Source organism: Salvelinus fontinalis, chromosome 34 (genome assembly GCF_029448725.1).
Source record: "Salvelinus fontinalis isolate EN_2023a chromosome 34, ASM2944872v1, whole genome shotgun sequence".
NCBI classification, from domain to species: Eukaryota; Metazoa; Chordata; class Actinopteri; order Salmoniformes; family Salmonidae; genus Salvelinus; species Salvelinus fontinalis.
In genome coordinates this window covers 11,133,274-11,205,362 of record NC_074698.1, presented here as the reverse complement: position 1 = coordinate 11,205,362, position 72,089 = coordinate 11,133,274, and the positions used below count along the sequence as shown (strand labels likewise).

The following is a 72,089-nucleotide window of genomic DNA, read 5'->3' as shown; positions in this document are numbered from 1 at the left end:
GTAAAGTACTGTAGCTGTTAGCTCAGGAGATTTGAAAACCTGTCCTTTGATGGAGGAAAGGAGGTAGCATTACCTCAAGAGGCCCAGTTATAGAACATTTTCATTAGACTTTAATGAAACCCTGTGGCCTTCATCTTTAATCACAGTTATCCAGTCAGTGAGTGTAGCCAGGCCAGGAGAAGAGAGGCAGTGGCAATGCAGCCTAGACGGAGCAGAGTGAGTGGTCTGGGAAGGGAACTGCTGAGCTTGTCTTCTGAGAGATGATCTGTCCTTCGTTCACCTGGGGCACTTGGAGAAGCGCAGCACGTCTCTTTTCTTCTGTCCTGCAGCTCTGCAGCTCACCAACCCCTCATTAGTAATAGATCAACTTTGAGAAATGGAAAGTGAATGTTTGATACTGAGTCATCTCGGTTAACCCAGAAACAAAGTATTGCATAATAGGCTAGCTGCTCGATTATCCATACATGTTATGGGAAGGGACCAAGAAATGGTCGAATGAGGAGCTCCACCTACTCTCTTTGCAAGTTATGGGCTGTAATGTCCCCCCCCCCTTCTGAAATTTGATTTGTCCAAAATAACCAGTGACGAAAACCTAAACACCGGAACTACTGCTGCTCGTTATCCTACACATCCTGTTCAGTCCCAAAAGATTCTACGGTACCAGTTATGTTTATGTAGATCTGTCCATGAGAGATTAGATACTAAGCTTTGGTTTTTGTCACTAAGATACTCAAACTCTCATGTTTGTCAAACCCCTGGACATCAGAACAGTAATAATTGTTGCTGATTGGACGATCCTGGTTACATACAGATAATTGGAAGGGGGAAAAAAGATATTTGACCTTTTTTGTTGTTCTGGGGATAAGTGTAATGGGTTCAGTACTGAAGAACCAAATGTAAGATCCCAGCAAATGTGCCCATTCTACTCCTCAGCCATGAGAGCTTTTAGCAGTCATTTACACAGGAGTCATAAACAGTCTCCTACCAGAGCTTTTAGTATTAATTTACACCGGAGTCATAAACAGTCTCCCGCCGAAGCTTTTAACACCCCTCTGATGTTGTTGTGGAAAACAAAGCTATTTAATGGAAATCAAGCCATAGCGTTAATGGAGATTAGCTAGCTACCGCTATGATGCTGCAAATTCATTCTGAAACCTGACAATTGCATCATTTGGTTCTCCTCCTCATCTCATCCATATGGAACAGAGAGATTCTTCACTTACTGTAGTGTTCTGTTCTGCAGTGCTTCCCCACAAGCTTATCATTAGCCCAACAGAGAGTGTGGCTTCTGAATAACTCAGACGTCATCAAAATTACTAACATTTTGCCAATAGGCAGCTGATGTATAGCTGAACCATGTTAAAGCCCCTGTAGATACACAGAAAAGCTTTTTGTTCAGCAGTGATGGTGTGTTCATTGAGAATGCAAGAGGCACTGATTTGTCACGTTGTGCTGAACATAATAGTTGTGCTTTTGATAGTAGCTGTATTGTTTGGGAAGAATATTATCAGTCTGTTACATAATGGACAAAGGCCTCAAAGGTGGTATCTACTCTACTGTTGTGTCTATACAGTATGTCCGGAACCAGGACAGAAAGGGAGAGGGGCAGAGAGGCAACACAGGAAGTGTGAGAATGGCAGTGACTCTTCGCAATCTGACCATTTACAACTTTTTCTTATCTCTGCGTGAAATTGTGTTCTTATGCACGGTCCGTCTCAGTAACTAGCAGCGCAGCAGAGTTGTGACTCTAACCCTGCATCTGAAAGTGTGGGGAATTTGATTGGGGCAGGATGTTTGTGGAAGGGAACAAATGACAGCAGGGGGAGGAAATGCTAATGACGTTTGTCAGCAATAAACAGGGCAATACATCCTCAGGCTGATAGATGCACATGACCTCTGCAGTGGTTTTGTTACACTCCGGAGTCAGTCTGAGCTGAGGAGGAAGATTGACGTCAGAAGGCTTTTGGAGCTCTATAGAAGCAGAGCAGTTAGAAAAATGGCAACGTTGTAAAGCTAGACATTCTGAGGCTATTACCTTTTGTCGTTTCTTTCTCTAAATGCTCCACTTACCTCAAATACCTGCCTATCCCTTCCTGGATGTGCTTAGCTATCGATGACTCAGAGTAGGACGCAGGATTTCAGAGTAAGACTTTTCCAGAGTTCTGTCTATTTCTCTGGACCCACAGAGACTCATACAGAGTAGTACCCTACACAATTTTTTGTAATCCTGTAATTGTCATGGTAAAGTTAAGCAATAAGGCACGAGGAGGTGTGGACATGGCCAATATACCGCGGCTAAGGGCTGTTCTTACACACGACGCAACACAGAGTGCCTGGATACAGCACTTAGCCATCGTATATTGGCCATATACCACAATCCCTGAGGTGCCTTATTGCTGTTATTAAGTCGTTACCAACGTAATTAGAGCAGTTAAAATACATGTTTTGTCATACCCGTGGTATACGGTCTGATATATCAGCATTCATGGTTTTAACACCCAGTTTATAAAACGATATAATCAGCAGTAACATACTGTATGAGTTGAATACCATAGATTACCTTAAATTACATTACATTGTGGGGGAAAAAATAAACATCCAGGAAATATTTAATCTTTTGAACATTACTGTAAAAAATGCTACGTAAAACACAGTAGCAGTTCACTTACTGTATTTGTGAATATTCAAAATAGAATGCCAAATGAAAAGCACACAGGCAACAAAATAAAAGCGATTCCTCTGAAGCAATGTCATATATATTTTTAGTCAATTGGTACCTGTCTTGTTATTTTATATGCATGCTGTGTTTGTGGTCATGCTGTTTTATATTATTGTATAAATGTACTATCAGAAAGGCACATCATACAAATAAATCATTTTCCATTGTTAAAAGTAAACCAAGCACAAACATAATAGCAGCTACATGTAAAACACAGGCCCCTTGTGGAAATTAGGCGAATTGCAGCCTGAAATCAAACAACTCTCCCCTCCCCCAACCAATACAATAGATTACAATACCAGTACTGGTACTGTAAATGGATTACAGTAAAGACATTGTTTACGGCAACTTACTGGTAGCCAGTTACCTGTAAGTTACTGTAAAACAACAGTAATCATTATCATTATCATATTTCACATGCTATACTGCAGGTAAGATTTTCCATATCTGTGTTTTTACATGTACAGAGTGCGGTCCTAAATTATTGACAACCTTGATAAAGATGAGAAATAATGACTTTAAAAATAGATAATGCAAATACTGAGCTATGTATGCTCCCAAAAAATTGGAAATTATACAATTTTTTTACTAATGCAATTGCTCAGGGAAGATTTTGTTTAACAAGTCATATTTTTTTTCTCTCAAAAAGGTAGGGGTCAAAATGATTGACGCCTGTAAAGATTCTTAGAAATAAAATAGGAAAACGTTTAATAGTTGGTCCCATATTCCTAACACGCATTGACTACATCAAGCTTGTGACTATACAAACGTGTTGGATTCATTTGCAGTTCGTTTTGGTTGTATTTCAGATAATATTTTTGTGCCCAATAGATATGAATGGTGAATAATATATTGTGTCATTTTGGAGTCACCTTTATTGCAAATAAGAATGTAATATATTTCTGAACACTTCTAAATTAATGTGGATGCTACCATGATTACGGATAATTCTGAATGAATCGTGAATAATGATGAGTGAGAAAGTTACAGAGGGTTAAAGATCATACCCCCAAGCGCATTTCATGTCTTTATTGAAGATAATTGTAATACTGATTTGTGAGTGGTTGAAAAGGGTACAGTCCAAGGTGAGGCCTGATGGGATTATACTTAAACCCTGTCATTTCATGCTGCCGTTATTTGGCGGTTTGTTTGATTTATTGAGCTCAACCTTTATTTGATTTATTTTCAGTTATTACCAGTTTATGTACCTGTCTAAATTCTTTTTGTTATTTTGTTTGCATAAATGTACAGTGTGTATTTGTTTAACCTTTATTTAACTAGGAAAGTCAGTAAAGAACAAAATCTTATTTACAATGACGGCCTACCGGGGAACAGTGGGTTAACTGCCTCGTTCAGGGGCAGAACAACAGATTTTTACCTTCTCAGCTCGGGGATTCGATCCAGCAACCATTTAGTTACTGGCCCAGTGCTCCAACCACTAGGCTACCTGCCACCCCAATTAGCCCCTCCTGCACTGTAAATAAACATCCAACCTGGACATTGCACTTCCACTTCCTGTTGCCTCCTCACCAAAGGCTCACATACACGACACTAGACGCCTGACTGCCGACATTTTCCCCCCGATTCTACATGGAAAATCGGTGCGCAGTAGGTTTGCAAATTACTTTCAGAGGTGCTAAGTACACTCGGACAGTAAACGCTATTGGTGTGTCTTAGTCATAAAACCGCCACCAATAGGGAGGCTTCCGTTACAGTTGGAAGCAAGGATAGAGGAATCCTGCTAGATTTGATGCTCTTACCTTTTCATCTTTGTTTTAGTCTTTTAGATCTTAGCCTGATTTTAATAAGCTGTTGTTGTATTTATCTATTTATTGACAATACATTTTTGGAGTAAAACTATTCCTGACGTTTTTATGTGCCCAGTAATGGCCAACTTCACCACGGTACTGTAAATCAATTACAGTAACATTATTGGATACCGTCAAATACGCTACGGTAACATACTATTCCTTCCTAACTTACTGGCTGACAGTAAGTTACTGTAAAAACGACATTTTTTTTTTTTTTACAGTGTATTGCCTACAGATTAGAACATGCCTGTGTGTCATTCTTTTGTCACAAAGTTACCAGTGATGCCGACCTGTATCTGGGGGCGGCAGGTACACTTGTGGTTAGAGTGTTGGGCTAGTAACTGAAAGCTTGCTAGATCAAATCCCAAAGGTAAAAATCTGTCGTTCTGCTCCTGGACAAGGCAGTTGTTCAGTGGTTGTCATTGTAAATAAGAATTTGTTCTTAACTGATTTGTGTAGCTAAATAAAAAATCTGCCATATCCTGCCCTAGTTTAGATGATATTATTGATCTCTGTGGTTTCACTTTGCTATTGACCTGACCTAGTCTGAGGCTGACCGGGCATGCTTGTGTGTACTTACAATGTTTTAATCTTTCTTTTCTGTTTGTGTTGCACTCTATGATCAGAGATGAAAGGCTTTTAGAGATGGGTGGAAGGCGCCCTTCACAGTGGAGTAATATTGAGGGGCCTCCTGCAGCAGCCTTAATGGAGCAGAAAGGCCCCCTTCCCCCCCCTCCCTCCCCTAACCTTCTACCCTGCCACTACCAACCCTGAGATGCCATGGGGCCCCTTCATCAGATAACGCCAGCAGTGACAAGCCCTGCTCTGTCTACTGCCTGTCCCACACTGAGGGAGGGGGGGGGGGGGGGGCATTCCTCCTCCTCAGCTCTGCACAGCAAACACACAAACATGCCTGAATGCACACACACAATTGTACTGGACAGGCTTAGGGACTAACACAACTAATTGTGTATTGTACACAGTCGAGCTCGTCCACCTTCCAAATCCTGCAGCACAAAGTTCTTATCTGTAAATCAACAATTGCGGTCTTTATGCTTCAAGTTCAACTAATCAAATCTGAATGGAGATTATCTTCAGGGTTTTTTTTTAAACCCCGTACATCCTTCAGATACAATCTTGTTCTGGCACAAATGTTATTCACTGAACATATGTTATCAATTTATGACTAAGTACAAAGTACAAGAATGACTGTTTCCCAAGAATTTTAGGTGGCTTTAAGTTCAAAGGTATCTCTTCCTGGAAAAATATCATGTTCTGACACCATCCTCTCTGACACCTGTTGCTGTGCAAAAGAGACCATGGACTGTAACGTCCTCCTTTTCCCGGGAATAATGGGGTTGATTTGCGTGTAGCTGTTATTATGATCAGAGTATGTAATACTTCCATGTTTTGGTCATAGTCATCATTATTGCCCACACTATGGACCCAAAAAGAAAAAGACCACAATTGATGAGGCACATACACTACCGTTCAAAAGTTTGGGGTCACTTAGAAATGTCCTTGTATTTTAAAGAAATGCACATTTTTTTATCTATTAATATAACATCAAATTGATCAGAAATACAGTGTAGACATGGTCAATGTTGTAAACGACTATTGTAGCTGGAAACGGCAGAATTTTTGATGTTATTTTAATGGACGAAAAATGTGCTTTACTTTCAAAAACATGGTAGATTCTAAGTGACCCCAAACTTTTGAACGGTAGTGTATATCCAAGTACCTTCTCTCTGCATGCAGATTGTGGTGCACCAAATAATAGGTCTAACTAGTGAAATACCTCCCAAGTAGCAACCATTAGTGTACAGAACTATTACTGCAAATGGAGAAAACCATCATGTGTTTCACAGTCCTATCAGATATCATTGTGGGCTGGGTATGTTTACACAGTAGTACCCACATTCATGGACTCAGAAGTGGGTCACATATACAATAGAGTATGTATTACAGGAAAAGAGCTGCTCTAAAAAGAGTGAAATATAGCCTATTGTAAACCAGTCACCATACTGCCAGATGTTGGCTCTTTATGTGCCCCTCAATAGCATCATTTAAACATAAAACCTGGCCATGTAATACCCTAACAAAGAAAGAGGGACGGCCGGACAAAAGACAGACAAAAAGACAAAACAGTATTTGCGACAAATCCCTGCTGCCTCATGACAGTATCAGTATTTACCATAGATGGTATACTAAAACAGAGCAGTCATGAACGACCTGTCCTGAGATGAAGTACCTTGCGTTTATTCCCCCGCCATTATGAATTCACTGGTGTGTATTAACCCCTGTCATCCCATCAAGGCTTTTCATCACAAAGCTATGTTTCTGCTTCCTGAACAGGCAAAGGACTATTATTTTATATAACCAGCTTCAACCAGAGGCTAATCTGCATTCCTGGGCCAATATTTTTCTAAAAAGTTGAAAGCGCTTCAGCTCAGCTTTAGTACATCATGCAGTTCACCAGCCCTGTGGAATCTCTTCTGGCTCTAAGTACAGATGCAGTAGAGAGGAGAGAAGCTGAATTGTAAGTGACTTGTTATTAGAGCAGGTATGACCTCCAAGTTAGCTATGGACAACAAGAAAGGATGCTTGACGATCCGTTTGTTAAAGCCTGCTGACCATGGCTGTGAAGAACCGTTTGTTAAAGCCTGCTGACCATGGCTGTGAAGAGCCGTTTGAGAAAGCCTGCTGACCATGGCTGTGAAAAGACGCTTGTTAAAGCCTGCTGACCATGGCTGTGAAGAGCCGTTTGATAAAGCATGCTGACCATGGCTGTGAAGAGCCATTTGATAAAGCCTGCTGACCATGGCTGTGAAAAGATGTTTGTTAAAGCCTGCTGACCATGGCTGTGAAAAGCCGTTTGTTAAAGCCTGCTGACCATGGCTGTGAAAAGCCGTTTGTTAAAGCCTGCTGACCATGGCTGTGAAAAGCCGTTTGTTAAAGCCTGCTGACCATGGCTGTGAAGAGCCGTTTGATAAAGCCTGCTGACCATGGCTGTGAAGAGCCGTTTGATAAAGCCTGCTGACCATGGCTGTGAAAAGACGTTTGTTAAAGCCTGCTGACCATGGCTGTGAAAAGACGTTTGTTAAAGCCTGCTGACCATGGCCTAACGCTCTAACCTCAAGGCTACCTGCCACCCCCTCTATAGTCATGTAGCACATAGCGCCCACTGGGCACAGATGTCAATTCAACGTCTATTACACGTTGGTTCAACGTCCTTTCATTGAAATGGCGTGGAAACAACGTTGATTCAACCAGTGTGTGCCCAGTAGGATGGTACATTCCTTGCTTTGCTTAACCCTTTACAATCGTGGAAATTGGCCTGTATGGATAGGGCCACATTTAAGTGTTTCTAACAGAATAACTCAAAAAAGCATGTGCGTGACCATGGTAACGATTGAATGAGAACACTTTGGAGATAATGAGGAAATTATCAGACCAAAGGTGATGACAACAGTTCACCTGACACACGACTGAATCCAAACATTACACTGTTGATTTTACGTACATTTTACATTTGAAGTAGCCTACTTTTCACAGCATTTGTCAATAACGAAATCTTAAAATACTCTGGATACATTCAGTAACGTAATAAGAATATTTATTGGCATTTTGGGGGAGGTGCAACATAATAAAAAATGATTGCAAGGGTTTGAGTGAGCGGTCTAACTTGTCTCGTGTCTCCAAGTGGCCACACACCTCTCCAAAGTGTGCCCAGTTCCTAGGTAATTTCAATGCACTTTTATGACTCAAGGAAAAGGTGCTTTTTTGAGCTATCCTAGCTTTGCTGTTGAGGAACTGAAGCGATCACACTTTTTTTGCCCTAGCACTACACAGCTGACTCAAATAATCAAAGTTTGATGATTAGTTGATTATTTGAATCAGCTGTGTAGCACTAGGGCAAAAACCAAAATGTGCACTCCAGGACCGAGTTTGTGGAACGGTGCCATACATACTATTGTGTTCCAATTTAGGCGCTTATCAATGACCAAATCTGCCATTTTCAACAACTTTAACCACAAACTGCAGGTAGTGAGTTCAGAACAACAACACCAACAACAAAGACTTTGGGGGGAAATATTACTACGACCCAAAAGGCCACTTTGGAGACTGGAAGGTCAAAGGGGCATGTGCTCTGCTCAGGTAGAGCCCTATCTGAGCACGTACCTGCTGCTGACTCTGAACCTTACTGCAAGGTCACTCAAATGTGCTTAAGATCATATCCCCCTTCAAATAAGGCTTGCAGATAAGATCAAGTGGATGTGAGAAGGAGTGGAGGAGGGAGAGAAGGAGGTTGAGGTAGAAGGGAGATGACCACTGAGTACACATCCAACATCCTGTCACCAGTGGGTGGTGTGGGCAGCTCTCCTCTAATGGTTCCTGCACAGCTTAATCATTAGACTAACACACACACACACACACACACACACACACACACACACACACACACACACACACACACACACACACACACACACACACACACACACACACACACACACACACACACACACACACACACACACACACACACACACACACACACACACACACACACACACAATGCACCGGAACAGCCCTGAGCTCTCTGCCTCCTGCCTCTCCTCTCTCACACGGCCAAGCAAAACAGATGAGGCCGAAGGAGAAGTAAAAAACTAAAAAACATCCCCACTGGTCTCTGTTCAACCTCAAGGGGATGCATTTATCACTGGGCACACTATTAAAGCAAAAGACTGGCTGACGTTCTTAAACAATGACCATTTTGTCTCAGACACATGGTGTTCAACTCCAGTTCAACCAGTGTTATGTGCATGTGGCTGAAAACCTCAAAAAGATTACGAAGCCAACTTATGACTTGACAGATTTTAGCACCATTACTTCCCTATGGCATAGCAGATTATAAGACAGTTGGCTGTTTGTTTGTCATCTGTTGCATCTTAATAAATAAACACAGAACAGGGCATGTCTATGTTGTCTATGCAGTGGGTAAAGGTCGGAAATCCCATTGGTTCGTCTGTGTGGGAGTGGTGGTGTACTTTTAGCAGTACACCACCCCCCCCCTCTCCTCCCTCTCCCCATCCCGCTGGGATGTGGACCGTACTGCCGCCCCTCTATGGGCCCCACTGAAGCCCTCCTAATCTCCATTGTTCTTGTGGTGGCTGCCTCCCTGTGAGGCAAGTCCCTATCAAAAGCATAGCCTGCACCCTCCCTATAGTCCCCCTTACTTCTCTCCTCCCTGCTTTTTCCTAGATCCCCTCCCTAAAACAAACATATATCAACTATGACACCAAACAGGGTTGAACAGGGTCGGCCTCCGTTCAAACCTCCCGTAGCCCTCCCAGTGCAACCCAACCTGGCTCTGTCTGTCTGGCTACATCAGATCTCACGCTGATCCCAGCCCTCCCCAGGCACCCTCTCTCTCTACTCTACTCTCCGCTATGTCTGTTTATTGGCTACCTTTGAGTGCGTTCTGGGAGGTTTGTGTGGAGGTAGTGCTGAGGTGGCTGCGCTCGTCTGGAAGCCATGTTTTATGGGAGCTCTTGAATGACCGCAGAGGTTTTTCTGGGAGATGCAGACGCTTATCAGCCAATGTATTACTGGCACTACTGGATTCTGTTTGGTTTCCTTTTTGCTACAAACTTTGCCTCCTGTGTAGACTTTCCCTGTAACTGCATCTTAGTGTTTAGACCACTGGTTACTGCAGGTTATTTTGCTTGTCTTGTTCTGTAGAGCTCTGGACTGTGTGTGTGTGTGTGTGTGTGTGTGTGTGTGTGTGTGTGTGTGTGTGTGTGTGTGTGTGTGTGTGTGTGTGTGTGTGTGTGTGTGTGTGTGTGTGTGTGTGTGTGTGTGTGTGTGTGTGTGTGTGTGTGTGTGTGTGTGTGTGTGTGTGTGTGTGTGTGTGTGTGTGTGTGTGTGTGTGTGTGTCTGTGTCTGTGTATGTATGTGCCAGTGTGTTTTGCATGTGTGTGTGTACTGTTCAGCTCCACTGGTTCCGATGGGAGAGGGATGAGCTGTGTGAGTGAGTCTGGTGATGTCGTGTTGAGGTGGGTGGGGCACAGCACACACATGTTTATAGTGAACACATGGAAGGGATTGGATGGTATCTGGATCTGTGGCCTCTTGAAGAATCATATACTGAGAGAGAGAGGTTGTTTTTACACATCAGCCAAAACATGTGACTAAACTAAATACACTGGACATGCTTCAGTTCAAATCATTAGAGAAAAATATACAGACTGTCAATGTAACTGGAAATGTACACAAACCATGTCTATCCATATACTGCTATAAATTCCCTTTGACATAGTAGCTCGGATTCTGTAGTGGCCCTAACTAGTGCTAAGCGATTAACCCAAATGTCTGTTATTTTCCGTTCAATTATTTGAATTCCATTGTGTTTTCTTTCTCGAGAGATAAATCAGATCAAGCCCGAACTGTGCGATGTAGGCAGGTTGTTGTTTCCAGCGGGCCAATATTTTTGTTTAGCACAGAAAACATGGTAATTAACTACAACGCCCATAATCCATTGCATGCGTACTTGTCTGGTCTGTGTTTGGCAGACAGGGAGAAGAATGCTCGATCCAGAGGGTAAGAGAGCAGTTGATTCCCCAGGTATCGCTACCTGAAAATACATGATCTAAGTGATTGATAGTTGGTATTCAACAGTCATAGAAGTTTGTCTTCTTAACTACTAAAATAGTGATTTTGTCAGGCAGCATAGGCAGAAGCTCTATAGAGATGAGATGATTATTTGGAATGAAATAACAAAGTCATCAAATATTCACAAGAACTTAAATATTTATTTTAGTGAAGTAATGTGAATAAATGATGGTTAATAAGTGATAAGCGGTAATGGGCCGTCACTACCATCATGGGACTTGTATTATTTATTTGTATTTCATGTTGTTACAGCAGTCAACCCACATAATGCATGGTGCAATTCAAGTCTAAAAAAAACTAGCAAAACCAACATTGAAAACTGTGATTTAAATCATTTTTTTAAACCAAAACCGAACAGACCTCAAAAAGAACCCTACTGGACGTGTAGGCTTCTTTTAAAGAGCCAAATTAGAGACCTAGGCCTTTCCACTCTATCAGATAAGGATAAACCTAGAAAACAGGCCTGGTGTGAGGCTGAGCATTCCACCGCTGCTGCCTGCCACACACAAGGCTGCCTTTGTCTGCCCACTCTATCTCCACATGGTGGGTTCTCTTCCTTTGGGCTGTGCTGTGCTGGAGGTTGTATGTGTTGTGCTGGAGGTTGTGTGTGTTGTGCTGGAGGTTGTGTGTGTTGTGCTGGAGGTTGTATGTGTTGTGCTGGAGGTTGTATGTGTTGTGCTGGAGGTTGTATGTGTTGTGCTGGAGGTTGTGTGTGTTGTGCTGGAGGTTGTGTGTGTTGTGCTGGAGGTTGTGTGTGTTGTGCTGGAGGTTGAATGTGTTGTGCTGGAGGTTGTATGTGTTGTGCTGGAGGTTGTATGTGTTGTGCTGGAGGTTGTATGTGTTGTGCTGGAGGTTGTATGTGTTGTGCTGGAGGTTGTATGTGTTGTGCTGGAGGTTGTATGTGTTGTGCTGGAGGTTGTATGTGTTGTGCTGGAGGTTGTATGTGTTGTGCTGGAGGTTGTATATGTTGTGCTGGAGGTTGTATGTGTTGTGCTGGAGGTTGTGTGTGTTGTGCTGGAGGTTGTGTGTGTCGTGCTGGAGGTTGTATGTGGTGTGCTGGAGGTTGTATGTGGTGTGCTGGAGGTTGTATGTGTTGTGCTGGAGGTTGTATGTGTTGTGCTGGAGGTTGTATGTGTTGTGCTGGAGGTTGTATGTGTTGTGCAGGAGGTTGTATGTGTTGTGCTGGAGGTTGTATGTGTTGTGCTGGAGGTTGTATGTGTTGTGCTGGAGGTTGTATGTGTTGTGCTGGAGGTTGTATGTGTTGTGCTGGAGGTTGTGTGTGTTGTGCTGGAGGTTGTATGTGTTGTGCTGGAGGTTGTATGTGTTGTGCTGGAGGTTGTATGTGTTGTGCTGGAGGTTGTATGTGTTGTGCTGGAGGTTGTATGTGTTGTGCTGGAGGTTGTATGTGTTGTGCTGGAGGTTGTGTGTGTTGTGCTGGAGGTTATGTGTGTTGTGCTGGAGGTTGTATGTGTTGTGCTGGAGGTTGTATGTGTTGTGCTGGAGGTTGTATGTGTTGTGCTGGAGGTTGTGTGTGTTGTGCTGGAGGTTGTATGTGTTGTGCTGGAGGTTGTATGTGTTGTGCTGGAGGTTGTGTGTGTTGTGCTGGAGGTTGTGTGTGTTGTGCTGGAGGTTGTATGTGTTGTGCTGGAGGTTGTATGTGTTGTGCTGGAGGTTGTATGTGTTGTGCTGGAGGTTGTATGTGGTGTGCTGGAGGTTGTATATGTTGTGCTGGAGGTTGTATGTGTTGTGCTGGAGGTTGTATGTGGTGTGCTGGAGGTTGTATGTGTTGTGCTGGAGGTTGTGTGTGTTGTGCTGGAGGTTGTATGTGTTGTGCTGGAGGTTGTATGTGGTGTGTTGGAGGATGAATGGTGGACGCATGCTGTTTGTTAGAAAGACAAGGTTTTGGCTCTTCTGTAGTGTTATTTGATCACACAGGAAGGGAATTCGATTGAAGCCCACATCTTCACCTAGGCTTGGGGACCACCCAGTTGTGGCATCCAGGAGCAGAGAGAGGTTTGGCAGGGAGATAGTGGGGACTGGAGGCATACACTGTTCCACCACTCACCATATCCACAAACCTCTGATGACATTTAAGTGCATTTATACTAGAGTGGTTTGGAAAGGGCTGTTACAGGCCGTAAATTCTCTTTGTCATGATTCCATTATTAAAGATGTTTTTTGAGAGTGTGATTCATTTTAAGTTATAGCTACAGACTAAAGTGAGATTTTGTTGAGATTAAGTTTTATTCTGTGGGACTTAAGCCCTTGACTGAGGTCAATTGGGTTACATTGAACTCTAAACATTGATAAAATGTCGTTCCCTGCTGCACGTGTGCATTAAAAACAATATCCAAACCAACTCCTCTCTCTCTCTCCCTCCTTCTTTCTCCCTCTTTCTGAGTAAACATATTCTTATAAGCTTTCAGTCTCCAGAATAGAATGCAATGCTCAAATTCACTATCAAATCTGTATGCATATGTGACTGGAACAGAACCAGCCTTACATAATGCTCTGCTTCCTGTCAGGAGATGCATTTACTGTAATTACTTACAGAAAATAAATGCCTTTAGTTTCTTCATCTGATTTCTAAAGGTCCTCAAATCCATCTGTTGGATTCAAACCACGAAATGTCAGTTGAACTTTTCTCGCTCCATTGTTCAAGAGAAAACGTATAAGCACTTCCCCTCCTTCTTTGTTGCAGTCTACATCATCCTAACGTTCATGATTATGTAGTTTGACTATTGAAGTTCGGCCAAAACAATAAATCATTGTGCAAGTGAGTTCTTGTCCATCGACGCAAGATGTCATGGCATCATTGTATTTCCAGATTTAGCGTAAATAATATGGCGTCATTATATGTAATGATTTTGATACTGTTATGGTTTCCAAGTCTTGTGGGGGTTCATATCATATGAGCCTTTTGTGCCAACCTCCCATAGTACTATACAGGCAGACAGACTGAGGACTGTTTCATTGGTATTGATTTAACCTCATGCCTCTGGACGTGACAATGATTATAAAAAATGGCGTCACCATGTCTGTCTATATCACATCTCTCATAATCCTTATGGTATCCTCCCCAGGCTTTCAGATGATGTAAGTACCAAAGGGTATAATGAATGCATGTTTATTATTTGAATGAATGGGCATTCTTGGCCTTTCATTTTGATGTAATTACAGTGTTCTGCCACAATTAACAGGGAGCAGACAGGTTGTAAAGTCCCATCCGAGACAAAGCAATTTGACAGCCCTTTTATTTCTATGTAGCTGGCTGCTGCATCCAGCTGAATCTCCCCTGCCAAGAAAACACAGATACATAAAATGCTGAGAAGGCTTGTGTGTGGTGTGTGTGTGTGTGTGTGTGGGGGGGGTGTGTGTGTATTATTATGAGAAAGAGTGTGTGTGTATTATTATGTACAGCAGGGACTCTCAGAGAGATGCCGTGGCACCTTCCTCTCCATGCTTCCCGTGGCTCCTTCCCCTCCATGCCTCTCGGGGCTCCTTCCCCTCCATGCTTCCCGTGGCTCCTTCCCCTCCATGCTTCCCGTGGCTCCTTCCCCTCCATGCTTCCCATGGCTCCTTCTCCTCCATGCTTCCCCGCTTCTTCAAACAGAGAAAACACACCATGAAGTGAGGCACACTGCAGGCTGCAGACCTTGGCATTGGGCAATAATACATCATGGTTTTCGAAGACTGCTCACCGGAGGCCTGCCTTTTCATGGAACTATTCCAGAAAATAGAATAACCTTCCTCTGACTCGTAATAATGTTAAATTCCAGTAAATTCCACTTTCGAAATATATTTTTGCATTTATGTTTTTGTTTTTTACTAGGCAAGTCAGTTATGAACAAATTCTTATTTTCAATGACAGCCTAGGAACAGTGGGTTAACTGCCTTGTTCAGGGGCAGAACAACAGATTTGTACCTTGTCAGCTCGGGGATTCAATCTTGCAAGCGTCCGGGTTACAAGTCCAACGCTCTAACCACTAGGCTACCCTGCCGCCTCATGGGGCATGTTCTGTCTCATAAAAAGTCCTGAAGTGCATGGTATTAAAGCAGACTTTCTTCCCAGGCTTTTGACCAGATCATTTCAAGTAACGTTATAATTATTTAGAACCGTGAGGAGTCGCCTCACCCTAAAAACACACACAGGGGCTCACTGAACAACCACAGAACACAGCCTACATGAAGATGAACAGGGCAGAGTAAAGTATCGGACTTCTGTGGATCGGCTACTGAAAGCACCAGAGAGGAGCATGGGATGGGACCGGACAGCACTGGCTTGTGTTGCCAGTTAACAGGCATCTGGATGTAGTTGCTCCCCCCGGGCCAGCGGGGCTGGATCCCCAGCAAAGCCAGGCAGGGCTCTGCTCTGCTCACTAAACAAACAGCCAGACCTGCCATGATTAGAACCAGAGGTCCAGCCCCTCTCTCTTAGATACACTCGTGTGCTTGTCAAAGGACCAGTTTTAATAACACTTCCTGCAGAGGGGAGAGTTCCTTTTCTGCCCAGGCAGCTCTGTGGTCAGAGTAGAAAGGGAGGGCTCCGTAGAAGAGAGACGGATCTGGTAATCCAACCTTGAGTCGGTTTGAACATTTTTGTGAATGAGGAATAAAAACAGTGCATGTTTGGGCCTGGGTTTGGGCCTGGGTTTGGGCCTGGGTTTGGGCCTGGGTTTGGGCCTGGGTTTGGGCCTGGGTTTGGGCCTTCTGATTCCAGGCTGAATCATTATTCTGTGGGCTTTTAGATTCACTCTGAGAAGGAAGTCATAACACAGTAGTTCCTGCTCATCGCAATTATCATAAAATGTTGTATTTATACTTGGAAAAAATATATCAACCATCCAATATGGACACTGAGCTGTTATTCAGGGGTTGAGGCCAGATGGCTGTAGCAAACAGATCCATTAAAACAGATCCTCTCTCTCCTATAAAGTCCGTTGTCAACAGGAACAAATTATGGGAATATAACAGGACCCTATTAAGCAACATATGAGAGTAAATGATGTAGGTCTCTAAGCCTCGGCTCAATGACACACACAATTTACCCTCCCTTTCATCCCAACTTAGTGCACGCTAGATTTGACCAGCGTTAGCGTATGGGAGCCCGTGCCAGGGAGCGGGAGGAGAGGAGCGTACAGCACCGAGCCACACTGGGGATGGAGGTTTAGCTCTAGATGGCAGGTCCTTCAGGAAAGCCGAGCTCGCCACATGCCATCCACATGACAGAGAAACAGAGTGCAGCGCTGAACGGCGAAGCCACAATTCCACACAGCCTGCCGCTGTGGTTGTGGGGGCTAATGAGAGCAGATCGTGAGTGTTGGCATCAGCCTCGGTGGTCCCTTATGAGTCAACCATGACATCCATCAGGCTGAGAAGAGCCTACGATGTGGGATTTAGGCTAAATCCATGGCTGGACAGACGGATACACACAAACGCTTGGCATGTTGGGGACATGTTGCTATGTGCTTTAGAGTACAATGTTGGTCCAGATGTGTTTTCTCTCCCAGCCATGTTGTTCCACTGTGCCAGTGTCTCTATGGTCTGCCTTTGGTACACTGCAAACACACAAAGTTGGAACACATGGAAATTCTGTTCAATTATTGCTAATAAGGAGTACTTGATATGGAGTTTTTATACTGTACCAATGTGACAGCGTGTTGTGCAGAGCGTGATAAGCTGAAACCACAAGAACATGTGACTTCAGTGTGATGGAATGAGCTCAACTCACATACAGCATACATCAGGCCATGGATTTGGAATCCTGTCAAATCATTCCAAATGTTCTGCAGCAGGCAACAGTCGGAGGGATTGAAGCCAGGGGCCTTTTCCCTGACAGGAAACCAACCCCAAAGACTCTGTATACAGCATGTCTTGTCAGAATGTTCCTCTCTCACAGCACATATCATCCCTAATGTCGATATGGACTGTCATTCAGTCATGAACGACACGTTGAGGGTCTACAGTTAGTTCTCACCTGTAGCGCTCATGTGGGATGTTCATTTTAAACAGGAAAAACATCAGGTTCACAGGACTTTGGAACTAAAGTGGACAGCTGAACGAGTTGAGACACATGGTTTCTCTATGAGCTTTGAGAGAATGTTAGGATAACATTTTAACAGCTGTTCCTGCCTTAATCAAAACCTTCCACCCCCACCTCCCCTCTGCCACACCCTCATCCCTCTGTTGTTGAACCGCCCGTTCAATCCCCCTACCCTGGATGAGTTGGAGGTTGGGCTGGATGGTGGATGGGTGCCATCCAGGCCTGGAGAGGTCTGGGTCTTGTTTCTCTGTGGTCTGATGGAGGTCTGGGCCGGGGCATGAGAGAGAGGGAAGTTGACATAATGAACTGTTCCTCAGACACACATACTGTACCCACTACAGCTCCCTCGTGACCATGGCGCTAGAGAGAGAGAGGCTGTGTGTGTTGGAATCTGTGTTTCTCACTCACACTGAGGCCCCTAGTGGGAAGGCTCCCCGAGTACATTCCCACAGCCTCCATGTCCTGGTCCCACCAGGAGTCAGCGAGGTCACAGGAGGAGAAGAAAGAGCTCTTTCTAGGCCTACGTCTCCCTCACGCCACAGGACGTTTTACTGGGGGACATTTTATGGTACTTTTAATGAACTGGAGGAGCATTTCCTTCAGGTTCAGACGTGACCTTTTTGAACCCCACAGCCAGGTCTCAGACAGACAGACTGACAGTCAGGCCTCAGACAGACAGACTGACTTAAGGGTCGCACAATTCCGGTAACTTTCACAAAATTCAACTCAAAACTCTGAGACATTTGGAGACCGTTGCTTTGGTATTACTTTTGTCTCCGCTTGTCCTGAAATGTGTATCTCGCCCTCTCAGTGTTGTGCGTCAGTGTTAGCGGTGCGATGGAGGCATGTGAGGCCCTTCACATGCACTGACTGGCACTTGTCCAACAGGACTGATTGACTGGCTTTATACTAACATAATGTACTACACTTGTTTTCCCCCTGCACTTCAATCTTTACGTTCATCCAATACTGATTAGGCTACACTGTTCAACAAGGAATGACGTAATCTGATCAACGGTATGCAGTGTCATTTTATCAAGAAGGTTTGGAAACTATTACTGTCTGTTTAGTGTGACCACATCTTCATTGTTTTAATTCTATGTTACAGTTTGTGTATATTAGCACCACTAGCAGGACTGTTTTTCCATGTTAGGGAAGTCAAGGCAGTCTGCTGACCTTGACGTGAACCAGGAGATTACATCTATGGCAACTGGTTGCATTCTTTCTCATTCACTGTGGATACGGTTGTCTTTGTTACTCGCTGGTCATCAAAGACATCAAAGAGGGAGTTGTGAAAACTTTGGCTTGGGGACTGACCACTTGACCCTCGAATGCCCTCTTAGTGAAGAGCTGCAGTAGGAAATGAACTGAAGATTACTACCACCACAGTGTCAATGGATGATTGTGGGCTTTACATCATAGGGCTAATGCCGATTCAGAGAGGAGAAAAGAGAAAGGGGGTGGGCATCCAGAGACAAATACGAGGGTGGGGGGCATCCAGAGACAAATACAAAGGTGGTGGTCCTTCAAATTCAATTAATACTGACTTTGGTGGTGACTGGACTGCTCATTCATTCTTCTCTTTGTTTAGTTTCTTTTGTAAGATATATGATTTATTTTTTACAATACAAAAAATCCTTCTCTTTCTATACTCGTTCATTAGACAGACATGGAAAGCCGAGACAGACTGTGCGATAGAAAGAAGGGAGACCAATAAAGGGATCTGATCAAAGTGTCATCTCTGAAGTCACCTCGGTCCCTGATGTAATGGTGTGGTTTAGATTTGCATCAGTCCAGTTCCATGTGAGTTGATCACCATGCAACCAACCCAGACTAATCCTCACTCTGTGAAATTCTGCTCACGGCCAATAAATGATTTAATAACAAACTCATGGGATGTAATTTAGACGGATGCATTAAGCTCAAAACAAATCTGAAGTTATAACAAGCTGGAAAATGCGGTATATAGACAAGTACTCTGGAAGTCCCATTTGATTTCTAACCTCTGATTATGGTTGTGAGGTTTGTGAGGTTTGAGCTAGATGTAAAGCTACAGATTGCTCAGTGCGAAGGCTGAGTCTAACTGTTTGGGGCGTGTGTGCTGTAGCAGAAAGCCTGGGCGCTGATGTGTGTGCAAGGGGCCAGTGGAGGGAACCACAGTGTCTGTGAAAAGCAGAGCTGAATAGGTAAGCAGAGGATTCATGTGGACAGGCCACGCCACAACATTGTGTACTACACTTCAGAGGCCTACAGATAGCCAGCCCCCAGACCAGTCCAAAGAGAGGAAAAATCAGGCTGCTTTCATTACGGTACTAAAAATGAATGTCTCCCAGCTCGTCAAAAGGTTTTCTGGGATTGGTTGAGCAGCTTCACTTTCAAAATGTTCTCATCTTTATTTTGGAGACTTTGTTTTTGCAGTTTTGCCACTCTCATCACAGTGAACAGACCAGCAATTGGCTGCAGGCAGAGGGAAAAACGAACAAACAAGGTTGTCAATATGTTGTGATTTGATTGCCTATATAAGGATGGGAGCAAACATTGATCAGGCCAGCTGAAGGCCCTAGAGTCAATAGGAATTGTGAGGCAAAACATGTTTCCCACTGCTGGCTTCCGTCCATTCCATTTCTGAGAAAGTTCCAGCCACAGAAACACAAGGACCAGGGGAGAATCAGATGCAGCTCATGTGATGACTTCCTTGTATTTTTCTGGCTGGGATTATGCAGAACTAGATCCTGTGGCTGAACTGGAGGGAGCACTCATATAGAGCTCTATTCAGAAAGGCCGCAATGAAAAATGGTTATGTCATTGTAAACAACTTAGCGCATATGTCTTCAGTCATGATTTTTATCCTTGGGGTGCTTTCTACGTTCTATAAAATGTAATGTTTTATTACCTAGAACTCATTCACTGCTTACAGTGTGTTGTTAGGACAATAGTGTCTTCTGATTATTGTTTACCACGTGTATAGCTAGTGTAATCATAGGTCTGTACATGAACACCAGCTTTATGATACACACCTAGATAACGAGACACCTCATCCCTCCACAATTTCCCTCTTCCTCTTTGATTCCCTCATGCCTTCCTTCCTTCCCTCCCTCCCTCCCTCCTTTTCTCTGAGCTGTTGTGGTTGTGCCCGGGCGTCCTGTGTGGAGCCATAGGGGTGACTCTGCAGTTTTGTGGCCCCATGCCAAGTGTTTGGGAGCAACGGGCCCTTTTAAAACGGCTCAGTGGAGGCGAGGCGCTGAGCTCGGCCCCTGTCCAGCCCTGTCCCAGCTGCATTCCTCCGGGCGAGCTGTCCATCTTCATTTCTGCTCTCTCTGCCAGGGGCCCCCGAAACCACAAAGGACCCGCTGTGTTTGCCTCTCCTCACCCTGGCCCCTCCAGGCCACCATCTCCACTGGAGAGGAGAGGCTGGAGCTCTGAAGTATGTAACTATCCCGACGCCATGGCCAAACCGTCTCCCTTCTGCAGACCACAACCAAAGAGTCTTTCAACAGGTGTCTGGGCCCACGTTATGTGTGCTGGGCCAGAGAGGACACTATTTGTGGGAAACTCATTAGGCCCTGTCAGTTCAAAGCACAGTGTTTCTGACACATTGGTCTTGATCACATTTTCAATCACTAATAAGAAGGGAGGGGGTTCTTTCTACTGTAAGTTTCAGTCATTGATACAGCTGCACTGTATCAAATACACACACACACAGCAGACTGGAAGTTCCCAGTGAGTCGGGCTTTGCTATCACTATACAGGTCTGAACACGAACAGAGTAAAGTGCGCCCTGGCATTAATGACAGCCCTCTGCCTATAAATCCCAGATGTAAATATATCTTCTATGATATCATGACTAAGCCTGCAGAGCAACAGGCTTTCCAGGTAGCTCAGACAGCCTGGGACGCTGCAGGTGTGTGCTTTAATCTCTGTGTGTGTGTGTGTGTGTGTGTGTGTGTGTGTGTGTGTGTGTGTGTGTGTGTGTGTGTGTGTGTGTGTGTGTGTGTGTGTGTGTGTGTGTGTGTGTGTGTGTGAAAGAGAGAGAGAGCGAGAGCGAGAGCGAGAGCGAGAGCGAGAGCGAGAGAGAGAGAGAGAGAGAGAGAGAGAGAGAGAGAGAGAGAGAGAGAGAGAGAGAGACTCTTAGTTGGCCTGAGTTCCAGAGCAGGGATCTATAGTGTTACATTTCTGTGGGGGAATTAGGGTTGTCTGATATGAGACGGGCATGTGAGATCACAGTGTTGTTAAACGTACCTGCCAGCGACAGAGACCCAGCCAGGGCCAGATCCCAGAGCCAGGACCCAGTGGAGGAGCAGCAGCAGTCATCCCGAAGCTCACAACTCTGCCAACATTCCTAGGGATCTACACCAGTCCTATTCTTCCCACTCACTCTAAACCCACTCCCCCCCCCACACCGCCTAAACTTACACAATACATTACACAGGCAGTTGGCGGCACCTTAATTTTGGAGGATGGGTCCATAGAAATGGCTTGAACAGAATAAATGGAATGGTATTAAACACATCAAACGAATGGTTTCAGTGTGTTTGAAATCATTCCATTCACTCCATTCCTTCAGTTATTATGAGCCATCCTCCCCCCACCAGCCTCATGTGATACAGTCCCTGATGAAGGCAGCTCAGTATGTTCAAAGACCAGAGAATGTTTAACTTACTGTATATGGATCTCTGACTCACTTGGCTTCCAATATGTTTCCATATTTACATAACGGTATGTACTCTAGTAGCCTAGCTACCCAGTGGGCAAACCTGGCTTTAATGACGTCATGGCAACACGTTTTCCCAGTGGGGGAATCATAGCCTACATGTAGAACATTCAAATCAATTCCTCCACTGGGATTTGTTTATTCATGTGTTTCAATTGCTCAGTTTGTGCAGCTATCAGAGGAAGCTCCTCAGAGGAGGAAGGGAAGGACCTCGGTGAATTTCATAAAAAGAAAAATAGTGAAACATTATAAAAGTTGTCATTTTCAGATAAAACTATACAAAACATAGTCACGTCACTAAATAATTGATATAAACACAATATTTTGCAATGAATTTTTACAGTAGTCTCAACAGCACTCTGTAGGGCAGTACCACGGTGTAGCCGGAGGACAGCTAGTTTCCGTCCTCCTACAACTGAGATGTTGTTTACCCAATCAAAGGATCAGAGAATGAATTTAGTACTGAAAGCATAAGCTGCCGCTAGCTAGCACTGCAGTGCATAACATGTGGTGAGTAGTTCACTCAAAGAGAGAGACAGACAATAGTTGAACAGTTTTCAAGAAATTAATTTCTTCAAAAATGAAGGAGAAGCAAGAGAGAGGGAGAGAGAGCTAACTATATTTATTTGTATTTTTTGTTCACTTTCACTTAGCTAGCGAATGCAGCTAGCGGGTTTAGCCTACTCAAACACCCAGCTCAAATAGAGAGGGATGCTATGTTAGCTACCTGGCTATGTAATATTTTGTTTTTATTATTTTATTGCCACCGGGGCCTGCTGGTGTAACTGCTAAACTGCTTTCTGACTGTACGCTGTACTGCATGATTGTAGCGGGTTTACTAATGTGTTAGTTCTAGTAGCTAGAACGATGTAGGTAGGCTGTGTGTAGTGATTAGTCATTATGATAGGAAGGTTTGGCTTGGAAAAGTTTTTCCGCCTGGTCACAGACAGCTGATGTGTTGTGCACTGAAGTCCACAAGCGAAGAGAAAAGGTGGAGAGTGCGTAGATGCAAGAAGGAATTCTACAACGAGCAAAACGATCATGCTGTTTGAATGTGGCTGCTATGAAAGTGAACTGTGTTTGGGTCTGCGGTGTATTCATTCTGCGGATTCGTTTCTTAAACTGAAGCAAATGGAACGAAACTGGGATAAACATACCTGAATTTGTCCAATAGAAACTCTCGTTTGCAACTGTTGGACTAATGATTACACCCTAGATCAGTTTGATGCAGGCAAGAGTGTGAGAGTTGGTATTGAATGTGTCACTGTCTGTCACCTCAATTACTTACATTTTTCTCTCGACATATGCACCTACGTTGTAAACTTTCATTCATAGTCTGAGGTCCTGAGCGCTCTGGAGCAGGATCTGTCTGTACCTTGCTCTGTTAATCTTTCCCTCAATCCTGCCTAGTCTCCCAGTCCCTGCCACTGAAAAACATCCCCTCAGCATGAGGGGATGTGCTTCACCATAGGGATGGTGCGAGGTTTCCTCCAGACATGACGCTTGGCATTCAGGCCAAAGAGTTCAATCTTGGTTTCATCAGACCAGAGAATCTTGTTTTGATGGTCTGAGAGTCCTTTTGGTGCCTTTTGGCAAACTCCAAGCGGGCTGTCATATGCCTTTTAAGGAGGAGTGGCTTCTGTCTGGCATCTCACATCTCCACAGAGGAACTCTGGAGCTCTGTAAGAGTGACCATCGGGTTCTTGGTCACCTCCCTGACCAAGGCCTTTCTCCCCCAATTGCTCAGTTTGGTGGTTCCAAACTTCTTCCATTTAAGAATGATGGGTGCCACTGTGTTCTTTGGGGACCTTCAATGCTGCAGAAATGTTTTGGTACCCTTCTCCAGATCCTGTCATGAGCTCTATGGACAATTCTTTCGACCTCATGGCTTGGTTTATGCTCTGACATGCACTGTCAACTGTGGGACCTTATATAGACAGGTGTGTCCCTTTCCAAATCATGTCCAATCAATTGCTTTCACCACAGGTGGACTCCAATCAAGTTGTAGAAACATCTCAAGGAGGATCAATGGAAACAGGATGCACCTGAGCTCATTTTCAAGTCTCATAGACAAGGGGTCTGAAAACGTATGTAAATACAGTATTTCTGTTTTTTATTTTTAATACATTTGCTAACATTTCTAAAAACCTGTTTTCACTTTGTCATTATGGGGTATTATGTGTAGATTGATGAGGGGAAAAAAATATTTAATCCATTTTAGAACAAGGCTGTAACGCAGGGGTCGGGAACCTTTTTGACTAAGAGAGCCATGAAAGCAAAAAATTTGGAAATTTATTTCAGTGAGAGCCATATAATATATTTTAAAAGTGAATTCAACTAAATGTCAGTATAATAAGCCTCTGAATTTGTCGAAGTGCCGCTTTACATTCGACCGTTTCATCGATGTAATTTTGTCATTGCAAATTAGACACACCGCAGAACCTGCTCTCTCCACAAAGGCGAATTCTTCGGTCCATTCGTCCTGAAATGTACTCCTCATCTTTTTTTCTTTTCGCCATCTTCTTTGTCGAAGGGTTAGCTTTGAGCTAATGACCAAGCAGACTGATTCAAAAGGAGGCGTTTACCTGTTTTACCTAGCAACGGCCAACGTAGGCCGGTATCATTTAATTAAAATAATGGACAATTGCTCCTGCAGCCCTGAACAGGACATGAGCAGTGAAAAATCGATGGATGGATTAAAACAAGTGAGAATAGGCCTCCCGGGTGGCGCAGTGGTCTAGAGCACTGCATCGCAGTGCTAGCTGCGCCACCAGAGTCTCTGGGTTCGCGCCCAGGCTCTGTCGCAGCCAGCCGCGACCGGGAGGTCCGTGGGGCGACGCACAATTGGCTTAGCGTCGTCCAGGTTAGGGAGGGTTTGGCCGGTAGGGATATCCTTGTCTCATCGCGCTCCAGCGACTCCTGTGGCGGGCCGGGCGCAGTGCGTGCTAACCGAGAGGGGCGGGTGCACGGTGTTTCCTCCGACACATTGGTGCGGCTGGCTTCCGGGTTGGAGGCGTGCTGTGTTAAGAAGCAGTGCGGCTTGGTTGGGTTGTGCTTCGGAGGACGCATGGCTTTCGACCTTCGTCTCTCCCGAGCCCGTACGGGAGTTGTAGCGATGAGACAAGATAGTAATTACTAGCGATTGGATACCACGAAAATTGGGGAGAAAAGGGGATAAAAAAAAAAAAAAAAAAAAAAAGAGAACATTTTGTTTTATCTGCGAGCCAGATGCAATCATCAAAAGAGCCACACCTGGCCCGGGAGCCATAGGTTCCCGACCCCTGCTGTAAAGTAACAAAATGTGGAAAGAGTCAAGGGGTCTGAATACTTTCCGAAGGCACTGTATTTGTATGACAGGTTACACAAGGATAGCAATAATGTAGCACAATGTACAGTCAATCATGTGTGTGCTACTGTATCCTCATCTCTCCTTCTCCTTTGGTTCCATCTGTTCTGTATTACTGTGGCCTCAGGAGGAGTCCTCTCCATGGAGCTGTCTGTCCCTGACACACATAGAGAGGGAGCCATGACCCACAGCAGGCCCACTGTGGTCTCTCTCTCTCCCATCATACGTGTGCTCTGTGGAGGGTCAGAGCCCTGGGCCAGCAGAAACAAGGATACAGCACAGTCCTCCTGGTTTGCCCTCAAAGACCTCAACCTCCACTGAGTCTGAGCCCCTGAAGAGGCCCATATAGACCATGCCAGGAAGGGCACAATAGAAGTGGATAGAATCTAACATATATCCTACAAGTAGGGAAAAATACAATCCCTACCCAGATGGGAAGTGGGTTTGTCAACAGCATGAGACACTGCCTGAGGAGAGAGACAGCTCTTCCCCCTCAGGAGGCTAAAAATATTTGGCATGGGCCCTCAGATCCTCAAAATGTTATACAGCGGCACCATTGAGAGCATCTTGACTGGCTGCATCACCGCTTGGTATGGCAATTGCTTGGCATCCGACCACAAAGTGCTATAGAGGGTAGTGCACATGGCCCAGTACATTACTGGGGCCGAGCTCCCTGCCATCCAGGACCTCTATATAAGGCGGTGTCAGAGGATGGCCCGGAAAATTGTCAAAGACTTCAGCCACCCAAGTCATAGACTGTTCTCTCTGCTACCGCAAGGAAAGTGTTACCGATGCCGCTTTCCTTGCGGTAGTCTGGAACCAACAGGACTCTGAACAGCTTCTACCCCCAAGCCATAAGACTGGCAAATAGTTAGTTAAATAGTTAACCAAATACTGTAGCTACTCGGACTATCTGCATTTACTAAAGATGTTTTACTCATAACATACGCTGCTGCTACTGTTTACTATCTGACACTTTGTTCCTAGTTATATGTACATATCTACCTAAATTACCTCGTACCCCTGCACATCGACTCGGTACTGGTACCCTTGTATATAATCAACTCATTGTGTATCTATTATTCATTTTGTTATTATGTGTTTTACTTTTCTACTTTTCAATTGTATTTCTCTCTGCGTTGTTAGGAAGGGCCCATAAGTAAGCATTTCACTGTTAGTCCACACCTGTTGTTTAGGAAGCATGATGAATACAATTTGATTTGATAGGACCAAAACATACTTGGTAAATCAACATGTATTTACTGTATCAACATTTGACTGCTAAATGTTTTAGACGTGTTCCTCCCCTACTCTAGTTCCACCTCCAGCTGTAGTTCATCTTTCTGCAAGGCCTTGAGTCGGAGGCCGTGGGACGATGTGGCTGTGTTACCATGGTGCCTGATGACCTGTGAGCTCCCAGCAGGGTGGTTCAGTGATCCTGTTGCTCAGCACAGATGTAGAGTGACACAGGGATGACCAGAGACATGCTGTTATTGTGACTTAGTAAGGAGTTCAACCAATAGAGATCGAGCATGGATCACCAAGTATAGTGCCATGTGCCACCTAACGTCAGAATAGTGAACTGATTAAAAAGTGGTTTGTGAAACTATGGGGACACCTAGTGGTTAAAGCGCTTACTGTCTGGGTATCAACGCAAATGCTGTTTTGAGCATCCTCTCACCCAACCCAATAATCATTATCTCCACTGAAAAATAAATGAGCTTAATTTACTTTTTAGCGATACAGCTACCACATGTGCAGCATTGCTTGAGTGTCAATAGCCTTTAGCTCATTGTGTGAATGTCACGTGTTGTTACATTGATGTTCTTATTTATTTTACTTTTATTTAACTAGGCAAGTCAGTTAGGAACAAATTCTTATTTACAATGACAGCCTAGGGACAGTGGGTTAACTGCCTTGTTCAGGGGCAAAATGGCAGATTTTTACCTTGTCAGCTCTGAGATTTCATATAGCAACCTTTCGGTTAGTGGCCCAACGCTCTAACCACTAGGCTACCTGCCATGTATAATCTACAGAAATATATTTGGTCATACTATATATCAAATTCCCTCCATTTGCTTCTCTGTGTTGCTGCATCAACAAACGACAATATAAAAGCCTGTTGGTTTGGAGCTGTAGTGTAGATTCCTGTTGCAGTACAGTGAACTAATCAGATGGTGGGAGAGTGAGGCTGTGGAATGAAATGGTAATGAAGCTGAAGCTGTCAGATGGCATGATAGCTACATTAAACAGGTTCTGACCACAGGGCATGACGTCTGGGTTACAGAACCATGAAATGTCTGCTCCCCATCACACCTGAGACACCACAGCACTGGCCACACTCAATCCAATACCAACTACTCAGTATTGGGCTTGGTGATTTTTTTCTGGAGAGGGTGTTTGATTGATTGATATTACCAAATAAACACTCCCTCTCTCTGTAAAACATCCCAACATATCCATCAAAACACTACCGATCTATATCTATCTATCTATCTATCTAAGCCCATATTATTACAGAAGTCCATCAGTCACAAACACGTTGGACTGTGTGTAGGCGGATGGGGATGTAACCAGGTCATTGTGGTTCAGACTTCTATGATTTGATAGATTGGACATAATCAACAAACTTACTGCCCTTATTACTGGACTCTGAGTGTTTCTCTTCCATCCAAGGTGGCTCTCTTGAGGTGACAGAAGGTCTGAAAGGTCAAGAGGGGAACCGGAAGAGGACTGTGATAGAGGGAACACTGTGGAGGAAGAGGGAGAGTGGAAGGATAACGGAGGTGGAGGTGGTGGGAGCAGACAGGCCTGCATCTGAGAATGACATTCGGAGGGAAGTGAGGAGAGAGAGAATGAGTGCCTGTAAACAGACATCTGCTGTTTCCTTTTGTACGCTTTGAAACTAAGTGACAAGAGCAGAGAGAGAGAGCGAGAGCTAGAGAGGGGGGAGGGTAGAGATACACAGAGTGAGAAAAGCAAAATAAAGAGACAGAGAAGCGAGAGAACATGCAGACACAAGACCGACAGAGACGGAATCTTTCGGTCTGGAAGAAATCGAAATTAACCCTGGCATTTTGAGCTAAATACAAAGGACAGTTTTTTTCTAGGTGTCTAGTGCTACTATATGTTTGTGAGTCCATTTAGGTTTCCATTTAGAAAAAGACTCATGCAACATGAAGAGCAACATGTTGATGTCATATGGGCAAGTCCACTACAAAGAAGGAAACATATTTTTCTAAGGAGAACAACATGTAAAAAGAGCTAGTGAATCATATTTAAATACAATCTTTATTTATAGACATTTTCATTTGAATGGTACAATGAACAGCAGCACAATCCATTACAATTCAAGGACAAGTAGTTCACATTTACAATATCACAAATAGAGGACTAATACTCTTTTCTTCAGGGATATGGTTCATAATCTGAAGAGATATAAACATCCAATTATCAATCATCAATGAGCACAGATGGCGTCACATAGGCTGCGTTTACACAGGCAGCCAAATTGTGATCTCTTTTCTTTAACTTAGTGTTCTTTTGACTAATCAAATCAGCTCTGAAAAAGAGCTGGAGTGAAAAGATCTGAAACATTTCAGAATTGGGCTGCCTGTGTAAACACAGCCATACGTGACCTTACTCCTTGTGTTGACTTACAAAACCCCGGCTACAGATGGCTTTTCCTTGCAGTGTTACATCCTTGTGCTACTTTGCAACAAACTCAGAAACAGTAGTGAGTATATATTTCTTCAACGATTGATCCACCCACATGATTCGACTGAATACATATCAGTTACAAATGAGTTTTTGATTCAGTTAAACGTTAGAGATGTAATACAACAAAGATAATATAACAAAGATAATATAACAAAGATAATATAACAAAGATAATATAACAAAGATAATATAACAAAGATAATATAACAAAGATAACATTCAATGAGCTCTTCAGAAAACAAAATAATCACTATAGGATAAGCTATTTCTCACATTTCTCAGATAGGACCCTTGGATTTTTCTTACTTTTTAACTCCACAATGTTGGGAAAGGGCTTGTAAGTAAGCACTTCACGGTAAAGTCTACACCTGTTGTATTCGGCGCATGTGATAAATAGCATTTGATTTGAGGCATAAAAATACAGCAGAGAGACAGGACATTGGTATTTCAATCTAAAAAGTCATGCCTTACTTTGTTTTGTTCAGCATTACATTTTCAGTGCACGTACAAGGAGATTTGAAAACTGTAAACATTGTAAACATACGGTAGTACAACAAGTACAAAAGCACATGTGGCAAAGACATGGTCAGAATACACCAATACACCAGACCAGTGCTGACAGCTTCACTCCTCTTCCATGGATTTCTCAATCTCCTTTAGCTTCCTCACAAACTCCTGAGCCTCTCCGTCTCCTGTCCGTGCGTCCAAAATCCTCATGATTGGCTTCTCTGGATGGAGAGAGCAAACAGAGACGTAAATGCATCCATCCAATGCCTGCCACAATTACCTTTAGATTGAACGGGTCGCTAGGTTGGATTACAGAAGTAATAGGAAACCTTTCCCAGACTTAACAGGCTCTCCTCCCTGGGGACCCGTTCCCGCTCAGTGAGGAGTAGAGGGGTGGTGTTATGTACTGTAGTCTATCCGGCGGACTGTCCTACCAGGGTTGGGGTCAATTCCTTTCAATTCAGTAAATTCAGGAAGTAAACTGAAATTACAATTCAAATGTTCCTAAATTCTTTTCAATGAGGAAAATGTGGAATTAGAATACGGGTTTACTTAATTAATTGACTGAATTTAAATCGAATTGACCCTAACCCTGCTCCTTACCGCTGGGTTTGCTCCGGGCCAGGTGCAGAATGGCCGGCTGGATGGTCTTTCCGGCCGCTGAGGCGTTGGGTCTCCCTGGCCAACAGAAGTCACTGAGCGGGGCCAAGGCCTCCCCGGCAAAATCGTTGGTGGACAGCCAATCATAGTCCATCACAGTAAAAGTCAGACAGGCAAACCTGTGCCTGTACTGCTCTGGGCTGACATGGCTGTGGAACAACAGATAGAGGAAAATGAGTCAAACTGAAGTCTACATCTCCATGCTTTGCTTTTCAATCTAGCTGCTGTCAAGAGGGAATTATCATGTCATCCACCAATCCTAACATTTCCTTCTCTGTTAGTGCATACAGAAGGCGGATATTAAACTCACAAATAGAAGAGCTCATCAAATACTGGGTGCAGGGTCTTGAGCTTCACTTGGGTGCGCTGGCTCTTGGCCATGGGGAAGAGGTGGTGGGGACAGAGCTCCACGATGACAAAGGGGTCACTCAGCCCTGTGTGGCACCAGAGAGAGAGAGAGGAACGGGAACGAATGAGGGGCTCATACAGAAGATTGGATTGGCATTCTTTCTGCATAAGGAGCTGCATGCCAATGGAACTCTGATAATTACCATTGGCGTCCAAGGCAATGAGATCGGCAGCATGCAGGATCTCCACCGTGAGCCTCTGCTCAGAAGCATCATAGTAACACTTCACACTGACGCGGCCAAAGCGGGTGTGCTTCAGTGTTCTCTGAAAGGCAGATCCATATTATGAATCGTATATAAAACAGGTGATTGATTGGATTGGATTGTTATACATCCATTCAGTACGATGAATCCTGGACATCAAATCAAATGTTATTCGTCACATACACACGGTTACCAGATGTTAATGCGAGTGTAGCGAAATGCTTGTAGTAAGTGGCCATGCCTGTAAAGTTGTTCTGGCGTTCTAAAATGAACCGCCGTTACAGAAAACAGCTAGCGACCACATTAGCATTAAAGAGATAAAGAAAAAGAAAATGTGTTGTGATCTTTCAGCTCCTAATCAACACTCCCCCACTACACTAGCCTGGGGGTTAGAGTCACAAGTGGCAGCCCAGCAGGCTGCAGACTACCTGCTGAGAGATCTTCTCCAGGAAGTACTGCTCGATCAGCTCAAAGGACGAACACTTGTTCAGCCTCAGCTCCTCGTCGAGAGCCTATAGGAACAGCAGTGGGGAGGGGGCTCGTCAGGAACCAGCTGAACAACCCCCACTAGAAAAGGCTCTCTACCACGGTCAGGCATTAAGTAGCTAAATGGTACATAAACCCTTGGTGCTCTCACCTTGTAGTCGACATGGTTCTTCAGATCTTCTATGGCAAGTCCCTCTCCATCAGCATAGAAGAACTGCACCAGGGCCTGAAAGGAGCATTGTGGTGGGGAAGGTTTCAGGTTACATGTTCTGATACTCCGCTCTGTTCGACTGGCATGACTAGCTAATTAGCGGTGGTAACTATAAGTAACGCCTTTGGTTGGAGCATATGTCAGAGGATATTAGCAGACCGGTATGTATCCTCGCTGACAGCGTGAAGCCCCCAGTAGGAGAAGGAGATCACCATGGAACACACCACATGTTCTACCCACGCAGCTTTGCATTTTCATGACTTTTCATCCAAATCTGTCGTGTGTCCCTTGCCAGCTCTATGCTCCATTAGAATACAGGAACTGTCACATTGCCATTCTGGTGGGGACTCTCCTCAGCAGAGACTGAGCAGCCAAGAGACCTGATGAATATCAGTGGTATGGAAATTATACCACACAAGTAATTAGCAAGGATACAGTAGCTGATGATGGTGAAAAGGAGGAGGAAGATGAGGAAGATGGGGAAATAGGCCCCTACTGTGATTCTCCCTATCTCTGGGGTCAACTGAGAGAGAGAGAGACACACAGAGCACTGACCTCCACAGTGTACTGGAAGCGGTTGTAGAACTCCACCTGGACTCCCATGTTCTCCGCCACCGTGTCTAGGATCATTCTGAGGAGCAGCTCCCACATGCCGAGGAGAACTCTGTGCAGAAGACAGGAGAACACAGTTAGACAACAATCCGCTGTATGTCAAGTGATCATAATGGCTAGATAATGACCAGTACTACAGCATAATGTGTCAGAGGGGTATCGTTATTGCGTGCATGTCTAAGCTGCTCATCTAGATAAAGACGTGACACAGCAGGTAATTACCTAGCCAGATTCTCCTTCACCAGAGACTCGCTGAGGATGACTAAAGTGTCACGTAAGTACTTCATGAGGGGGGACACGGCCTGAAAATAGAACAATGTCACAGAACAGTGTCCCATCTTAGGGGGAAGCTTATTGAGGAAATGTCTTCAAACCCAGAAAGGACAAAGAAAGAAAGCAGAGAGGTTGCTGCTCCATAACAGAAGCAGAGCACAATGTACTGTTCAGTCTTACATCATCGTTGTTGATGGAGTCAGGGGACAGGCTGATGTGTTGGAGGTACCTCTTCAGCTCTGAAAGCATCTAGAGACACACAATATCACAATGCACTGGTTTACCTCTCTGTTCAAGGCAATGTGACAACGATTACCAGGCAAGACCCAATTTTAGTATGCCATATCATACAGTATTATGTAACCAAACCTGTGTTCACATAGTATTTGTTTTCTTTGAAATACTTTAGCTGTGCTGGATTAAGGTTGCCTGACGCAATGGAACCAATGGAATAGTCCCAAATGTGAAACCACCGAACGTCTTGCACTTCAAACAAGCTTCATCAAACGCCCCAAAAAAACAAGAAAACAAATACTATTTGAACCAAGGTCTGTATCATTTATGTAACCCGTTCTCATGGAAACTGATATTGACATGCATGACTGTGTCCCTTGCCTGTGTCAACATTCACAAGGCCACAGGGCCAGATTGATTACCAGGACGTGTACTGCGAGCATGAGCTGACCAACTGGCAAGTGTCTTCACTGACCCTTTCCAGTTGGTCAGCTGACACTGTCGTAGTCCATGTGGGGTCAAACGACATAAGGAGGGCTAGCTTGGAACATTTGAAAATTGATTTTAAAGAACTGATTTTAGCATTAAAAGACTCCAAAAAACGGCCAATAATTTCAGGTCCAGTACCATCGTTGGGCCGCGGGTGTGAAAGATTCAGCAGACTGCTGGAATTACACATCTGGCTAAAAGACTACTGTAGCTCTGCTGGGGTCACTTTTATTAATAACTTTGACACCTTCTGGAAACAGAAGATACTCTACAGGAATGACGGAATCCATCCAAATCATCTTGGCTCTATCTTGGCTCCTGGACTCTGTCCACGTATTTCAAGGCTGCATTGAAACAATGACTGGTAAATGATCCAAGACCAGCTCAGTTAATCCCTACCATTGTGACAATGAGTCGTCATAATGCTGCATCAAATGTACATTATATTAGGGGCATTGGCAAACACAATGTAAGTAATTTAATTGATGTACCCCTAATTGCACTGAACACATCTGTTTATCCTACAGCTATTGTAAGCAGTAATCATGAGCCTATAAACCAGAGTTACACTGTTAGCACTGAGGCGGTGTGCGATAGTAGGAAGACCACTTTGTGCAGCTCACCCTGCACTATCAGCTCCAATGTAAATAACATGAGTAAGTCTACCTCTGATAAGCTCTCAGTAAAGCATTAAAAACAATCAAGCAACCTAGAAAAGTGCTAAAAGTATCCCATATTAACATATGCAGCCTGAGAAACAAGGTCCATGAAGTCAATAACTTGCTTGTAACAGATGACATTCATATTCTGACTATCTCTGAAACTCACTTAGATAATACCTTTGATGATACAGTGGTAGAAATACATGGTTATAACATCTACCGAAAAGACAGAAATGCCAACAGAGGCGGTGTTGCTGTCTATATTCAGAACCACATTCCTGTAAAGCTTAGAGACGATCTAATGTTAAATACTGTTGAAGTAATATGGCTACAGGTTCATCTGCCTCACCTAAAGCCCATTCTGGTGGGAAGCTGCTATAGACCACCAAGTGCTAACAGTCAGTATCTGGATAACATGTGTGAAATGCTTGATAATGTACAGTATGTGATATCAACCGAGAAGTATATTTTCTGGGTGATTTAAATATTGACTGGCTATCATCAAGCTGCTCACTCAGGAAAAAACTTCAAACTGTAACCAGTGCCTGCAACCTGGATGAGGTTGTCAGTCAACCTATCAGGGTAGTTACAAACAGCACAGGAATTAAATCATCAACATGTATTGATCACATTTTTACTAATGCTGCAGATATTTGCTTTAAAAAAGTATCCAAATCCATAGGATATAATGATCACAATATAATAGCCATATCTAGGAAAATCAAAGTTCCAAAGGCTGGGCCTAATATAGTGTATAAGAGGTCATACAATAAGTTGTCATCATTCATATGTTGATGATGTAAAGAATATTTGCTGGTCTGTGGTGTGTAATGAGAAGCAACCAGACGCTGCACTTGACGCATTTATGAAAATACTTATTCCAGTTAATAATAAGCATGCACCCATTAAGAAAATGACTGTAAAAACTGTTAAATCCCCTTTGATTGATGAGGAATTGAAAAGGTGTATGGTTGAGGGAGTTGAGGCAAAAGGTATGGCAATTAAGTCTGGCAGCCCAACTGACTGGCAAATGTACTTCAAATTAAGAAATCATTTGACTAAACGAAATAAAAAAGAAAAAGAAACTACACTATGAAACAAAGATAAATTATATAAAACAATGATAGTAAAAAGCTTTGGGGCACCTTAAATTCATTTTTTGGGGGGGGGAAGCCAACTCGGCTCCTTCATTCATTGAATCAGATGGTTCATTCAGCACAAAGCCTACTGATATTAAACTACTTTAATTACTTTTTCATTGGCAAGATAGGCAAACTTAGGGATGACACATCCAAGTATAGCAGACCAAATTATGAAAGACAAGAATTGTACTTTTGAATTCCGTAAAGTCAGTGTGGAAGAGGTGTAAAGATGATTGTTGTCTATAAACAATGACAAGCCACCGAGGTCTGACAATCTAGATGGAAAATGACTGAGGATAATAGAAGATATTGCCACTCCTATTTGCCACATCTTCAATTTAAGCCTACTATAGAGCGTGTGCCTTCAGGCCTGGAGGGAAGCTAAAGTCATTCCGCTCCCCAAGTATAGTAAAGCCCCTTTACTGGCTCAAATAGTCAACTAATCAGCCTGTTACCACCCTTAGTAAACTTCTTGAAAAAATAGTGTTTGACCAGACACAATGCTATTTTACAGTAAACAAATTGACAACCGAATTTCAGAATGCTTACAGGGGAGGACACTCAACAAGCACAGAACTTACACAAATGACTGATGATTGGCTGAGAGAAATTGATGATACAATTATTGTGGGGGCTGTCTTGTTAGACTTCAGTGCAGCTTTTGACATTATTGATCATAGTCTGCTGCTGGAAAAACGTGTGTGTTATGGCTTTACACCCCCTGCTATAATGTGGATAAAGAGTTACTTGTCTAACAGAACACAGAGGGTGTTCTTTAATGGAAGCCTCTCAAATATAATCCAGTTAGAATCAGGAATTCCCCAGGGTAGCTGTTTAGGCCCCTTTTTTCCATTTTTACTAACGACATGCCACTGACTTTGAGTAAAGCCAGAGTTTCTATGTATGCGGATGACTCAACACGTCAGCTACTACAGCTACTGAAATGACTGCAACACTCAACAAAGAGCTGCAGTTAGTTTCAGAGTGGGTGGCAAGGAATAAGTTAGCCCTAAATATTTCTAAAACTAAAAGAATTGTATTTGGAACAAAACACTAAACCTCAACTAAATCTTGTAATAAATAATGTGGAAATTAAGCAGGTTGAAATGACTAAACTGCTTGAAGTAACACTAGATTGTAAACTGTCATGGTCAAAACATATTGATGCAGAAGTAGCTAAGATGGGGAGAAGTCTGTCTATAATAAAGCGATGATCTGCCTTCTTAACCACACTATCAACAAGGCAGGTCCTACAGGCCCTAGTTTTGTCGTACCTTGACTACTGTTCAGTCGTGTGGTCAGGTTCCACAAAAAAGGACTTAGGAAAATTGCAATTAGCTCAGAACAGGGCAGCACGGCTGGCCCTTGGATGTACACAGAGAGCTAATATTAATAATATGCATGTCAATCTCTCCTGGCTGAAAGTGGAGGAGAGATTGACTTCATTACTTTTATTTATGAGAGGTATTGACATGTTGAATGCACCGAGCTGTCTGTCTAAACTACTGGCACACAGCTTGGACACCCATGCATACCCCACAAGACATGCCGCAAGAGGTCTCTTCACAGTCCCAAGTCCAGAACAGACTATGGGAGGGACACAGTACTACATAGAGCCATGACTACATGGAACTCTATTCCACATCAAGTAACTGATGCAGCAGTAAAATTAGATTTAAAAACAGATATATAAAAAACAACTTATGAAACATAACGGGCTGTGAAGCAACACAAACATTGGCACAGCTGCTTTGGCAGTAGCTAATGGGGATCCATAATAAATACAAGTACAAAAATACTGACATTTTCAGCCTCTCCCTGTCTGAGTCCGTAATACCAACATGTTTTAAGCAGACCACCATAGTCCCTGTGCCCAAGAACACTAAGGTAACCTGCCTAAATGACTACCGACCTGTAGCACTCACATCTGTAGCCATGAAATACTTTGAGAGGCTGGTCATGGCTCACATCAACACCATTATCCCAGAAACCCTAGACCCACTCCAATTTGCCCTAACAGATCCACAGATGATGCAATCTCTATTGCACTCCACACTGCCCTTTCCCACCTGGAAAAAAGGAAAACCTATGTGAGAATGCTATTCATTGACTACAGCTCCGCGTTCAACACCATAGTGCCATCAAAGCTTATCAATAAGCTAACGACCCTGGGACTAAACACCTCCCTCTGCAACTGGATCCTGGACTTTCTGATGGGCCGCCCCCAGGTGGTGAGGGTAGGTAGCAACACATCTGCCACGCTGATCCTCAACACAGGGGCCCCTCAGGCGTGCATGCTCAGTCCCCTTCTGTACTCCCTGTTCACTCATGACTGCACGGCCAGGCACGACTCCAACACCATCATTAAGTTTGCCGATCACACAATAGTGGTAGTCCTGATCACCGACAACGACGAGACAGCCTATAGGGAGGAGGTCAGAGACCTGGCTGTGTGGTGCCAGGACAACAACCTCTACCTCAACGTGATCAAGACTAAGGAGATGATTGTGGACTACAGGAAAAAGAGGACTGAGCACACCCCCATTCTCATCGACGGGGCTGTAGTGGAGCAGGTTGAGAGCTTCAAGTTCCTTGGTGTCCACATCACCAATAAACTAACATGGTCCAAGCACACCAAGACAGTCGTGAAGAGGGCACGACAAAACCTATTCCCCCTCAGGAGATGGAAAAGATTTGGCATGGGTCCTCAGAACCTCAAAAGGTTCTACAGCTGCACCATCGAGAGCATCCTGACTGGTTACATCACTGCCTGGTATGGCAACTGCTCGGCCTCCGACCGCAAGGCACTACAGAGGGAAGTACTGGGGCCAAGCTTCCTGCCATCCAGGACCTCTATACCACGCGGTGTCAGAGGAAGGTCTTAAAAATTGTCAAAGACTCCAGCCACCCTAGTCATAGACTGTTCTCTCTGCTACCTCACAGCAAGTGGTACCGGAGCGCCACGTCTAGGTCCAAGAGGCTTCTAAACAGCTTCAACCACCAAGCCAAAAGACTCCTGAACACCCCCCCCCCCCCACCACACCCTCTTTTACACCGCTGCTACTCTCTGTTGTTATCATCGATGCATAGTCACTTTAATAACTTTATCTACAGGTACATATTACCTCAATTACCACAACTAACCGGTGCCCCCGCACATTGACTCTGTACCGGTACTCCCCCTTGTATCTAGTCTCGCTACTGTTATTTTACTGCTGCTCTTTAATTACTTGTTCCTTTAATTTCTTATTCTTATTCAATAACGTTTATTTTTATTTATTTTTTAAACTGCATTGTTGGTTTGGGGCTCGTAAGTAAGCATTTCACTGTAACCTGTTGTATTCGGCGCAAGTGACTCATTTGATTTGATGACTGGTTACTAAGTATGACAGAGAGGACAGTTCAGTGAGATGGAGGGACCTTGTCTGTGAGGTGGGTGATGAGGCGCTTGGCCTCCCTCTGTAGGTCCGCATCCACATTGTAGAGCTGTCCGTTCAGGGCCTTGTTGACCTGCTCCTTCCCCTCCGCCCCGCAAGACTCCTCCATGGCCTGCTCCACGCCCTGCCAGTCCAGGTCCCGAGGTAGGTGGCCCAGGAACACACGCACATGCTCTGTGTCGTTCAGGGCGATGCACAGCTAGCCCACACCAAGATCCAGGAAGTACATTAGTAGAGGGAAGAAGAGAAAGCCAGAGGAAAGGTCGAGAATGGTTGAAGGAAACAAAGGACGAAAAAGAGGCAGGTAGGGTATTGGGGGAGGGAGTGAATGATTGACAATGAAAAGAGGCAGGATGGTAAGTAGACCAGTGGAGGCTGCTGAGGGCTCATAATAATGGCTGGAATGGATTCAAATGGACAGAATGGAGTGAATGGAATGGTATTAAACCCATGAAAACCATGTTTATGATACCATTCCATTTACTCTATTCCAGCCATTATTATGATCCGTTCTCCTCTAAGCAGCTTCCACTGAAGTAGACCAAACATATTACGCTACGGACAACCCGCTGTGGTCTTTGTGTTGCCAGGGAAAGAACACTCGGTGACATTTACTTCCCACGTCATCCTGGAGCCCCCCTTCCTTCCTGCCTTCCCACAGGCGTTACCTGCACTGTCAGGCTCTTGATGTCTCGACCCTGCTGGCTCCTCTCAATCTTGCGCTTTATCATCTCTGAGTAACACACGGCCTCGCTGCAGAAATTCTGCAACACAGACAACATCTCACTCGCCATCATCATCATCATCATCGAGAGTGAAACCCTCAATTAGCATTATTTTCTTTCTGCTCTGGTTGTTTGTGATTGTGGCTTGCCACCTCTAGAGCTTCTTACACTGTCTCTGAATGTGTAGCGTGTGTGAAAGCATGCACTTGTGTGTGTGTGTGTGGCTGTGGCACTCACGTCTGTCAGGCGGGTGACAAAGATGAAGGCCCCTGCAGAGTCTGGCCAGGACATCTGTTTCCAGAACTCCCGCACCTGGCTGAAACACGTTGTCACATCCACCGCCGAGGAGCTGTGTTTGGCCTGCTGTACTGGCTCCAGCTGCTCAGTACACACACACACACACACACACACACACACACACACACACACACACACACACACACACACACACACACACTATGAACAACAACTTATAGAAAGTCGTGCACATGTACTGTACTAGAAATACACTGACACACAGGTACAGTACACAGAAACTAACTCATATTCCGAGTACATTAGATAGAAACATCATGGTGGGTTACAGATCATAAATGGCTTCTGCTGTAGAAGTTTAATGGATATCCTGATTGCCGTATGTTCCATGTTTTCTCAGATTGCTTTTCATGGAAAAGCAATCTCTACAGACACTTCCGTAAAACGCCTTTCTCACCTGGTCCATGTCTACTGCTCTGCGGATCCTGTCACAAGCCTTGTCATGGACTATCTGCAGCCACTTGTGGATAGACGTCTTGAACCAGTTGTGATAGCCAGTCAAGGCCATCATCTTAGCGTCCCTGTGAGAGAAATACTCATTAACCACCTGACATTTAGCTAATCTACTGTATGTTCAAGCATATGGAGAAGTTCAATGCAAGATCAAATCACCAAGCAATAACAACATCTAATCAATCTTTCTGTTTTTTAAAAGTTCAATGCAACCAAGCTGAACATCCACCATCCACCAGTCTGACCCGGGTGTTCACAAACTCACCTGAGAGGGAGGAACTCTCTGAAGCGTTTGAGTATTTTCAGAGACATGTAGAGCTCTAACAGAGTCTCTCCCATGGTCTGAGTTAGCCTGGAGCTCTCCTGCTCCAGAGTGCCACACACCTTCTCCATGGCAACGCTCACGTCGTCCGCGACCTGGGGGAGCACAGGGGTCAGTCACCCCCTCTCAGAGGTCAAGGGTCAATGGTGAGGATACATGCATGCTGAACATACAGGAACACTATATGCATCAGTATACTGTATATCATCATGTATGGATAAATGTCATGTATGGATAAAGATGTAGGCAGGTTCAATCCCTTTTGGTTTCAAAGGAATTCTCACCAGTTTCTCCAACTGTCTATAAGCGATGCTGAAGAAATCCACTTTCACCGCACTGGGGGCGTTTAAAAAGACAAAACAAAGAACAGGATTCACTTGCTATTTGACATAATCAACAGGATCCTACTTAAAAGTCAAGTTCGCCCTGTCACCGTCCTTGATTAACACAATAAACTGCAGGGACTGTTTGTGTACCTGTAGAAGAGCTTGTTGTAGACATTCTGTCCCCTCTGTACATCCGCACACACTGCATCCACCACCTGGACCAGTCTCACCAGCTGCTCCTCCAGAGCCTATAGAATCGACACACTACAGCTCACACACAACCCCGACAGGCCCATCCATGTGTTACCCAATAAATGACTGGGAGTTTATATATAGAGTGCGCGACTCTCTTTATTTGTATGACTTTGTATGTTATCAATTCTTCTGGTGTCAACTTACCCCCTCCTCTGGTTTGAATTGTGAAATTGTGCTCTCGTACCACTCCACTGTACCTTTCTGTTGAAATCAAAGATTGCAGTCATTCGAATTAGTCAGGCAACAGTGCTATCACTAACAGGTCTTCCTTATATTTATGTTGTACCTTGACAACGGTGGCAATTTCCAAATGCAGTTCATTTCGAAGGGGGCACGCAGTCTTGAAGGCCGGCATGGTCTGCATGTGTCCTACACCCCTGAGTCACAAACACAAAGGGAGAGAAACATGGGCCTGTTATTGTAGCCCAACAACTCATTACTGAGTAAAAGACAAAAGGCACAATGCAAGGTGATTTGTAGGTAATCAAAACGATTGTTGGACACAAATGTTCCAAATGATTGCTGGAACAGACAATCCTGACTGGCCTAACCTGTCATTTCTGTCAGCCTTTTTACGTTAAGGTGACTGACAGCAAGAACGATTAGTATGTGTTTGAGTACATCTTTTTTTGTGTGTTGTCTGTGTCCAAAATACACAGAGATCTCTGCAGGAGTGTCAATCACTGGGCAGACTTTGAAATCTCATTGGAAAAGCCCTGCAGGATCTCCATTCATCTGGTCTGTGCGACACAGAAGTACAGTGCCCCGTGGGGCTGCTCACAGAGAAAGAGCATAGCAACATGAGCCTCAACATGAGCCTGCTTTTATTGGCACAGTCACCACCATTCAAGTAGAAAACCTTCCAAAATAGGCTTATGACTTTGTCACCCTGAGTCACAGGTGGCTGGTGGCACCTTAACTGGGGAGCACGTGCTCATAGTAATGGCTGGAACGGAAGGGTATCAAACACATGAAACACGTTTTCCATATGGTTTAATGTGATTCCATTCATTTCATTCCAGCCATTAATATGAGCCTTCCTCCCCTCACCAGCCTCCTGTGGTATGAGTTTACCTCAGCATGAGCTCGCAGCGTGTGACGGCGGCTAGACTGGAGCAGGGGAACACCTGGCGCATGCTCTTCATCAGACACAGACAGTGGTCCGTGTACAGCCTGAAGCTGTCCGACAGCTGCCGCTCCTGAACACAGGAAGTACATCATCATCACATCACTCAACCTCACAATGATCGATGTAGCCAATAACAGCACATTCAGAGACTTCTGGGCTTCAGTCTAGTTTCCAGAAAAAGTACCGCACCGAAACAACCAGGTTTTGATTGAATAACAGACCCCTAGGTCATAGGATGATGGATGTTGAGTGGTGAGTTAATGAGGTGTCCTAATGCTAGATGAAAGGCGATTGTGAGCCAGAGGGGAGCTGTGAGGAGACAAGACAGTAGGCCTACCAGGTCTCCCTGCACAGCTTGGGGATCCCACTCTGCATCGATGGTCCTCAGGAGCCTCAGCAGTAGAGTGTAGCACATCCTCTGGGACCGGTGGTGGCTGCTGTAGCACTGCCAGCGACTGAAGACCAGAGCAATACATACTACTATACATCTACTGTACATAACATGACCTTCACCTCTCAGCTGAGATGAATGGTTTCAGACCTAAAAGGACTAGGAGGGAAAAGATGCAACTCATAATTAAAAATGTGGTACTTTATTGGCACAGGCTCCACCAGCTTGGCATAATTTTGATTTTCTCATTTGGACCACCGCAATACCTTTGCCATATGACCTACATTGAAGTGTTACTATTGTAGCTACTTACATAATGGCCTGTTGCAGGGGCGAGAGGTCAGTTTGCACAGCATGATGGGACAGCACAGTCCATGCTGGAGGACTCACCTGCCCATTCCAGTTATAAGGCTCTTTCTGGAGAGAAAAACAAGATGATTTACATGGATATCATAAGGAAACCATCCATAGCCATTTCTGTCATTTCACTTGATAATAGAATGCACTTTATAGTAGAGTTTCACCTGAATATGAGCATGCTCGTACTCCAGAATCTGACTCAGCATCTTCTTATGAATGACTTCTTTGGATTCCCTCTTACTCAGTGTAGTGTCTCTCTGGGGAACAAAATGAAATGATCAAGTGACTTGGGTAGACTACACAGGTACTGTGGAGCAGAGAGACTGTAGTAGCTACCTGGGTAGTGAAGAGCCTCAGAATCAGGTGACATTCTCCCTGGACCTTGGAGGCACTGGACCGGGGCTCCAGCTTAAACCACTTGTCATATCCCATCACAGGAATCTCCTACAGGCGAACAACAAACAGGCTAGACCAGGGATGGGCAACTTTGATGAGGGTGGGGACCACAAAAAGTCTGAACTCATCATGAGGGGCCGCGGTTGCTCGCTGGTCTGCGTACCCACATCCTGTTTCACAGCTAATTTCCTGCAATTCTACACATTCTTCCATGGGGTGGAGAGAAATGTTAGCAATTTTTAATACGATATCTGAGCGAGACTGATCAAAAGTTTAGATAGCTGGCTGCTAAGCTAACTTAGCAATCTATTTTTTTTAGCTGAAATGGGCTAATTGACTGACTATCAGTGACTGACATAACAAGAGAAAAACTGCCAAAGTTCGAAATTCCACTTTTTCTATTCTACTATTCTAACTCTCAACAGTAAGTTGAGACCCCGACTGAGTTCCTAAATATATATAGAGAGATTTTTTTTATATTGATCCGAGGGCCTGCCCATGGGCTAGACACTAAGTCAGGAAAAAAGGGTTTTGTGCTCAAACAACTGGAACAGAGGTTCTGCTTTAAATAACAGTGGATTTCTTTAGAGGCGCGACGCTCTCTCCATCATAAAACTATAATTTATTCTAAATCCATTCAAACCGAGTGACGTTCCGGTCTGATGAAGGTGTAGACCGAAACGTCACACTCTTTTATGATGGATTTACAATAAATTAATAACGGGTGTTTGCGCCTCTCTGATAGACAGTGAGCCAGGAACCAAGTTTGGTGGAGTATAATTAATAACATGTTAGTTAACACTTATAATAGCTAATAGATACAAATATTAGAATAAACTGCATCAAGTAAAATGTATTACTACTGTGTAAAAGAAGAAACATTACCAGTAAACAGCAGTTTGGAAGTGAAAGCTGTAACTTTAAAGAATTACATTCAGTGGAATGTTGATGCAGCCCAGGAAGTCATCAGCATTGTCCTCAGATGATCCTGATGACGACGTCCCATTGGACCGCACCGATTTGGCAATCTGCTTAAAATACCTGGTGGGATAAGGCACTGATGAACACATGAAATATAACACAGAGCAATCAACCAGCACTGCGTCTCAATGACCTGGCAGTCAAAACCTCCATTCACTATATTAAAGGGCCTATTTCACAGACTTTATAATTAGCAAATAGAAGCCTGTTCTACCTGCCCATTCCTCTAAGTCCACTGACTTCATTCAGTTTTTTGCAGGCCTCTGCGACAGAGACGTCATCGTCATGGTCCCTGAGAAGAAGAGCATAGGTTAGTAGGACTGTTGGTTGGTAGGACGTTTTCAGGAATCTGGAATTTGGACTGAAAGTGGAAAGGCCCACACTAGATTTTAATCTTACCATATGTCCATATGCAGTAGATCACCGTGGACATCATCAATGTCACTATTGGAAGAAAGAAATATAATAATTTAACATTGTGTAAACAAACGTTGTTACTGTTAGGCTCTGAGACACATACAAATGTCAAGCATTCTGCCAACAACTTCCAGAATCGGCGTACCGTCAGTACTGTACTTACAAAACAAAGTGCTCATTCCAGACTGGGTTGAGCGTCTCTGGCTTGACCTCAGTCACCTGGATGCACGTGGCTGCTAGAACCTCCTTGGTACTGGACCTCTTCTCCAGCTTCTCCTTCCTCTTCCTGAAGCTGAACTTCCTCTCCTTCTTCTCCTCTGTCTCCCGGGGGCTCTGGCCCAGGAGGATTCCCAGCATGCAATAGGGGTCGCTGTACCCTACCCAGGCACAGTAAGGGTTAAACTAATATAGAGACACACTGAGATTATACTGTTAGAATGACGGTGATGTACCTTATTGAGGTTCAGGAATCAAAAGCAATTGGTCTGCTAGTAATAGCAGCCTGTGTCCTTTTAGACAAAGTGGTCCAGTGTTGTCTAAAGTGGACAGGGATGTGATGATGGTTCTAGTGTCTTGGTTGAACCACTGTATCATGAGAGGTTTTTATTTTTCTTCCAGACAGAAAGAACAATGTGTCTCACTCAATATAGTTGATCTGAAAATGTTCTAATCTTATTTCAATAATAAACAATTGCATTCATTGTCAATGGGGAGTTGGAGTTGGCAAATGGACACGATGACATTTCATATCCACGCACAGAAAACAAATGCTGCTTCCCATCAATAGCAGTAAATGAACACAAACACCCCTCACCATTTGCATCCTTTGCCATTAGATTTTTCCCTTTCATGACAGACACTCTCAGGGTGAAACTGGCTCTCTGCAAAACAAAGTGCACAAAGTAACAGCAGTACACAGGCTAAGAGTCATGCATTAGTGAGAGATCTCGCTGAAACGAACCATAAGCAGGCTGCATTCCAAAACCGGGCCTTGAACATGGCAAATAGTCCACTTTGAAAACAACAGCTAGTCGGTGAACTTTATTTTTATTCGGATTCTTTAACTCGACAAATACACTTTCATCAGTGGTGAACAAAATACCAGCAATCACTGCAGTGTGAGACGTGAGTCTGTCAAGAGAGAATAATCAATGTGTGTTTTCTTTGTCTGGTGTATAATGCCAGGGCTTTGTGTGTCACTAAGGTGGAAAGACACTGCTGTGCCGGCGAGAAACAGAGATCATTGTAGGATGGAACAGTTAAATGGCACAATATGTTCTTCTCTGCACACAACCTTTCAAGGAGTCTTGCAGAAGAGCCCAGCATCTCTTTCAAACTGACATTTGAAAGGTTGCTGGTAGTCAAGGGCATCATACAAAGTGGGCTTTCAGAGATCATTATGTCTCCTGGTGCACAGTGAGCCTCACTATGGCTATCAATACACTCCATCAGCTCAGTCTCTCCGGGCACATAGTGCTAGTTAGTGCTTTCCATGCATTTTACTTTAACCTTGTGAATGCAACATGCTATACACTGAGTATAGAAAACATTAGGAACACCTTCCTAATATTGAGTTCCCCCCTTGCCCTCAGAACAGCCTCAATTCATCGGGGCATGAACTCTACAAGGTGTCGAAAGCGTTTCACAGGGATGCTGGCCCATGTTGACTCCAATGATTTGTTGGCTGGATGTCTTGATACACATGACAAACTGTTGAGTCTGAAAAACCCAGCAGCGTTTCAGTTCTTGACACAAACCGGTGCACCTGGCACCGACTACCATGCCCCGTTCAAAGGCACTTAAATATTTTGTCTTGCCCATTCACCCTCTGAATGGCACACACAATTCAGTTCTCAATTGTCTCAAGGCTTCAAAATCCTTATTTAACCTGTCTCCTCCCATTCATCTACACTGATTGAATTGAATTTAACAAGTGACATCAATATGGATCATAGCTTTCACCTGGATTCACCTGGTCAGTCTATGTCATGGAAAGAGCAGTTTTGTAAACTCAGTGTATAGCTAAACACAAAAGAAAGGCACATTATATGGTCCAGACTTGAAGATCCTCACAGTGACAACTCAGTGGTGCTATCTTGTTCACACATCTTACATGGCATGTGTCTGCGGATGGGAGATACAGGAAGTGACAGGAGAGGAGACAGGAGATGGAAATTGACAAAATGGGAGTGGAACAAAGCATCTCACCTTGGATTCTTGGACTCTCTGCAGAATGATGTCATGTTCCTCCTGACCCATATCAAAAACCTAGGAGAGGGACGACAGTGGAAAAGGGTGCTCTTAGCAAGAGAGCCTCATAGGTCTGTGAGCATATTTGTAATACACATCCAACTATACTCCTGCCTGCATTTGGACCTGTATGCTTTAGAAATCACAGCATAACTTTAAAACTATTTGAAACAATAATACAATGATGATAAGCATTACATCCCTTGCCAATGATTTGCGTTCTCATAAGCCCGATCCAAGATGGCTGTACAGGTTCAATCTCACTATCTTCAAAAGGCCAAAGAGAACCAGGGGTTACTTCAAAGCATGGGGACATGTGCCCTGGTCCACCACCTCAAGCAGAGAGCGACAGAGGAAGCAAGGACGCAGCTTTGGAGTGACAGAGTCTGAATGGATGTAATATTACAGCTGAACATCAAAACTCAGTGGGTCTGGGCTTTGATATTTAATCAGCTCTAAGCCAAAGCACATCTGCTCAGTCTCCTACAGACGTCTCAAAGCAAACATGGCTCTCTACCGCCAGACTGAACCTCTAGGATCAGTTGGTGAGGACAGAGATTAGAGGAGGGGTTTACAACAGGAGTCACATGACAAGACAATCTGATTTCTGCTGTTGGTTTTCTAGGGCAGTAATTATTTCAGCTTACTTGGCTCTTTCTGGTCTTGTCTATTTTATTAGTCAGTATTTGAAGTGTAAATTACAGCACACTAGGGTGCGTTCATAAGTGTGTGTGTGCTTATCTGTATGAGAGTAAGTGTTTGTTGGTCTCTGCCATGTGTGTGTGAGAGTTTGGCCAGGTGGGCTGTTTAGCCGATCAAAGGAGTGTGTGTACCTTCAGCAGATAACTGAAGATGTCGCCTTCGTTGGTGACGTACTCTGGCGAGGGCACGCCCACCCTGTTGACTACCGTGTAAACAGCCTCTTCATACAGGAGGTCCAGCTGGAAGAAAACAACCTCAGTGAATGCCTTAACCACCATTTTTCTTTCTTAAAGCAGGGTCACTGCTAAATAAGAGCTGGGAAACATGTCTCTGTCAATAGAATGATGTGACCTTACTGTAGCTAACAATGTGCGAGGTTTACGCAACAGTGTAGCTAGCTACAGCCGTGTGAGGATAGAGGCAAACTGGGTCAGGACACTAGATTCTAGTTGGGGATCTAGATATGAGAAAAGGCTAATAATAAGTAAAATACCCCTCCATCGCTAGAGCTTAATGTTCTACCCTAGGGTGCCCAGGCTACTCACCTCTCTCCTGCTGGACCTCTCTGGAACAAAGGCCTGGTCCACGTGCTCTGCTGGTGGTGCGGCTGTGTTACCTTCCCCTTCGCACTGCGGAGACACACAGAGAGATAACTTTAAACCTCAGAGCCACACAATCTCCCTTAAGCAGGCTCCATCGCCATGACTGCTTCAATAAGGCTTGGAAAGGGTTGTGAGGTTAAGTCACAATGAGCAGTTATCGCCAACCAAACACTTTCGCTTTCAAACGCGGCACACAATCAGACAGAGGCAATGACTGCATCATTGATTTTCTTTTTGTTCCCCTTTCACCACTTTAATAGCTGAAGAGGGTGGAAAACAAGTGGTCTCAGATAAACATCTTAATAGCGCCCCATTCAGTACCAGTCTCTTTCCTCTTGTGTGGGAAGTGAGGGGGTAGAGAGCCATGGAGAGCAGCTTCTTGTGACAGCTGAGCCTCCAGCCTTTTGAGCGGCCTTCTCAACCTTGTCCGTCTGTCCCCACAGCCCACGTTGCAACACAGAGTTACGAACGTACCGTAAGCTAGCTCCACAAATAGCTTGAAATGTACCAGACCGAGGGATCCAGTCGGTACCTTTTGGGTGGTTCAACCCATTGGAACGTTGTTAAAGGAGGGCGGTCACATGTGTTGCGAAGCAGAGGATCGTTGGTTCGAGCCCAGTGTGGGGCAGTCGGACAGTGGAGGAAGTTAAGCTGTTAGCAGCACATTAACCCCCGTTACATAGACATAGCAGAGAGGACCGGTGAGAGCAAAGTATGTGTATATTACCCAAGACCTTTCCTCTATAGTCTCTTTAAAAATAAAAAATTTCAAGGAACTGCTTAAAGCCCCCATGCAGTCTTTTTTATTTTATTTTTAAATCATCACTGTCTAAAAAATCCCTGTGTGTGGTTACTTCATGAAAATAACTCAAAATATACTTTTTATCATTGCTCAATCTGATTGTGTGGGCGTGTTGACACAAATGTAAATATCTTTATATGCACAGCCCTGACTGGCAGATAGGATCGTCTAGACTCTAGAGCCTACCCCTTCAAAGTAAGAGGATACATATGCAAATAAAAGATGACTGGTCATTGGTCAGAATATTCAGATCAGATTGGGATGTCATGCTGTGGGCCAAAAACTCCATCCCACCTGAACAGGCTGAAATTCCAGTCGTTTTTTGTTGTTCGTTTTTTAAAGCTCCAAAACTAAAAGGGCATTATCCTACTTTTCACAATTTCAGACTGTTATTTCAACCTCATAGCATGGAAATATCTTATTCTTTTTTTTACAAGAAAATCGCATTTTTGACTGCACTGCACCTTTAAATAAACATAAGGTTTACCTCAGCCTGGGCAGCACGCAGCAGATTCTCTTGTTTCTGGAGGATGCCATTCATACGCACAAAGAACTCTCCAATCCCCTCAGACAGCCTGTAAAACATACAGAGGGATAACACTGTCAATTAAATTCTCATTTGACACGTTCTGTTAAATATGATTTAGGAATTTTCTGTTAAGATTATAGAAACAAAACTGTCCTAAAGGGTCTATATAGAGAAATGCTTTCTTAACCCCTCAGTAAACACTGTTACACACAGATGCTTCTATCGTCCTTAGTAAATGTGGATGAGCTTTATTATGCCTGGTTTCCATTTAGCAAAAGACTAAAGGAGACCTAATGCTGAGCTGTCAATCACAACCAGCAGCACATACAGTAGTGTATCATGAACAAACTGTTACATTATACATGATTCAGTACCCCTGGTCTTTCACTAGACTAGACAGACATTCCTTCATGCAGCAACAAGTCTGAGGGGAATTGTCTGTCATTATACAACGGGTGGGTCTAATCCTGAATGCTGATTGGTTAAAAGCGCATTCCAGCCGGTGTCTATTCCACAAATTACCACCAGCTAAATCTATGACATTAAAATGCCTGTTTACTCTGTTCCACCTGACTGTGCAAACCACCGTCTCATCAGCCCAGGCAGGGAAGTTATAAACTTGATCTCCACTATAAAAAGCATCTGGACATGATCTCACATTTCTTTTACACAAACATTTAGTTTTCAACGGGGAGATTTGTAAAAACCAACATTTGCAACATTGTTTCCAACAGTCCCATAGTAATGAAGGTGTAGGGGTCGGGACGAGAGGCAGGCAGCGTTTCTCAGCCAGTCTAAATCATGAATCAGCTGGCATCATTTTTTATGGATATTTACAAAGAAATGTCCATTGAAAAAAGGTCAAACAAAATGAAGTGCAGCTAGTTTGCAGTCTTCCCAGCTTCAGTTTCAAGTTATTGTGTTAGCTGTGTTGTTGGCTAGCTCCTCTAAACAACAGTGTCCTAACGAGAGAGCACATTTTCTATGCCAGGCGAAATCGTGCCTCATTAGCGCATTGTTAAATGTCACTAGAAAACAGTATAAACAACTTGCTATTGTTATTCTGTCTGCACTGTTTGACGTAACTGTAAATTAGCCGTAGTTGGCTAGCTAGCAAGCAAGGGATAAGAGCGTTGCCAGCCAGTATGGCAATGGAACATTTAGAACGAACGACTGGGTCGCGTCCATAGATACAGAACAAAAAGACTGAATGACTGGGTCGCGTCTCTGGCAACCGAACCAATAGAACGAACGACCGGCCTGCTTGGGTAGCAACCCTAGATTTGTGTCGGGACTATATCTTGTGGAAGGATGAAATAGTATGAATAAATTCATTTTAATGAAAATATGTCAAGCATTATTTGAATATGTTGAGAACCCGTTGTATGAACGTGATATTGCCCTCGAAGCCGGTGGTTGGAGGATATATTGCCGCAGTTTGCCAGCCCCCGACTTCGTCTCGGGCCTAACAACACCCGTGCCAATACATCCTCCAAATAGCGTCTTCTCTGGCATTATCACTTAAATAACGTGTGTGTCTGGGAATTTATGGTAGCCTAAGACCAGTTTAAACAGACAGTGGATAGAAGGTGAGACAACAGCTCATCTATGTGGTGAATCATTCAATAAGAATCATCTCACTGCACTACACTTAATATGAAGCTCAACAACGATTCAAATCCACCCTACCATGTCTGCCATAGAACGTTATCCTAATCCAGGGAAGATACAAAATACATTCGATTTTTTTTTCTCTCTCTGAGCTGGTGAACTCCTGGACTCCTGCCATTTGCTAATTTCATAGCCCCAGTCGCCATGGTGATGAGGCACATTCGTGGTTGGAGGGATTCACTGGCACAGCTGAACACCTTGGGAATACCCCCTCCCCCTCCCTTTCTTCCCCTCCCTTTCTCCCCCTCCCCTCTTTTCCTCCCTCCACTGACTAGAGGAGTGTTCTGGAATGAGTTGTATGGCAGAGCACCAGGAGCAACAATACAGGCCTGACACCTCCACCCCACCCCCCTGCCCCCCCACCTGTCTCCTAGCCCAGACCCCCTGTCTCATTATGCAGAGAGAGGACAGAGGAGCTGTCCACATGGCCCCCTCTCAGTCACGCGCCTTTATTAGCGCTGCCTGTCACATCACAGCGGGTGCGTGGCAGTCTGCTGGCAGCCGACACAGCGCCCACTGATCTCCCCATGCATTGCATTCCACGCCCCTGTCTGAGACAGTGTCTCCAGGGAGCAGGAGGTAGTGGGTGGTAACACCCCTGATTATTTGTGGCCAGGGTGCGTTTAGTGCGGGACGAGGATGACAGAGGAATGAGGATGTCTGTCTGTCTTTACAATGGAAGCTGGACAGAATCCCCAAAGAGCTGAAATACCTCATTTCTGTAGACATCTAATTAATGAGCATGAAAAACATTCCTTCAATACAGTGACAGAATTCAAAGTACAGATATTTTATTTATGTTGGAAAATGGTAGTCTTGTAACGTGTCAGCCCCATTAAATAGGTACTTTCATATCTGACAGCTAGCCTGACGTTTTTGTGAAGCAACATGAAGGCATGCCAAGCTTGTCTGCTTTGTTACCAGGTTGGTTACATCATGAGTCATGTGGTGATTAAATAGGTTATTTGAGTCTATCAACATTTAACACTATGTATCCAAAACAAGACTTTGGCTCAATGTTCAGTGTACCACCGGCACCTTTCGCTTTTAACCTTTGTAATTGTATTTTCTGACGTTTGGGTTCTCTTTGCAGATTTGTGATTAAGAAAAACCCACAATCACAAATTATAGGGGTCTGTGTGAGTCAGTCAATCTCTTTCTCTCTCCCTCTCTGTCTCCCTCCTCTCTCTCTCCCTCTCCCTCTATCTCTCTCTCTGTATTTATCTCTCTCACACACGCACACAAGCACGCACGGACACACACACTTTTATGTTGCTAGGAAACAGCTTCTTCCAATACAGTTTTATTAATATTCCATTTTATTTTGAATATTTATTCAAAAGCTTTGCTCATGTTTTGCTGTCTAAAAGGTGAATTATGAGATGAAACAGGCAACTAGACATGCAGACTCAGACGAACATATACAGATGAATACAGAGGAATACTTCATGTGTTTGGGTATATGCTGAAACATGACAGAATTTTTTTTACATTTTTACAAATAAATGTTTTCTTTTACATTTATCTTACATAGCCTGTGTCCCCATATGAATAGACATCATGAGGGTTATGAGGATGCAGCTTCAGAAAGTATTTCCCAAAACACCACATAGAGAATGTTTGCTAGGTGTGAGTGTTCCAGTCTTTTCTGCATTCTTTAATATTAATCATAATGAATTAAGACATTCAAATCCCTCTAATGGTGTTACAAATCAATGAGCTGGGAATAATCCGGTAATGCCTGAATAATGATGGCCCGTGTTTAAGGTGAGGACAGGACTTTGAAAAGAGCAAGTCATAGTCATTAGAAAATACAATCACCCTCAGGAAATGTCTGTCTATTGGTTAATAATCTCCTCTTCGGGATACATTTCCTCACTGGGGATCTACAGCACTTCCTACATGTGATGTCTCTTTACGCACGACTAACATATAATGACTTCCTTCCAACCATCACATTGTGATGATTTAATTCTGAATGAAGAAACAACCGCTTATAATCTTTCCCCCCATGTGTGTTTGTCTCTGACCTGGAAGTGACGTTATGTCAGACACCCATCTGGGTAATTTACACCCTGGGTCGTCTACACTGGGCTGGGCACCGGTGCTTTAGCCATGCCTCATTTGCATCCTTGGTATTAATGAGCGCCAGTGTGGATCATAGGTGTCGGCTCTCTCTCTATCCCTCTCTATGGCTAATGGACACAAACAGGCTTTCATGCAACCTAATGATGAGCGGCCAGCGGCTCAGTCAGACTTCACTCAGGGTTCTCTCTAGCAGTCTTCAGTGGGGGACGATGACCATGGTTGCTGCCTGCCTGGCAGAGGAAGACAAGTCTCTCTATCCCCTTCCTCCATCTCCCTCCTCCTTCTCTCCAAGTGGTGATAGAGTGAGTGATCGTTTAGAGCCATCATGGTGACACAGGGGCCTGGTCTAATTATAATCTCTCTCGTTGCAGTCCAGGTAGGTACAAAATGATGGATGGATGGAGAATGTCACATTTTCAGTGCAAATCAATGGGTCAGATTGATTTGATACTGATCCAATTCATCTCTCATAGCTGGGTTGATAAAGGGGAGACCGGGGTTGATTGTCACACTTATTTTTTACTCTTGTGTATTTCTCAGCACCACTACTGTTAAGGTGTCAGCATGCCTCGGTCGAACCGAACGAGTGTGCTTGCATACTCCCTTAAAAGACCTTTGCTTGAAAAAAAGTGGCAATAGTACTGTTTGTTCATCTTGAGATGCCATAACCAGTATACACTTCCTCAAACTCACTCATGAAATGTGTCATACATTTTTGTTGAGATTTTAGATCTAAGACGTTTGGTGCAGTATTTCTCAAGTGAAACAATTAGCATGAAAACGAGTCGTCTCTCATTGAATGACAAACACTTAATTGAAGAATCCCTACTGTTGACCAATCGCTGACAAAGGGATGTTGACTTAGGCTACCGACTTCGGCTTGCCTCGAGAGACATTTTTGTGTGCACGAACAGCCCAAAAAAAAACGTGCAGATTACCAAATGAACAAACTTCACAAAATGTTGTCATAATATATAAACAAACTGTTCCCAACTGTTTCGGATGGGAAGCATGCGGATGCCTTTACAATGTCTTGGGTTGAAATGGGGAGCCTTTTTAAAAATCTTATTCCAATATGGAGTTAAGCCATCAAACACACTCAGCCCCAACACTGGGTTGGATGTCACAGTACGAGTTTGGTTGTTCGCTACTAGCTCATTCCTTTAGTGACAGGAAATGAAGCTATATAGGACACAGAGTCGAGTCTTATAAATAGCAAAGTCTGTCTTTGAATTAACAATATTCAGAACAAAATTAAGATTTATATGCCGTGAGAATACCATATGACATTAAGTAAATGTATGTGTGTGTGTATGCGTGTGTTTGCACATGCATGTGTGCATATGTGGGTGTGACACAGAAAATATATTTGTGAAAGAGAGGCAACGAAGGAAGCTAAAAGCACAACAAAAAGCACAAGAGCTTGGGATGTATTATAATGGATCTGATAGTGACAACCAGCCCCCCCCCCCCATGTAAATCAGACAGACTTTTTTCACATTTTGTTACGTAACAACTATATTCTATAATTGATTACATTGATGCGGGGGAAAAACAATCTATACACAATACCCAATAATGACAAAGCAAAAACAGAAATGTAGAAATTGTTGCTAATTTATTAAAAATAAAAAAAACTGAAAGATCATATTTACAGGGGCTCTGGCTGGGCCACTCAAGGACATTCAGAGACTTGTCCCAAAGCCACTCCTGCATTGTCTTGGCTGTGTGCTCAGGGTTGTTGTCCTGTTGGAAGGTGAACCTTCGCCCCAGTCTGAGGTCCTGAGCGCTCTGGAGCAGGTTTTCATCAAGGATGTCTGTACTTTGCACTGTTTATCTTTTCCCTCGATCCTGACTAGTCCCCCAGTCCCTGACGCTGAAAAACATCCCCACAGCATGATGCTGCCACCACCATGCTTCACCGTAGGGATTGTGCCAGGTTTCTTCCAGGCATGATGCTTGGCATTCAGGTCAAAGAGTTCAATCTTGGTTTCATCAGATCAGAGAATCTTGTTTCTCATGGTCTGAGAGTCTTTAGGTGCCTTTTGGCAAACTCCAAGCGGGCTGTCATGTGCCTTTTACTGAGGAGTGGCTTCAGTCTGACCACTCTACCATAAAGGCCTGATTGGTGGAGTGCTGCAGAGATGGTTATCCTTCTGGAAGGTTCTCACATCTCCACAGAGGAACTCTAGAGCTCTGTCAGAATGACCATTGGGTTATTGGTCACCTCCCTGACCAAGGCCCTTCTCCCCCGATTGCTCAGTTTGGCAAGCTCTAGGAAGAGTCTCAATGGTTCCAAACTTCTTCCATTTAATAATGATGGAGGCCACTTTGTTCTTGGGGACCTTCAATCCTGCAGCCATTTTTTGGTACCTTTCCCCAGATCTGTGCCTCGACATAATCCTGTCTCGGACCTCTACGGACAATTCCTTCAACCTCATGGCTTGATTTATGCTCTGACATGCACTGTCAACTGTGGGACCTTATATAGACAGGTGTGTGCCTTTCCAAATCATGCCCAATCAATTGAATTTACCACAGGTGGACTCCAATCAAGTTGCAGAAACATCTCAAGGATGATCAATGGAAACAGGATGCACCTGAGCTCAATTTCGAGTCTCATAGCAAAGGGTCTGAATACTTATGTAAATAAGGTATTTCTGTTTTTCTTTTTTTTAAATAAATTAACAAAAATGTCTAAAAAACGGTTTTGCTTTATCATTATGGGGTATTGTGTGTAGATTGATGAGGAACAAATTGTATTTAATCTATTTTAGATTAACGCTGTAACGTAACAAAATGTGAAAAAAGTCAAGGGGTCTGAATACTTTCCGAATGCACTGTAGGTCGATAGATAGATAGATAGATAGATAGATAGATAGATAGTGCATTTACTATCTATCTATCTATCTATCTATCTATCTATCTATCTATCTATCTATCTATCTTCAAGGATGACACAAAAATGTTTGATTTTTTTTCTCCATTGTGGTCCTCTTAAATAAATGGTTCAAACATTTACAAACAGACATAGTAGGCCTACACATAACACATATAACACATAACAAAACAAAAGACAGGATGACATTGTCATAGCCTAGCCCTAGAGCATTGCATACAGACATCATGTTTTCTATTAGTCGATCATTAGCCAACTTTTGACATTTTTTTAAAATAACGTTATGGTCGACATGGCTTTGAGTTGCTGGGGTAGTTTGTTCCACTCAACAGCGTCTGTATATAAAAAGGTGTTCTTCCCAGATAGACTCTTACATGTAAAAACAAGTTAAGATGCTAGTTACCACATGGCTTGACCTAGAAACATTTACAAAGAAAGCACCAATATATATAAGTTTTGATTTTACCTAGGAAAAACACACACATTCTCCTCACCTCAATGTTTCGTTATGCTGACATAAATTGACCAGGTGGGTGGATGAGTTATTTTATAAAATTCACACTTTACCCTTAAAAATATTAGATTGGGAGTAATTAGCCATTTAAATTGGGAGTAATTAGCACTGTGACAACCAACTCATGATTCAATCAACCCCTGATACAACCCACCCCTGAGACAACCCACCCCTGAGACAACCCACCCCTGAGACAACCCACCCCTGAGACAACCCACCCCTGAGACAACCCACCCCTGAAACAACCCACCCCTGAGACAACCCACCCCTGAGACAACCCACCCCAATCTCCCCTGTGTATCAATTGTGTTGGGTCGCTGTAGCTCCTCAAGTCTTTTAAAGAGCCCGTGTTTAATAATTCAACAGATCAAAGTAATAATTACAAAAGGTTCTGCTCAGAGCATCACAGGTGTTTTTCTCCCTCGCAAATAAAATTGGCGCCGTCATTAACAATCTAGCTGTTCATATTTTAGGAGCAGGCTGTAACAAACAGACGTTGTTGGGTTGCTATAGAAACCTCAAGGTTCACATGCCCATTACTTATGGCTTTGACATTCAGCTGAAGAGGAATCAAAACAGAAGACTCGCTCCAAAGGATGAATGGAAAAACAATTGATTTATTCACCTGCGCCTGTCAATTCTGCTGTGGACAATTCATCTGTCAATATTCTTAGGATGACAGCTCATCACAACCATCTCAGTTTGGGGTTAATCAATCAAATAAATGTGTTAATCAATAACAAGAAAATTCTGTTGATACGTATTGGATTAATTTGGTTCGTTCTTTTTCGATAAAAGTTCTGAAAAGTTCTAGAGTTATATATTAAAGATAAATGATAGACCATTTAAGTATTTCTAAGTGTTGTTCCCCCCAAAAGCAATGTTCCCCGTTCACTGAGTGTCTGACTGTGCATGTAGCTGTTGGTATTTTGGGATGTTTGATGTCTCCTTGGGGAAGACCAGCCTGATCGAGGTATTTTAGAAACAGGTCCCATCTCTGGAGTAGAGGAGAGGGACACATTAAACATATTGGGTTTGTCCAGAATATTTATAGTCCCCAGCACCAGACTAGGCCTTCTTCTCAGAGACAGAGGAACCTTTCCTTCATCCAGTCTGAATGCTTGTGTGTGTGTGTAGCTGCTGTATCTGTCAGACTGACTTTCTCCCTGGCTAACCACCAATACCCCTCTCTCCACTCAAATCACACCAGAGACTGACTGCCTTTTCAAACTGCCTATAAGGCTGACTAGAGACAGCTTTCGGTTTCCATTTTTTTATAATTAGTTTCTTTGCAAGCACTTTGACATTCTATGTTGTAATGAAAAGTGCTATATTATTATTATTACCTGAGTGAGTGAGTGAGTGAGTGTGTGAATATCCGTGTTACCATGCATGTGTGCGATTATAACTGCTGTTGATTCTGTGTGCCATTGAGCCTCACCCGTGAGGTAGCTGGTCAGGGCAGTGTATGAGACTCACCCGTGAGGTAACTGGTCAGGGCAGTGTGTGAGACACACCCGTGAGGTAGCAGGTGAGGGCAGTGTGTGAGCCTCACCTGTGAGGTAGTTGGTCAGGGCAGTGTGTGAGACTCACCCGTGAGATAGTTGGTCAGGGCAGTGTATGAGACTCACATGTGAGGTAACTGGTCAGGGCAGTGTGTGATACACACCCGTGAGGTAGCAGGTGAGGGCAGTGTGTGAGCCTCACCTGTGAGGTAGTTGGTCAGGGCAGTGTGTGAGACTCACCCGTGAGATAGTTGGTCAGGGCAGTGTATGAGACTCACATGTGAGGTAACTGGTCAGGGCAGTGTGTGAGACTCACCCGTGAGGTAACTGGTCAGGGCAGTGTGTGAGACTCACCTGTGAGGTAACTGGTCAGGGCAGTGTGTGAGACTCACCCGTGAGATAGTTGGTCAGGGCAGTGTATGAGACTCACCCGTGAGGTAACTGGTCAGGGCAGTGTGTGAGACTCACCCGTGAGGTAGCTGGACAGGGCAGTGTGTGAGACTCACCCGTAAGGTAACTGGTCAGGGCAGCGTGTGACGGGGATGCTGCTGGCTGCTGGCTCCCTCCTCCCCCTCAGAGACTGGCTCCTCTGCACCTGCCTCAGAACACTGCTCTTCAGGTCCAGCAACGTCGTCATGCTCATTCACTACCTGGGGTCACAAGGAGAATAATTCACATGAACATGAGCCTAAAACAAGTGTCAGGTTGTACAACAATGTTCAGAAAATGTCTGAAAATCCTTGCAATTGTTTGTCCCAGTGTTTATTTGAACTATAGTTGGATATACAGTATCTACCACAGATGTGATATATCCACTTGAGGAGCTTCCCTTTGGCTACATAAACACAGGGCTAATCACAGTAATCACACCCTCTTAACTCAATTATGCTCAACCCATGGCAGAAGGTACGTGCTATTTCTGTCCAAGGCTGACTGATATCGTATGCTGGTTGATTTCATCATAGACTTGCTGGTTGGCCACTGTTGTGACAAGCCTACCTGTAACTCTCATTAAAGCAATGCTCTCTCAAATCCTCCTGCACCGACCCCCATCTACTGTATCAGAGAGAAGTGCTGCTAAGATAGAAGTATCATCACCACAGACGTCTAATTCATCCCTGACTTTGTTCTTTAGGGTCCTAGTTAAACTGTGATACGATGTGAGACTTCTAAAGAACAAGTCCATCGTTAGGTTCCACCTAAGTGAGTATGAGTCACTCTCCAGCCTCTGCCAGCTTGTATGGTGGCTGACACCAGTAGACGAAGCAACAGTACAATGCAGAGGTAGAGGAAAAACTAAAATGCACTAAAAGACAAGAAATTACATGGATACAAGAGAGAGGGTTTGATTGATGGCCAAGTTTTTTCAGGGGACAGATATTCATTATTTTCATCAGCTGACAGCAAAAAAAAAAAATTTGTCACGTCTCTGAGGGAAGAGGAAGAGAGACAGACTGGCAGCTCTGTGTTCTGCCTTCTCTCAAAACAGTGAAAGTGACACATTAAATAACAGCTAGCTAGACAGTATATTTGTAATAGGAACTAACTCAATGTAACTGGTCGAGACAGATAGTGCGCTTGCCTCGTACTTTTAGTTAGAATGTCAACAGTATCATCAATGTAGGTATTCATATGTCTATGACGCCACCAGTGAGGAAGGTTCTGGATTGCAGTGCCCCTTGGATATGGGTCAAAAGAGTTACTGCCTATGAATGAAGTGGGTTTAAATCTCATGCCACTGTTTCCTATACAGTGACAGCATAGTTAAACCCACATGATAAGAATGACTGTTTTCATTTCTCAGGGGAGGCTTTTGTGAGAGAGATTTGTTATATATTGGTCATCTGTGTGCAACGTTTCATGTTTCCCCAAGGTCATAGACACCTGATGCTGTGTTAACCGAGCAAACTACTAACACCAGATAGCTGCTTGTGTCTCAGATCCAATACTTGTCTGTTAGGTATACACTTGCAGCTCTGACTGGTGATAGTGAGCAAAGTATCACAGTCAGGGAGAAGCCTTCTCCCAGGTGAGCAGCTCATTTCAATTAGACGTGGCTGGCCTCCCAACTGGATGTCACTCTGTCTCAGTCATCAAGTCCCAGTGACAAAAACGAGTCAATGTGCCAAGGAAACACTAACAGCCAAGTGAATATCTGTCACATGCAAAACACACCGGCACATACATACACAGAGACACACACACACACACACACACACACACACACACACACACACACACACACGCACACACACACACACACACACACACACATCACAGGTGCCCGAACCTTAACAGGGACTGACGGCGTTGCTCAACACTGTATTTCTCCTGTGAGAAGCCAGCGAAACCCGGCAGGGAAAGGCTCCTGCTGTTAGGGGATAGAGGGGTCTCTATGGTAACGGTGGAGGGAGAGAAAGGGGTTAGTAAATCCAGGTAGACATTCTACCGAGGCAGGCTGCATAAATAATCACTTGATGTTATTAAATCAGTCTTCCCCTGGCCAGGCTAGCTTAACACACCACAGCACCAATGAGGCAAAAGTGGGTCCCGATCCCACCTGGATTCTCATCTCCTCATCTCCGTATTCAGGGAGGCTAAAGGACTGCAAATGCCCCATCATCAGACTCCCAGGGAGCCAGAATGACACAGTTCTTTCCAAAGCCAATTGTGATGGAGATAAAAATGGATTTATGACTCATATCTATAAAAAATTCTCCCATTCAGTCGCTGGGGACTCATCCTGCCGCTGATGTCATTATCATCCTTATAGATTGGTTAACCTACTGGTATCTATCAAATGACATCAGCCAGCCTAGACTGCTGCTGTAAAGTGTATCCATCAGTGGGACCCTGGAGTCTCACAGCAAGCTTTCTTGATCTCATTTCTTCCGGATTGAGTGAACAGATTCTGCCATGATATCTTATTCAAAATAGAGGGCAGGCATTTTTATTAAATGTAATTTGAATGCCGTTGTTATCAATTAGTTCACAAGTGTTATCTATTTAGACATGTTTGGTGACAGTTCTGCCAGTCCCTCAGAATACAGATTGCTTAAATGATCTCGTTGGTCCTATGGGAGATCTACTTGATTATGTGCATGGACTGTACTGTATATGGCCTACTGTGTGTGTGTGTGTGTGTGTGTGTGTGTGTGTGTGTGTGTGTGTGTGTGTGTGTGTGTGTGTGTGTGTGTGTGTGTGTGTGTGTGTGTGTGTGTGTGTGTGTGTGTGTGTGTGTGTGTGTGTGTGTGTGTGTGTGTGTGTGTGTGTGTGCGTGCGTTTTTCTCTAATCCAATTGTATTTTCCACAGTTGTCATTTCTCAATATTATTGTGGTTTTGTGGCATAGACTGGAAGTCATTCATTATATTATTTATTATGTTACGTATGTTCAGGATGCTCTACAAACCACTGAAATGTCAAGAATTCTTTCCATTAACGACTGGCAATCAAATGGACATTCTGCAAAATGATAATTAAATAATAAAGATATCCACATGTTGACCTTCTGCTTCTTCAAAATGTAATTACATTCAAAGACACACAAAAACAACATCATTATGGAACAAACACAATTAACAACTATCTATTTGAATTGATGAATCCTTTGTGTGTGGGCCAAGCAAGTGGTCACTCGGGCCCACAGACTGAAACCTGTGTGAACGGCTCATCTACAGATAATCAGGGGGGAAAAGGACCTTATTGATTTGACAAGGGCTCACTTATGTCCAACACAAACATAACAACCATACTAGAGTTCTGGGCATTGTGACATGGCAGACAGAAGGTGTTGGGCTGGGAGCTCCACATCAAGCCTTTAAGGCTCTTGTTGAACATGGAGAGAAAATTCCTCACACAGAATGGGGAGACGTAGCTACAGTATCATTGGGATCTGTGTGCATGTCTAGATAGATACGGGCTCTGATCCCCTCCAGGCTTTGACAGAACCACCGGATGACAATCAGAGGTTCCACAGTAGCAGCTTATTCTCAGCAGCCCCTGCACAGCCAATGAGCCAATCTGTCCGGGTGATCAGCGGGCGCTCAATTCAGGATTGACATAAGACTGACACTTTGCATCTGAGATCGATAGGCAGTGAATATTCGTCAGTGTTGGTGGGAAAGAGTCCGGGAGCTGTTTTACAGCATGGGTAAAGTCTTTCTGTGCTAGTTAGGCTATACAAAGCCACAACCTGGCAACACAGCAGAAACTACTTAGAGAGCCACATGAACAAGGGCATACCGCAGGGAGCAACACTTCTCTATTCAATGAGAATTCACTTTTAGGACTATTCTCTGAATACACTGGGTACATGCAATGCATTACATGATATGTAAAACAATGCAGACTGGTTATGTTATGTAGATAAGGAAGGTCTCCTCTCTAGTCTACTCAACTCAACTCTCAATACAAACACAAACACAACCTCAAACACAACACAATATCAACCATGGTGACTATGACAGGATATACTATACTATATGAAAGGTTGCATGATAGTGAGGGTAAATGCTTATGAGCTCGATCCTTTACAAAACCATGATCCTGTGTGAAGTGACAAATGAATGATTCACAGCGTGTTCGTCTCTCTTTAGAAAAAAGGACCAGGGAACCCTTCAACCAACATAATATGGCCTGGATCCTTAGACTCATAGTCATAAGTAGGCCTACTATAAGGGGCAAATTGACATACGGACACATTAAAATGAAGTTACCCTCTCACTCAACCTTTTCACAAGTTGCTCTTTGGATGTTTAAGGAGAGAGAGAGAGGGGTGCGGGGAATAGACAGGGTTAGCCAGTGTTTTTATAGCACCAGTAGTGCTGAGAGAGTGACTCATAGGGCTAGACTCTAGAATCAAGTAGCCTCTAACCTGCAACAGGAGGCTTTCTCAAAGCTCTGAGCGAAGAAACTGTACCACACAGACAGATTTAAACTGTCAATCAATTAGAGAATATAATTTTCTTTTATAGCCATAGATGTGGGAACAACCATTCAAGTGACTGTTGTGTTTAGAATGATGTCTCCGCGACAGCGATTTCTAATCAACCGTGTTTTTCACATCTCAAACTGAAGTGACCGTTACAGAACCAAGCAATCAAACAATCACATGTCACAATACATTAGGCATAACCCAAAAATAACAGCACTGTCAAACTGTGTGCTAATGTTACTCTCAATGCAGCACTGTAAATGCAGTGTGCAGACATAACATGACTATTCTGTATTTGTTCTCTTTGTATAAGACTGAGAGACCTATTTTCTCAAGAGAACTCAAGGGGGACTTCTAAGAATTATGTGAAACAAAATGGTAAAAGAAAATCGGATTCAGCGTTTTCTGTCTTCTGGGACATTACGATGTGTGTCCAGAGGCACATTTTGTTAAATTATTTTGATTAGTGTAATATGATGCAGGATTAATTACAGGCTATGAGGCTACTCATATAGGAGAGGCAAAATTCAGTGGAGTAAATAATATTTTCTTCACTGAATGCATACACTTGGTACATGATGATGAAATGTAATTCATTATTAAAACTCTAAGTGAATTCTTTCTAGGTGCAGTGGAAATACAACAACACCTGTCTGAGTTATTTGTCTCTTTAAGATACTTAACGAGCTCCTTCTAAGTGAACACTTAGGACCCCGCTTGTTTTTGTTAACCTCTAAAGAGCTTCATTAAAAAAGGAAATCATATTCCTGCAATCTGCATAACAGCCATTCACCTCTCTGGTACATGCAAATCGTCTGAGTGCAGAGTGTATTGCCACAAAGACCAGACTGATTATGCATCAACCCTCTTCATTGAAATTCACAAATGAGGGCCAATATCGCACAATTATTGGAGAGAGACCATCGGTACTTTCAGAAGTATTGTTAAAAGTTAAAAGGGAGGTTACCAGGAGTGATTGCTATAACAAACACACCAACCATCCCTACATCAGGTTAGTCAGTTTCCAAGACAACTGCATGATATATACATAAGAAAGGTTCTCTTGGCGAATACATCCCTCATGCAGAAAACTATGCTTCATGACAATTTAGCAGGACTGGATGATTGGGGAAAAGTATGCTCTACAAAGGATTCTGATTGTACAGTAATGGAGATTTGTTGAGAGCACTAGAAGTGTAACTATGCAGTTATTATCAATTCACACATCTAGCCTTTAAGTGAAAATAATAATTGATATACATACTTGTGTATTTAAAAAAAAAAGTGTGTGTATCACTGCCTGTCTGTTTCTTAAATGATTTCTACATACCAAATAAGAGTTTCAGTTCAGCAAGGTTGGGTTGCCTTGACCAATGCAGGGAACAGGTTGCAGCTTTTCTAAACGTATCATTGACATGAACAACTAAGATGGAACAATAGGATGAAATCCTTTGAAAGATCACATGCAGAGTGCATGTTAGAGAACACAAGATCCTCTGAAAGATAGTCGACTAATTATAGCCTACAACAAAACGACTGAATAATATATTTGTGCGTACCATTACCCAACATCGTGTTGAGGAAATGAAATCACCTGTTCGTACTTTTTTTCTGGTCAATAACCAACCAACAGATCAACCAAAAGCATCATGAATAACTAGGATTTATTTTTAAAACCGAAATTAATATTACTGGATTCTGAGGGGATGGATAAACAACTTTTTCATAGAATAATAAACTTAAACGGGGACAAGCAGCTAAGTGACAACAAAACGACATTCATACACATAATATTTACCATGGCATAAAATATGTATCTGTCAACTTATTAAAATATTCGTTGATTATGCACGCAAGTTGGTTACAATTAAAATCAACAGGTATGAAAGCAATGAAATGTCCCCTCCAAAATGTTCACATATTGAAACAGAACACAATCAATAATGCAAAGTGCTCTTTTCATCTTTAAAACAGACATGGAATAGAGATGGTAGACGCGCAACTAAATAAAGTTGAAATGCTGTGGATAAAGAAAAATAATGCTCACCTGTAGCTTTCTCATTCACAGTTGCGATGTGCGTATGTTTTTGCTTGCGTCTCTGAGTTCCTGTTTTAGCACAACAAAATCGACGGAAAATACGTGTTTGTCTCTTTAAGATAGGAGATAGTCATCGGCCGCAATAAACGTTAATTTATTTTATTTGATCACAGACAAACGCTCTCATTTTTCCCGGAGATGTTTTCTTCTTCACTCATGCTATACCGGTGGTCTCCATATATAGTCACAGGAAGTGAAGGCACACTTTCCCCGCCTCGGGCTGTTGCGGAGGGATGTAAGAAATACGCTCTGTGAAGAAGAGGGTAGATCCACCTGTCACATTTAGCTAGCTCTACCTGTGTCTTCTGTCATAATCATCTGCTATAGCTTCAAAATGATACAATAATAAAGGATATTTGTGTTCAGCCAACTACACCAGCATTAACACAACAGGTTATTGTTTATTTGGTACAGGGAACAGTTGATGGAATAGATACCTAAAGTCAAACGTTATCAAATCAAATTTATTTATATAGCCCTCTTACATCAGCTGATATCTCAAAGTACTGTACAGAAACCCAGCCTGAAATCCCAAACAGCAAGCAATGCAGGTGTAGAAGCACGGTGGCTAGGAAAAACTCCCTAGAAAGGCCAAAACCTAGGAAGAAACCTAGAGAGGAACCAGGCTATGAGGGGTGGCCAGTCCTCTTCTGGCTGTGCCGGGTGGAGATTATAACAGAACATGGCCAAGATGTTCAAATGTTCATAAATGACCAGCATGGTCAAATAATAATAATCACAGTAGTTGTCAAGGGTGCAGCAAGTCAGCACCTCGGGAGTAAAAGTCAGTTGGCAACCTGTAAACGGGCCAGATTTGGCCTGTAAGTTTTATTATTAGACATAAAAGACTGTAAAACACCAGGAAACCAACTCCAAGTGATTTCAATTTTGGAAATCTGTTCCCAAGTATTCCCACGCATAATACAGAGAAACATGTAACTGTACACAGATGTAAGCAAAGTTTGAAATGATTGTTTTAGTCAAATATTGTATCTGTTTGGACTTCTTGGGGTCAATTTGCGGTCTACAAATTATTTATAATTATGTTCCGGCCCCCCGACCATCCGATCAAGAAACAAATCGAACCACGACTTAATATAGTTGATGATCCCTTCTGTGAATGATGGAAATTCTAAATAATAGGCTATAACATGACAACAGGTATTGAGGTGGAACTGTCTGCCTCCCAACCAGATCCAAAATATACAAATTCTGGTAAAAGCTTACAAAACTCATGATATAAATAGGCATTTATGGTATTAGTATTAAGGTCTAACATGGTGATGTAACATGGTGAACTTACAGGCTTGACATTTCTCAAGCTTGCTCCTTGTACTGAGACTACTGAGAAGAGGTGAGATCCTGCAGAGTTATACTGAAGACATTCATTAAAAGCATTGGGAGAAATATAATTGACTGTGAGTTTGTTCCCTCATAACCGAACAATGAGTCAGGCAGGGAAAAAAGGGTTTTCGAAATGTATCACGCAAATAGCATGACACAAGGTAGGCTCAGCGATGTGCACACTATATATGGAATAAAAATATATCTTTCAGGTACACCAGATAATCTGACCTTAATGGCAATGTACGTTATAATCTCCAACCGGCACAGCCAAAAGAGGACTGGCCATCCCTCAGAGCCTGGTTCCTCTCTAGGTTTCTTCCCAGATTCCTGCCTTTCTAGGGAATTTTTCCTAGCCACTCTGCTTCTACATCGGCATTTGTTTGGGCTTTTAGGCTGGGTTTCTGTATAAGCACTTTGTGACATCTGCTGATGTAAAAAGGGCTTTATAAATAAATATGATTGATTAATTGACAACAATTGTGTGGTGCGAAAGGAGAGGCAAGAATCAGAAGCATGTTTGAAACAACTCCTAGGTCTCGCTAAAACATGTTTCAAACTGTCTATCGATTGGTTCAATAGTTCAATTTACACATCATAGCATAGACCCCTGGGAATGAAGCTGGTCATGAGGGTCAGACTGAAGACGATCTACAATCACTCTGAATGGCTGTCACTCAGGGGATCAGAGGTTCCACCCCCCAATGGGATGTAATATTGAGTGACATGGAAATGTACTCACAAATATATATATATATATATATATATATATATATATATATATATATATATATATACGCTGCTCAAAAAAATAAAGGGAACACTTAAACAACACAATGTAACTCCAAGTCAATCACAATTCTGTGAAATCAAACTGTCCACTTAGGAAGCAACACTGATTGACAATAAATTTCACATGCTGTTGTGCATATGGAATAGACAACAGGTGGAAATTATAGGCAATTAGCAAGACACCACCAATAAAAGAGTGGTTCTGCAGGTGGTGACCACAGACCACTTCTCAGTTTCTATGCTTCCTGGCTGATGTTTTGGTCACTTTTGAATGCTGGCGGTGCTTTCACTCTAGTGGTAGCATGAGACGGAGTCTACAACCCACACAAGTGGCTCAGGTAGTGCAGCTCATCCAGGATGGCACATCAATGCGAGCTGTGGCAAGAAGGTTTGCTGTGTCTGTCAGCGTAGTGTCCAGAGCATGGAGGCGCTACCAGGAGACAGGCCAGTACATCAGGAGACGTGGAGGAGGCCGTAGGAGGGCAACAACCCAGCAGCAGGACCGCTACCTCTGCCTTTGTGCAAGGAGTAGCAGGAGGAGCACTGCCAGAGCCCTGAAAAATGACCTCCAGCAGGCCACAAATGTGCATGTGTCTGCTCAAACGGTCAGAAACAGACTCCATGAGGGTGGTATGAGGGCCCGACGTCCACAGGTGGGGGTTGTGCTTACAGCCCAACACCGTGCAGGACGTTTGGCATTTGCCAGAGAACACCAAGATTGGCAAATTCGCCACTGGCGCCCTGTGCTCTTCACAGATGAAAGCAGGTTCACACTGAGCACGTGACAGACGTGACAGAGTCTGGAGACGCAGTGGAGAACGTTCTGCCGCTGGCAACATCCTCCAGCATGACCGGTTTGGCGGTGGGTCAGTCATGGTGTGGGGTGGCATTTCTTTGGGGGGCCGCACAGCCCTCCATGTGCTCGCCAGAGGTAGCCTGACTGCCATTAGGTACCGAGATGAGATCCTCAGACCCCTTGTGAGACCATATGCTGGTGCGGTTGGCCCTGGGTTCCTCCTAATGCAAGACAATGCTAGACCTCATGTGGCTGGAGTGTGTCAGCAGTTCCTGCAAGAGGAAGGCATTGATGCTATGGACTGGCCCGCCCGTTCCCCAGACCTGAATCCAATTGAGCACATCTGGTACTTCATGTCTCGCTCCATCCACCAACGCCACGTTGCACCACAGACTGTCCAGGAGTTGGCGGATGCTTTAGTCCAGGTTTGGGAGGAGATCCCTCAGGAGACCATCCGCCACCTCATCAGGAGCATGCCCAGACGTTGTAAGGAGGTCATACAGGCACGTGGAGGCCACACACACTACTGAGCCTCATTTTGACTTGTTTTAAGGACATTACATCAAAGTTGGATCAGCCTGTAGTGTGGTTTTCCACTTTAATTTAAAGTAAATATAAATTTGATAAATTTGATTTCCATTGATAATTTTTGTGTGATTTTGTTGACAGCATATTCAACTATGTAAAGAAAAAAGTATTTAATAAGAATATTTCATTCATTCAGATCTAGGATGTGTTATTTTAGTGTTCCCTTTATTTTTTTGAGCAGTGTATATTATTTCACCTTTGTTTCACCAGGTAGGCTAGTTCAGAACAAGTTCTCATTTACAACTGCGACCTGGCCAAGATAAAGCAAAGCAGTGCGACAAAAACAACAACACAGAGTTACACATAAACAAACGTACAGTCAATAACACAATAGAAAAATCTATGTACATGGTGTGCAAATGTAGAGGGGGGGGCTTGGGCAAGTTGCTGCAGTGGGTGCTGAGATGTTGGCTGGGGTAGGGGTAGCCAGGTGGAAAGCATGGCCAGCCGTAGAAAAATTCTTATTGAAATGATTGATTATCGTAGATGACAATGTGTCCTATCCTCAGTGCAGTGGGCAGCTGAGAGGAGGTGCTCTTATTCTCCGTGGACTTTACAGTGTCCCAAAACTTTTTGGAATTAGTGCTACAGGATGCAAACTTCAAACCTTCCTCACACCATTACATTTTACATTTATCCAGAGCATACATTTTCATTTTTATTTTTCATACTGGGCTCTGTGGGAATCAAACCCACAACCATCGCCGCAGGAAGACGACTGAGCCACACAGGACCCAATGCCAGGCATTGATCTGTATGAGCTAGAATGTGTGAAATCTGAATTGGTGTGAACTTTGAATCTCCTATACCCAATGCTTAACGCTTAATTGGCCCACACAGTAGAAAAAGCTTCCTGCTTGGGTGATGTTTTTTCCCCCCAACTCAGTTTAGCATAGCCGATAGCCACACGCTGTTAGCTACTTGGCTAATTAATAAAAGGAAAATACCATGTAAAACACATCATACTATGACACTTTCTGTATTTTGAAAGTCAGTGGTGGAAGAAGTATTCAATTGTCATACTTGAGTAAAAGTAAAGATACCTTAATAGAAAATGACTCACATAAAAGTGAAATTCACCCAGTAAAATAATAATTGAATAAAAGACTCAAAGTATCTGGTTTTAAATGTACTTAAGTACAGTGATGGGAAAAGTACACAATTGTCATACTTGAGTAAAAGTAAACGCTATACATCAAATTCCTTATATTAAGCAAACCAGACCGCACACATTTTTTACATTTATTTACAGACAGACAGGGGCACACTCCAACAATCATAGATCATTTACAAACGCAGTATTTGTGTTTAGGGAATCTGCCAGATCAGAGGATGACGACGTGTTATATTGATAGGTGCATGAATTGGACCATAATGCTGCCCTGCCTGAGCATTTGAAATGTAGTTTTGGGTGTCAGGGTCAATGTATGGGAGTAAGTACAAATTTTGTTTAGGAATGTTGTCAAAAATATAAATAGTAAAGTACAGATACCCAAAAAAACTACTTAAGTAGTACATTAAATAATTTTTATGAAGTACTTTACACCACTGATGAAAGTTCTATATCTTGAAAACTCGATTGCTGACAAGCAAAACATTTTGGGACTGTATCAACAATGGACAAACCTGGAGCGCTGGAATTCTCTTCCGATTTCATGGTTAGGTAGAATATCCCTCTTGAAAATGAATTTTTTACCTAGACTACTTAACCCAATCCAAATCATCCCGGTCTAATTTTCCCAAAAAGTAATAAAATGTTTAAATGGCTGGTTAAGTTCCTTTATATGGAGTAAACGCAAGCCAAGATTTAAGATGGCAATATTGCAGCTGCCAGGTTCTATAGGGCACTTAGATCTGCCCAATATGAGGTTTTATAAGTGGTGTGCCCACTAAAGCCATATTACTGACTGGATAACAAATAATGACTCCTCTATTTGGTTAGATATTGAGACTTCTTTTTCAAAATACCCCTTGCAGGATCTTTTATTTTTCAGAAGCTTCAAATCTATAAAAGATAGCTGCAATTACACATAATACACTCAAAGCATGGAGCTCAGTTCAACGTTTTGAGGGAAGGTCCAAACTAACATCTGCTCTTACCCCGATTCTTAACAACCCTGATTTTGTAACAGGATTGCTGGATGTCGGCTTTAACCTTTGGCTTAATAAGGGCATAGGCAGACTAAATGATTTATTAGCTGACAATATTCTAATGTCATTGGAGCAGATGGTTGAGAAATATCAGCTACTAAAGCAGGACTTTTTCCGCTTTCTACAAGTCAGATATATTTTGAAGAGCACCATCTTGGTTGGCAACCCTGATATGTCTGTCATTGAAAGAACGCATTTTTTCACACAAAGGAAATGTCTGAAAGTTCATTTTATGATGCTTTAAGGCCCTTTTTTACTGTTGACACACAAGGGGTCAAGCCAGTGGAGGAGAATGAACTGTCTGTTACTATTCGACGAGGAGATGTGGGAGGACATTTAGAGATATGTACGGTCCTTTTCAAAATTACAAAGGTACTGTTTTAATGTCTTTCAAGAAATTGAACAAATTCTAGGGGTCGACCTAGAATTGGTCCCGGTTTCCTAGTAGGCATGTTACTTCTGTGGGTAAGAGAAGGTTGTAAAACATCCTTACCTTCGCAGAGAGGAAACACATCCTCTTACAGTGGATTGCTGACAAGGTCCCATCTTTTAAAGGTTGGCATAAGATACTATTTCAATGGGATCCATTGGAATATTTGACATGTACATTACATTCTAAAACAGATCAGTTCTACAAAGTGTGGGAACCTTACCTGAATTACCAATAACCTGATTTATCAGCTATTACGCTGCAAGGATTCTCTTAGAATGGTTGTTTACTTGTCTCATGATTATACTGTACGTTCCATATATTGGGGCTAATTCCTTTATTTAAACCAAGCTTTAGTGTTCAATTTCCATCTGTTTGCTTGTTTTTTATTCTTATTTTATCTTTCTGTTTTATCTCTTAATATGGAAGAAAACTTACAATAAATGAAAGAAATACCAAAAGATAGTTTTTGAGTGATATTTTGTCTCTAACCTAATATGGGAAGGGCTGCTACTAAACCAGACTTTGGCTCAGAAAAGACCATAGCTGGCTTCCTCCTTGTGAACCTATAATGCACTTGAAGGATGGCCACCAATACTGCCAGCGTGACTTTTAGGGTTCCGCGTTATTTGATGGTGGGCTGTATGGCGTACTGTTGTGAATAGGCTGCAGGATATCAAATCCCATAATAGGCTGATACATGCTACACCCGTCTAAGGACTGGCTATCTCTTTCCTAGCTTTTGACAGGTTTTCAGATCAAAAGCTTTTTCCCTCTGGATTATGGAGGCTATTTCGCCTACTTATTCAAATGCTGTCCAAGAGTCCCCGCAGGGGTTCTGAGTCACAGCATGGGTGTTACCACCTCCTGGGCACTGCTCAGAGGTGATCTGTTGAGGACATCTGTGCTGCAACCGTCTGGGCATCCATGCACACATTGTGGGGTTTTGTAATTAGATTATTACAGACTTTTAA

The 72,089-nt window shown here is 43.4% G+C and overlaps 1 protein-coding gene across 1 annotated transcript; it reads right to left on the bottom strand.

The window, feature by feature from the left end:
* Positions 1–28,577: 28,577 nt before the first annotated feature.
* On the bottom strand, positions 28,578–65,263 carry LOC129833085 (BAI1-associated protein 3-like). The gene is made up of 34 exons (XM_055897375.1): positions 64,964–65,263; positions 58,488–58,631; positions 49,263–49,350; positions 47,917–48,000; positions 47,503–47,610; positions 46,628–46,687; positions 45,234–45,300; positions 44,583–44,796; positions 44,402–44,446; positions 44,217–44,294; positions 43,954–44,062; positions 42,962–43,069; positions 42,790–42,882; positions 42,579–42,682; positions 42,212–42,329; positions 41,820–41,944; positions 41,032–41,122; positions 40,890–40,946; positions 40,641–40,738; positions 40,449–40,500; positions 40,108–40,259; positions 39,787–39,910; positions 39,312–39,452; positions 39,018–39,113; positions 38,333–38,548; positions 32,566–32,634; positions 32,335–32,414; positions 32,056–32,164; positions 31,441–31,515; positions 31,232–31,315; positions 30,744–30,864; positions 30,503–30,626; positions 30,136–30,341; positions 28,578–29,753 (listed from the first exon to the last, which is right to left on the bottom strand). The coding sequence occupies exons 2-34, from the start codon at positions 58,622–58,624 to the stop codon at positions 29,650–29,652; spliced, it is 3,537 nt and encodes a 1,178-aa protein (XP_055753350.1). The 5' UTR covers positions 58,625–58,631; positions 64,964–65,263; the 3' UTR covers positions 28,578–29,649.
* Positions 65,264–72,089: the final 6,826 nt, after the last annotated feature.

What these genes read in the sequence shown, in the direction of transcription:
- LOC129833085 (XM_055897375.1), bottom strand. Translation starts at nt 58,624, where the DNA reads ATGAGCATGACGACGTTGCTGGACCTGAAGAGCAGTGTTCTGAGGCAG. An exon ending in ACGAGCATGCTCATATTCAG is followed by an intron (nt 42,683 to 42,789) that starts GTGAAACTCTAC and finishes TTTTCTCTCCAG; the next exon opens with AAAGAGCCTTATAACTGGAA. An exon ending in AGAACCATGTCGACTACAAG is followed by an intron (nt 31,316 to 31,440) that starts GTGAGAGCACCA and finishes CTGTTCCTATAG; the next exon opens with GCTCTCGACGAGGAGCTGAG.